Here is a 60,948-nt window from a genome sequence, read left to right on the forward strand (position 1 = left end):
AGCACATTGACTAGTTCGAATTTAAAACAAACAGTAGGAATTAATTTTATATTTAATCATTTTATTCATGATAGGGTTATTATCCATTTATTACTTATAGTATATTTGAAGTTTTTTATTATTTTATTATTTTATTTTAAGTATGTTTTTAACATCCTTAATTATTAAGAAAAAATTAAAAAAAATATATAATATTACTAACAGTCACTTTCTTAACCATTAAGTAAAATAAAAATTTTTTTAAAAAAATAAATATAAAAAGAGTAATAAATGAATAATAAGAGAATAATAACTCTATAATTTTCTTAAAAGAAATCATAATTCAAAGACGGAAAATATAATTTGTACCCATCTCATAACAAAATTAGATTAGGCAAAAAACCAAAACGATTGCATATATATCAACGAGAGACTTGATACAAGCTTAAGTTTCAACTTTTTAGTAATTCTCATACAAAATAATATTAAAGATATATATTTTAATAATATTTTATTCAACTTTTAACTGTAATCTCATCTCATTTTAAAAATAAATAAAAACTTAAAAATGATACTTATGTCTCTATATTTTATTTAATTAAATATTTTACTTATGTTAACACATTTTATGGACGCGACTTTTGCATGCCAAATCGACTTATGGCATATATGCAAGTTTATAATTTCTTGGTTTGTTATTACAAGAACAATCCTATTAATTAATTTAAGATATCTCTGTCTCGTCTATTTTGTTTAGCATGAGTAAATATTCACGATCCTCGAGATATATATGTATGTATATATATAAATATTCGTAATTAATATATATTTATTTTTATATATTTATATATGTCGATATCATGGAATAAGAGATAGTTCATAAATAGTAAATACATAGACCACGTGATTCTGAATAGAGTACCACAAAAATAAATAAAAATAAATTAATTAATTAATACAAAATTATGTGGTCCCAAAAGGGCAATAAGTCTTGTTGATTTTATCTTTAGATATTTTGCCACAATAGTAAACAATATTAGTGGTGTGTGTTTGTTTGGACTTGGAGAAATGCATTTCTCTGTTCCCAATTTCGTTGAAAGTGCGCTTTATTGGATAATGAGATCATGGGATAAAGCATCCAAGAGTACTCCGACTCCCGTGCATGCCATAAATACCACATCATCGATTACTAATTTATTTATAACAGATTTGCTTTCTATTTTGGTAATTTTCTTTTCAAAAATTAGAATAATATTGTCCTCTATTTATTTTTATTTATTTTGGGGAAAAAAAACCAACACACAAACGATTAATTACAAGACATAATTCAAACTTTTGATCGTGTCTTGATCAATAATGTTGATATGTGTGGATTTTGATGATCATGTGTTATAAAATGATCTGTAAGAAAATATTATGATCAGCACAATTCATCATGACGTGCTTGCTTAATTCTCTCGGATCCTCACATGATCCTCCAAAAGCAATAATTCAATCCCTTTTCTTTTCATCCACAATTCCTCACATGATTTAGCTTTTTCTTTTGTTTGTCATTTTCAAGAGAAAGAAATATACGTGTGTAACGTCCTGTTTATAATTAACAAGGCTTTGTTGAATTCAAGTTTCGCATCTGATTTGGAGACCGAAACCGGGAATACTCTCTCTCTCTCTCTCTCTATATATATATATATTATATATCAAAACATTATATATATTCTTGTAAAGATTTATTAGTCTCCACAAAGGAATCTGAAAAATACTTTCATGTTCACTTGTATTTAGTTGTGTATGTACAGAGAATTTAAATAGAAAACAATTCTAACTGCCGTCCCACATATCTACGTATAAATCTCATGAATTCAAAATTTAAATAGATACAATCTTGTTGATTCAAATTTGAATAATTAACAGATACACCACTTTATTTGATTCCTGAAATCTTGGAGTTTCTGGTTGAAGCAGAGAGTTGTTGGGAGTATTCAGTTGTTATAGAGAGATTGCATATTTCTTTGACATGTTCTTCTACACACCCCTGCAATTTTAAGGGTAGTGATCGAACCTTGAGATTGTCAAGTAAAGTTTGAAATCTGAGAGCAGGAAATGGCTTAGTGAGAGCATCTGCATACTAATCTTTAGCCGATATAAAATGAACATGGAGTTGTTCACGCACAACCTAATCTCGAACAAAATGAAAATCGATTTCAATGTGTTTTGTACGAGCATGAAATAATGGATTGCTGGTCAAGTAAGTGGCCCTTATATTGTCGCACCACAAAATTGGATAATGCACAACTGGAACACAAAAATCATTAAGTACTGATTTTATCCATTGAATTTCTGCTGCAGCATTTACAAGTGCTTTGTATTCGGCTTCTGTGTTGCTGCGAGCTACGGTTTGTTATTGCTTGCAACTCCAATAAATTAAATTATGGCCCAAGTACACATAGTAAGACAACTCCTTATAAAGTTCAGGATGAGTTTGTTCAAAAGTTGTGTGGGACTTCTCAACACGCCCCTCACGTGTGGGCCAATATTTCTGGTACCATCATCGTGGGTAGGTCGCAGGAGCCCATAATCAATCATAGGTTAACCTGGCTCTGATACCATGTAAAGATTTATCAGTCTGCACAAAGGAATCTGAAAAATACTTTGATGTTCACTTATATTTACTTGTGTATGTACAGAGAGTTTAAATAGAAAACAACTCTAACTGTTGTCCCACATGTCTACGTATATATCTCATGAATTCAAAATTTAAATAGATATGATCTTGTTGATTCCAATTTGAATAATAAACAACTGCACCACTTCATTTGATTCTTGAAATCTTAGAGTTTCTGGTTGAAGCATAGATTTGTTGGGAGTTTTCGGTTGTTGCAAAGAGATTGGATATTTATTTAACCTATTATTCTACAATTTTCATCTTATCACAACTTACCATCTGATAAAAATTTATTATATTAGCACGAACTTATAATAATACGACATCTTGTGATGGAATAAGAGTATTACGTACATGTTAGATCTATTTAGTATAAATTACAGTTTGTAAATTAATTTTGAAATGAAAAATAAAATAAAAAGTGTTAAGTTGTTAATTTTTTCAAAAGTGACCTTTTAAGTGGAAGTCTTTCTGTCTAGGGGCCTCGATCATCTCTCGTTACCTTTCCCTACTTCTACATGATATGTCCATAAAAGCTTTGAAAGGTGGGAATAAAAAAAAGACGATCGAGTAGGTTTTCAACTTACCTGAGATAGATCGAGCTACTGCATATATATATATATATATGGAAAATGCTAGAGCTCCCGCTGGGGGCTCCCGCTGGGAGCCCCCGCTGGAGCTCTAGTGTATTTTTTTATGTGTATTTTTTAATTCTTTTTTTTATGTAGATGTTTTTAATAATTTTAAATATTTTTAAAAAATAAAAAAATTTATAATATTATTAAATAATACTTACTTAATCACGAAGTAAAATATAAAATATTTTTATATGATTTTTTATTTTACTTCGTGATTAAGGAAGTATTTTTTAATAATTTTTTTTTTACTTCTTGATTAAGAAAGTGTTTTTAATAATGTTCTAAATTTATTTTATTTTTTAAAAAATATTAAAAAAATTATATAAAAAACAACTTAAAAAAAACACATACAAAAATACACTACAGCCCCAGCGGGAGCCCCCAGCGGGGGCTGTAGCACGATCCTATATATATATATATATCATGAGTTCATAAGTTATATATATTGTAGTAGTACCGCTCCAAATTGTTATAAAAATGTGTACTTTATACCACGAAATATATATCAACAATATATGTCTTTTCTGATCTCTTCCTTTTACGGATTCCCTTTTCCTTTTTTTTTTTAATTTTTTAACTTTTAATTTTAGAATCCTATTCAAATCTTTTTAGTCCATTCACAGGCCACTTGCACATACGTACAGATGCATGTTGGTCTATATATATACACACACACACATGAGTACTACGTACTTTAACAGCTGCTTCCATTAATACTATATTTATAAAACAAGACATTAAAAAAAGACATGCATTCACGTACTCTGATAGCTAGTGTTGCAATAAATTAATTAAACGTAGATGCCCTGGAAAACAAAACAATGTGATCAGCTGCAAATATTCTAAAAAAAAAAGGTGACATTTTGATCATGAGTGTAAGCTAGCTAGCTAGCGTTTGTTTCTCACCTTTGCTTTTAGTTATGGCAAGCGCTCGATCAGTACCTTAATTTGTTTTTTTTCCTCGTTTGGGCATCTACTTCCATGGAATTTGTTTAAAAGTGGGAATCAATACAAGAAAGTGGGTTACTAGGTTACTGTGCAAGTATCAATATTAGTGGATCGGAGGGACCTATATATATATATCACGAAAATAGGGGTCAATTATTTGAATCTCTCATATGGAACATAATTGCTATTATGTCGTCTTAGGTTATTTTGGATGTTGAAGTGAATTGAGTTGAGTTGAATTGAGTTAAGATGATAAAATATTATTAGAATATTATTTTTTAATATTATTATTATTTTAAGATTTGAAAAAGTTAAATTGTTTATTATATTTTGTATTGGAATTTAAAAAAATTGTAATGATGAGTTGAGATTAGTTTGAGATCCAAACGAAACCTAGTTATACCTCTACTCCCTTTGCTCCATCGACATTGGTGCCAATTGACTTATTAACACACATATATATATGTATTCAAAATAAAATGGAGTATGAGAATACAAAAAATAAAAAATAAAAAAGATTGAAATATTAGGTTTTCCTATTTTTTTATGTTTATGTTTTTCAAAATTTTTTTAAATAAAAGATGTGATACTACGTAATAATGTCACGTCAATGAAACAAAAAGTGAGTGATATAAATAAAGTAACTTAGCAGCATTTCTCAATATGAATTTTATTTATTTATTTAATTTCTTTAATTCTTTAATTAAGTATTTGTGCAACTTTAATTCTTTAACGGCATTTGATATTTTAAATAGTAATAAAATTTTTGAATTAAGATGTGATGAAATATTTTGTAAAAAATTTATGTTTTGATAGTAAGACGATATAAGATAATTTTAACTTTTTAAAGATTTAATAAAGTAGTGGGTCTCGTCAATTATTGAAAAATATTATGAATATATTAAAAATAAGAAATATCTATTATTAATTTAAAAACTAATAAATATGTTGATTTTTTCAAAATATATTTTTTGTAGTTGGCCGTGATTATTTCAATCAATAGAGTTAGTATACATACAATCTCTAAATGAAGACTATTCATGCAAGTCTATACTGTTCTGTTTAAAAAAAAAATCATAAGATTAAAATAATAATATTTTTCAAATGATGTTTTTTTTTCCATTTTACTATCATTTTATCAATAGAACTGCACACAGTCTTCCACTCAGGATTGCAAATAGAATTTTTCTATTTCAATATTCTAAAATATGAACGCATTTATTTGTTAAACGAAATTATTCTAATTTTGACCTATTTATTATACTATATTTTATAAAATTTGAAATATATTTTTCTAATTATATATTACAACAAAATAAAAAAATTCTAATATAGAATATATATTAAAAATGTGGTAGTTAGTGTTACTATATCGATATTGTAGTGATACTGTAGATGTAGATGAAACTTTGTAGTAGATCAATTGTAACGATATTGTAGCGTTACTGTAGCAATGGTTTAAAATTCAAATATGAGATAAAATTTTATATTCTATTCGTTTAGATAGACAGATAAAAGATGAAGTACAACTCATCTCATCTGAACATCCAAATCGAGTCTTATTTATTTGTGCTAAATCTCCATGAATATGTTGGTTTGTTAATTTTGAGTTTTTATTGTTTTGGTACATGTGCAGCACTTTGCAGAAACTAGGTGAGTTTGGTTACCAAACTCATCTCAACTCATCTCAACTCATCATTACAATTTTTTCAAATCCCAATACAAAATATAATAAACAATTCAACTTTTTCAAATCCCAAAATAATAATAATATTAAAAAATAATATTCTAACAATATTTTATTATCTCAACTCAACTCAACTCAACTCACTTCAACATCCAAACACAACCGTCTCGTTTGTTTTTATAGATAAAATTATATGAGATGAGATAAAAGTTAAAAAATAAATAAAATATTATTATAATATATATTTTTAATATTATTTTTGTTTTATAATTTTAAAAAATTAAATTATTTATTTTATTTTATATAAAAATTTAAAATAATTATAATAATAAAATGATATAAGAATAATAATAAAAGAATAATGATAGGGTTACTACTTTACTATTACTTTTTTTGTATTTAATTTTTTTTAATTTTTAATTTTTCTTAATGATTAAAAAAGTGTGTAGTAGTGAAATTATATATATTTTTAATTTTTTTAATAATTAAAGATGTTAAAAAATATTTAAAAGAAAATAATAAAAAAATTAAAATTTGTTAAATGTACTTAAAAAATAATAGATAAATAGAAATACAATAGTAATCATATCACGATCCACGGTAAAAATAACTTTACTTTCAGCGAGGCGTGTGGACTTGTATTGTGAGGTGGAACATGTTATTAGCTGGTGCAGGCAGCTTGCTGCAGCCTGCAGCTTTGTATCTGTCTATTGGATGTGATTGCTCTCCATGTCATCGTGTGTACGTAGTTTCTACTATCCTACGAAAAATGATAGGACGCTGCTACGTCCACAGTAAATAAAGGTGCGTTTAAATATTGAAATGAATTGAATTGAATTAAGATAATAAAATATTATTAAAATATTATTTATTATTATTATTATTATTTTAAAAATTTAAAAAAATTGAATTATTTATTATATTTTATGTTAGAATTTGAAAAAATTGTAACGATGAATTGAAATGAGTTTTAGTTCTAAACAAAGCTTAAATTTGTTTTTTTTCCTTTTATTTTATTTTATATATTTAAATATTTCTTTTTAAAATTTGACAACATCATTTAAAAATATTTCATTCATCATTATGTAAAAATAAAATTAAAAAAAAAAGAATCGGTAGCTAATTTCGGTGGACTTTATCTCTGGAGCAAGCATTTTACAAAATGATAATCAATCTGTACTTTTAACTATGTTTTAAAATTGAAATTATTTTTATAAAATATATTATAAAAGTAACTTTATTTTATAAAAATATTTTTATTTTAAAATATAATTATAAAATATGTTGTGAAATAGACCGTATGGTATCATTACTCTTGGGCTAATCCCCACATCTTTCACTCTCTCATAAAGAATTTAGGTCTCTGGATTTGATTTTTGCCGAGGGTTCCTCCTCCATTTCATTTCCTCGCTTTTCAATTCATCTATCTTGTCTATGAAAATTTTTATTATTTTATTTTATTTTATTTTTATTAAGATTAAAAAAATAGATCTATAGCTTTTCAACAACTCTCGAGAGACACGCAAGGTACAAGCAGATTCACAGGTCAAAAATCATTCAAAGAAAAGTGAGAGTTTTACGAAAATCACCAAAACCACGCCCACATCTACACATGGTCCTCGTGCGCCATCCCCTCTAGCAGCTCTTCTCGATACATATGCCGGATCATCAGACTTGCTATCACTAGACCTTTCAGATCTAATTTTTGTAGTTGAAAATAAACAGGTGTTTCCTTTACGGACTGTCACATATTTCAAAATCTACTGAAATTGATCTAAACTGTAATCTGTAATTTTTTGCATCTATCTTACTGCTTTTCTTTTTAGTTTCTTTATTGTTAATTAAAATAATAATAAAAAAAAAAGTTTATCTCTACGACATTTTCTTGTAGAGATTGAGTCATCTTTTTTTATAAAGGATGAGGTTAAATCTCTTTTTAGACATATTATTATATTTTTGTATGTAAAGAATATCAGCAATAGTAATATCATACCGGTCATAAAAGAAAATAGAGTAATGGTTGAGTTCTAAATACATTATTTTAGTTTATGATGTCATATTTGATACGAGGATATTCCAGAATATATCCAATTATGAATGTAAATTTTTCTAATAGATGAATGATGATAATTTCCCGAAAAAAAAAAAAAATTACTCTTGGGCTAAACATCGTAGAATGTTATGCTGTTTTCGCCCAAATATCTCGCGAGGATTGATCATACATGCATGTGCTAGTTTGTCTCCTCTGTAATGCAAAATTGTAACGAGTGATGCTAGGCCACCAAAACTTCTAAACATTTTTTCTACGGAATAATGTAATTTTTTTTCTGTTTCTATTTTCCAAACATTTCATTTAAACATATTTAAAAGAAATTAACGTACTTATTAAAAAATATTTCCTTAAATATTACGTAAAATTTTAAAAAAATTAAAATAAAATAATTGGGTACAAAATTTATGTAAGAATATTCAGTAGATCTATCATTTATCTTATAATAATTACAACTTTTTGCCTACAGGTATCCAAATTAGAATCGGTAAAATTGTGTTTGAATGTTGAATTGATCATAGATTATACGAGTTAACATGTAAATAATAGTTTCATATGGATCCCATTGAGACGTATTTTAATATAAATAATTTGATATATATATATTTGAATTTATGAAATATATTGATATGAGTTTAATATTTTATAAAAAGTTGAAAAAATAATTAATTAAGAAGATCTTAACGTTAAAAAAACCAAATTATTTTATGACCAGCTGACAACTTCATAATAAAATAAAAGTTTTTTAAAAGAAATTATTTTGACTTTTATTTTTAATTAATGTGTTTAAATTTAAAAATAAATAATATTATATTATAAAAGTGTGAACGATCAGCTGTGAAGAAGAAGAAGAAGAAGAAGAAGAAGAAGAACTACTTGTTGTATCACATCTCATCCAATTAAGTAGACCTTGGAAAGTTAACTCCCAAACCAACCCAGTAATAGTAATCCGGAACCCAAAAATAAGCTAAAAATATTGACTCAGCGAAGGCTTTTGCAAAGCACGATGCAGTGAAACAGCGCACGAGGGGTTACCTATTGCAACATTTAAGTTCTGATTTCAATTTTTGGCAACCCCTAAATTCTCCAAATCCCAATATTACTATTTTCTAATGTTGTGTATATATAGAAAGGTATTTTTAGATTTTCTGTAAATAATAATAATAAATTAATAATAAAATAAATAATAATAATAATAATTAATGATAAAATATTAAATAATAAAAAAAAATAGATAAAAAATAATAATGATGTATTTTAAAAACCTGCTTTCAACCATACATACGCATGCGCCATGCCACCATTTTATTATTATTATTTTTTCTTTAGAAGGTAAAAAAGAGAGAGAGAGAGAGAGAAAAAAAAAAAAAAAAACGATTTGATCCAACTCCAATGATAACTCCAAACCCCGTTTTGGGAAAAAAATCTGTCGCCTACTTGACTGTCTCTTTGCTATTTGAGTCGAGCAAGATTGTGTATAAACTATAAACAACCTGCTTTCACTATCGCACTCCCAAACTCAATAAAATATTGCCTAATTATCTATGTTCTCAAAAAGACTATCTATTGTATTATTATTATTATAGACCCTTAATTTTTTTAATTTTTGTGAGGTAATTTTTTTAAAGAAAAACGCTTTTCAGGAGAGATGACGTGCCCAAATGATAACATGAGGCAAACTGGGAAACTCCACCATGAGGCATAGGACAGCTGTCGACTAGGCCCAAACCAAAAGAAACATACACACTCTAAAAATTGAACAATGATGAATTCTAAATTCTTTAGAGCTAACGAATTTTGTGGGTGAGCCCATGGACCTCTTGTGGCAGCCCACATGTCTTGCTTACTAGGCCTAATAAGCAGCTCATCTAGGAAAGGGTTTTTTAACTTTTTAAGACGTTATCGTCTGATTTGATAGTTTTCCGTCGATCAAGAAGGTATTGCTCCCGAGTTAGTTCTGATTTAGATTTTAGTTCTGATTTAGATTAAAAATTCATCTCGATTCATAATTTTAATTTTTTTAAATTTTAAAATAATAATAATAATAATAAATAATATTTTATTTTACTATTCACAAAATCGTCTAAGTCTTTAGAGTGTATTCTTGTCGTGATTATTAGCAAGTAGCTTTACAAGGGGAATAAATGTCGCGTTCTCCGTCACAATATTGACAATATTACCCTCATATTTCACGATGATTAATATTTTATCATGGCGTTACTAAATTCAAAGTGCATAAGAATACGTGATACAAAATTTGTAAGAATTAATAAAAATACACAAAATATTTAGGTTCTGTTTAAACAGATGAGATAAAATAAAATAAAATAAAAATACTTTTAATAATATTATTATTTTAAAATTTAAAAAAATTAATTAATTAATTATATTTTATATAAAAAATTTAAAAAATTATAATAATTAAATAAAATGAGATGAGATAAAATTATTTATTTTATATCCAAATGAGACGTTCAAATAGTAATGATTCGTGTATTTATTTGAGAAGAAAATATAATCTACAAAGTAAAGTCAACATCATGAGCAACGTGCGTAATCTTCACTTTTCGTATAAATACTATTTATGGAATTAAAAAACTCATCAATATTTTTATTTTTTGAATTCATAAATATTTTTATTTGATTCAAAATAAAATATTACTAAAATAATGAAACTATGGATTCCTATTTGCTACCCGTCTGCAAAGGAAAAACGTCGAAAGATTTCTTTAGCCCATAGAATAGGATCATAGATAGATCATAGATGTATCTAAAAAGATTTTATTTTTTATTTTTGTTATGCCTCCAAACATCCCAGTTTTGTAACCCAAGCAATCGGCCTCAGCCCAAACCCAACACGTCAAATTCCCGGAGTGAGCGCCTTAACACGGCGAAATGAGAGAGAATCCCAGAGCCGAAGCCGAACGATTACTGGGAATCGCCGAGAAGCTCCTGCGCAACCGAGATCTAGGTGGGTCCAGAGACTTCGCCATCTTGGCTCAGGAGACGGAGCCCCTTCTTGATGGGTCCGATCAGATCTTGGCCGTGGTGGACGTCCTTCTTGCTGCGGAGAAGCACATAAACAATCACCACGACTGGTACGCTATCCTCCAGGTTGATCGCCGGTCTGACGACCAGGATCGCATCAAGAAACAGTACCGCAGGCTCGCGCTGCTCCTCCATCCGGACAAGAACAAGTTCCCGTTCGCCGATCAGGCTTTCAAGCTCGTCGCCGATGCCTGGGCCGTCTTCAACGACCACGCCAAGAAGTCTCTATATGACAACGAGCTCAGCCTCTTCGCCAAGGTCGATCTGAGCTTGGGCTGTAGGAGAGACCATCACGGGGAGAGCAACAGTAATTACACTAGTGGCGCGAACGAGGGTCCGGATGATCATCGACTGAGACTGTCGAGCTTCTGGACCATGTGCCCCTACTGTTACCACCTGTACGAATACCCTAGGGTCTACGAGGGGTGTTGCTTGCGGTGCCAAAATTGCCGGAGAGCGTTCCATGCGGTGCTGATCCCATCGCTGCCACCGCTGGCACCGGGCCAGACGGCCTACTACTGTTCCTGGGGAGTCTTTCCGATGGGCTTCGTGATGACGGACAGCGCAGGGAAGGATGACTTGGCGGATGGGGCGGCGGTTCCAAATTGGATGCCCAACGCACCGTCGCAACAGAGTGGTGGGAATGATGGAACACCGTTGACGGCGGCCGGAAGGGAGGGTTCAGCGGTGGGTGGTTTGGGTGGGAACTCTTCGGAACCCAGCAAAAGGAAGAGAGGAAGGCCCCGGAAGTCTACCGTGCAAGCCCGATAAGCAATGGGACTAATGTTTATGACCGAAGGATATTGCTCTTTGGTGAAGGCAGAAGAGGAGTTTGGCTGGGGGGATTCAAAGAGCGCCAATGGTGACTGATGGAGGATGTTGGAATCAAATGCGAGACGGGGTTGGGTCTATGGGGCGATGGTTTTCATGTTTTGCGGGAGAAAATGGGTTGGGTCTGTCTTTGTACTATGTAAGTGTACTTGTGTTGTCGTCTGTAGATTTCAGGTGCTCTTCCTTAAATTGAGTGGCCCATTATCAAACCGTACATTTAATTAGCAAAGCTACAATCTGATGTCAGCTAGGCTTCTCTTGGGACCATTTTTTGAAGACTCGATTCTGTCCTTCGGGTACATATATAACTTGTTTGTTTGTCCCATTTAAATCTCGTTTTGGATTCCTCCGAGCTATTTCACCTCATAATTGAGGCTTCCGAAAAAGGAAACCAGTAAATGACTGTTAGGATTGACATTAGAGTTAATAAGCAATCTTGTTGACGTGTTAAAACTTAGATTGTTGATGGGAAAGTCTATGGTTAGTATAAAAAGATATTAATGTTTTTTTGTTATTTTAGATATAATGAATTCTATAGGAATAAGTGTGTTTACGCATGTCTTGTAAGCAATAGAGATAAGCAATGGAGAGGGATGTTAAAGCTGGTGTTGGTAATTCATATTCACAAGTCGTATTCGTAATTAATCAAGTCATGAATATTAGATTATATAAATCAAAATTTAAAATTTTAACATGACTTGTATACATAACGAGTGACACAACACGACGCTTAACCTTTTAGTAATTAACTTTTATTTTATTAATCTATACACAATCTATTTAACTCACTTCAACTTGTTTAACTTATTTCATATAAATGGTTAAATTGGCCTGTATATTTATTCTTTAATCCAATTAATATAATTTTATATATAATATGAGAATAATTATATAAATCATTCATAATTATACCTGATCCAAAATAAAATATTTTATTATTAATATTCAAACCAATAATACATAAGAAAAATAATATTTTCATAAAATAAAATTATTTATTAACAAAAAAAGGTCTAATAATTTGATATATTAAGTAGACAAATATTACAGAAAGTAATGGTTTTTTCCATGTTATTCGATAGAAAGAAAAATAAAACTGAGGAAATAGAGAGCAAGGTACTGAGAAGAAAGTTGGGCAGCTTTTAATCCAAGATGAAGATGAATTAGGATCCCCTTATTGTAGCTCTTTCTGCAAAATAATACAGAAAAATAAGAAAATGAGTAGAACAAAAACTGAAAAATAAAATGGCAGAGACAATGTAAAGCAAGCATATGGAGAATGAAGATGTTGAGAATTCTCAAACAAAAATAATGGTATGGATGTCTCGAGCAAATGAGCCTTTGAAAGTTATACATGTTTTATTATAAATAGTAATATTACATATAATTATAAAATGTATAAATATTGTATAATCATTTTAAAAATTAATAATATTTATTATTAAAAAATTAATTTATTTTTATATAAATTATGTATTTATTTATTTTTTAAAAAATAATTATACGACATTTAAATATATTATTATTTCTCTTAAAATAAGCTTTGGATAAGGATACAAAGAACGCCATGTCACCGATGTACAGTATTCCTCAACAACAAACAACTGTATAGAACAACTCGTGTCTTTCAAGAGTTACGATTTTAGAGCATTGATAATAGACTAGCTAAATATTAATACAAGTCTAAATTTTAATTAATTGTGAGAAAAAGTCTCTACATTAAACTAGTTAATGGTTCAAAGTTTAAGATTTAATTAATAGTAAATCTGAAGTCTTCTCTAAATATGGTTAGTTACTATTCACAATGAAAAGTAATATTTAATTATTTCATCACTTCCCTCTCTCTTTGAATGATAAAATATGTATGACATGCACATTATTTCTATAAAGTATGAAGATTTAATAAATATATAAATTGTATTTGTAAAAAGATAAAATATATAAAATATATATAATATTATATTATTATTTTAACTTTATAATAATTAGTTTAATATGAATTTACTTAATCAAAAATTGATATTATAATTAAAAATTAAGATTTTAGTTAAATTTTAAATAATGACTAGTCTTTGAGAGTGGGAGGGGAGAATGCTACGGATGGCTGCTGGGATAGAAAATTTGAAATGAATTGGGGTAGGAGACAGAACGCGCGTTTTACTCTGTCAAGAGGAGGAAAGAAAAAAAAAAAAAAAAACACACTGGAAGGGGATGCACGGTATAGAATTGTTGAGCGGAAGAAAGAGAGAAAATATTAGGTAGTATGCTGCCTCCTCGTTACCACGGTGTACATACAGGCCATATAATTGACACAGCTATACTGGACGTCCAAGATGTCGAGGTCCAATAGTTTTTTAGGCCACTATCCGTTTGATTTGGGGCCGTTGAGGCCACTATATTTACTTTAGAAGTCTAACTTCTTTTGGTTATCGGATAAAAGATAAAAATTAAATGAGATAAAAATTTAAAATCGAATAAAATATTATTAAAATAAGATTTTATTAAAATTATTATTATTTTAAAATTTTAAAATTTTAAAAAATTAAATTATTTATTATATTTTATGTAAGAGTTTAAAAAAATATTAATGATTAAATAAAATTAATTGAGATGAGATGAGATGAGATGATTTGTATAACTAAATGACGCCTTAAACGTTATGAGAAGTTTAGATAGTGAGTTGAGATAAGATGAATCGAGATTAAAGTTGAATAAAATATTATTTTGTAATATTATTTTTTATTTTAGAATTTGAAAAAATTATAATAATAAAATAAAATAAGATAAATTGGAATGAGGTGAATCCAAATCTCCTTTTAGGCTGCGTTTGGTTGTAAGACTCAGTTGAATTTTTTCTAATTTTAAACTGAGTCTAACATCAAAACATTCAATTATCAAATTAATAAACCTATCTAAACTCAAAACCTCATTACACGTGAGACTCGTAACATTTTTCAACTTATCATAAAAAGTACTAAACTCATATTAACATCAAAACATACTTTAAACTCAGTTTATGTAGACACCATATAACTCATTCTACTATTCAACTCATTACTATCTATACATAATTGAACTCAGCTGAGCCATTCTTTGCGTGCAAGATGTCGAAAAAGCCCCCAACTGTGTCTTTGATGAAATCTACTAATCTAGTACAGGCTTTTGAACATGATCTAGTCTATATACAATCTTCAAATAGAGACTGTTCATGTAAACCTATGCAGTTATGTTTTTAAAAAATAAAATTATAATAACATCGTTTTTAAAATGATTTTTTTCGCTTTTATCCCTATTCATCAATAGAACTGCACATGCAATCTCCTACTCAATACTGCAAATATAATTTCTCTTTGAGTCAAATGCGCATCTCTCCATTTTCTCACTTTTGTTTTTTTAAGTTGTGAACAATTATATTCGATTGGATCTCATTCAATTACATGAATTATCTCATATAATCATTATAATTTTTTTAAACTCTCACATAAAATATAATAAATAATTTAATTTTTTCAAATTTTAAAATAAAAATAATTTTAAAAATTTATATACTAATAATATTTTATTTAATTTTTATCTCATTTTACATATGTGTAACCAAATGAGTGGATAACAAATCCACATCCGTTAATATATCTCCTTATACTTAAAAGCGCCTATCGCCCAATGAACAGTGACATCAACAGTAATGACACGGCAAAATCACAAAACTGCAAATCTCATCCCTCTCTTCTCTGCATTCTCGAAGCAAAATCAAAGAGGCAAAACCACAGTAAAACTACCATAAAATAATCACAAAAATACACGGCAAAATCACAAAATTATCATAAAATCTTCACAAAAATACCACAAATTAACAAAATCACCACAAGGCAAAATCACAAAACCGCAAATCTCGTCCCTCTCTACATCCTCGAAGTAAAACCACAGAGGCAAAACAAAAATACCATAAGGAGATATGGGCGTCCGTGAGGGAAGGTGAGCATCCACGGTGGCTCGGCTGGGCGTGAGGACGGCTACGAGAGGTGGTCGGTGGCAAAAGGAGGTCCCGGTGGTGGTGCGGTAGCCAGAGGAGGTGGAGCTCCGCCGTGGGTGTGGAGAACCAGTGCAAGAGAGAAGTAGATTTCGTGGGAGCAAACGGCACGGAGATGGAGGCCGAGCTCGCTGGAGGGGGATGGCTGGTGGGAGAGGAGGCTACTGTGGAGGTGGTGGCGCCGGAGGATGGTGTACGGCGGCGCAACAGTATCAAACCCATTCGGGCTGTGCACAGCCGAGAGAGAGGAAGAGAGAGCGTGAGAGAGGGAGACCGGTGTGGGGGGACTCGCCGGAGTGAGGTGGTGCCGGTGGAAGAGGAGGTGAGGCTCACCGACGCACGGCGGCGTCAGGCTGGGCAGAGGAAGATTCGGATGGGAGGAGGGGCAGCGTACCGCGTACGCATGAGCTGAGGGAGGAGAGAGAGAGGGGAGGGAAAAGTGAGGGAAAAAAGAAAAAGATATAGAAATTTATCCACTTCTTTCGTTTTGAGGTCTTCAAAATGATTTAACAATAAAAGATTAAAATACTGATTTAAATATACATAAATATTAATTTAATTAAAAATATTGAAATAAATTAAATAAACAATAAAATTTTAGTAAATATTTTTAAGAAATTAATCTCAATTCTTCATTTTAAATTTTTAGATTTGATCTAACAATATAAATTTAAACTAATTTAAAATTTAAATAATTAATATATAAATGTCATATTATACATAAACTATCAAATTTAATTTATTAAATATTAATCTTCCATCATTAAATAAATGATAAAATTTTACTAAATATTTTTAAGAAATTAAAATTATATAAATAATTGGAGTTTTAACATAATTTAAATATGATAATATTATTAATTAACTAAATTAGGCAAACGTGCGTGGGGGAAAATGTTAGTTTTTAGGTTTTAAATTACAACCCTTCATCTTTAATCTTCAGATTTAATCTAATGATAGAAGTTTAAATATTGATTTAAACTAACATAAAACAAATAACTAAAATATAAATATTCTACCATACACTTAAAATTAACTTTAATTTATAAAATATTAATTTTTCATCACTAAGTAAAAGATAAAGTTTTATTGAACATTTTTAAGAGAATAATATTATATCATACACTTAAAATCAACTTTAATTTATAAAATATTATTTTTTCATCATTAAATAAATGATAAAGTTTTACTGAATATTTTTAATAGAAAAAAACTATATAATTAATTTAAAATTTTAATATAATTTAAATTCCATAATAAATGATGAATATAAATAAATAATAATTTTACTCATATATATTAGACTATTTTAATATTAGAAATTATTATTTATTTATTTTTTTAATTAGCCAGACATGGCAATTTGCACGTTAGCCACCGCTAGTATATATATAAACATGACAATTTTATTTAAAAGATACATTTTAAAATCTGAATTTTATATCAAATATTACGTGCTCTATATGTCGATTTAAGAATAAAATAATTAATTTTAAATTTGTTTCTTTTATAATAATTGATATAATATTACTAGAATAATGCTAGGTACTCTAGTAAAAAAAAAAAAGATAAAAAAAATGCTAGGTACAAGTTTTGTACAGACTCTTTATAAAAAAAAATGGGTTACACTAAAAAAAAAAAAAAAGATTTTTTTGTACTTTTTGAGTTGAGATCTATCTTTATAATAGTATAATTTTTTTTTTCATTTACCATAATCATTAATCCAACGTGAATACATTATAATCATATAAAAAAAACGTGAATACATTATAAAATTAATGGATAAAATTAAAAAATCTTACCAATTTAATTAACTGGAAAGAACAGTGATTCAATTTCATTTATATATGATACAAATTTGAATTAGACACGATTTTAGCTCGACTGTAAGTCCCACTGACACGCACGGGAACCCGTAAATGCTGCTGGCTGAGTTTCTTTACTTCGAGACCCGTAAACACTCCGTTCTGCGTGATCGAAGAGAAAACATTCCACTCTGCTAATTGCTTCTCGGTTGTGGCCTTGTCGTGCGTCTGAGATTTTTTGGGTCTTTCGTCCCTGGTTTCTTCTTGGTAGATTGTAAGTACTTACAGACCCTGCGTTCCTTGTTTGAGTTTTGATTTTGTGCCCGTTTCCCGACTGTTAGAAACCCGATTTCTTTTTTGGGTCCGCATCGCATCTGCATTGTTTGGTTGCCGAGATAACGTGGGAAGATAACAGAAAGATGATAGATGCTTTCAATTGCATGCCTTTCGTCGTTGTCCGGGACTTAGAAGACGAAAAGACAAACTTTTTAAAAAAAAAAAAAAAAAAAAAAGCGGAATACCTCTCTTTTGCTTCGATATGAAAGAGAAGAATGATCCATTTGCATGCATTAATAGATGCACGGTACATTACTAAGTTTTTATGTTTTCCCCCCTTTTTTCCTGTAACCAAACCGTGGAAATTCGGCTTCCATTTCTTAGGAGATTAGCAAGTTTCTTGCGTAAGTGGGTGCATGCCATTTAGGTGAAACCCGAATGTTGCTTTTTATTGGTTGCTGAAAGCACTGAAAGGTTTCATAATTTTCCTTTCTGCGAACATTTTCGTTTATTTAGGTTATTCAGGGTTTAGATATTAGCAGTAGCCAGTCATTGACTTATTGTACGAGATTCGAGACAGTTAATGTCCTTATTGAGGCAATATTTTGCTTTGTGATAATGAGTAGTGTGCCTGGACCATGAAAGTGTCTAGCGAGGTTTAATTTTATGTGAATTGGTGTAGCGAGGCTTTAATTTTAGTAAAGTACTTCAAGAAAAGGTAACCATGATGTATTACCTTATTTCCTATATCTGGTTTCTGCCATTCTATTTTGTGTGAGTGTGTTTGTGTGTTGGGATAAGGGGGGGAGTTGATTTAAGGTCTTTGGTAGAGTGTTCCGAGTTTTTACTAGCTAAGTTAGCTGGTACTTTTTTTGCCACAGTTAACATGAAAGTGAGAAGTGCGTTCATCAAACTCCCCTGTGAGTATGCATAACTCAGTAATATTGGATCTTTGGTTCTAATAATAGAAGGAGTCTACTCAAAACTGGAAATGTTGCATATAAATAATCCAAAATCTATAGGAACCAGCACAATATAAATTTCAGGTTAGAGTAAAAAAACAAAAATTTATATTTTAGATTTTTAAGGTGCTATTTCTATTATTGGTAACGAATTGGATCCCCATTTGATGCACTTGTTGATATACAGTCTATATTGCAAAGGCAAACCATGAAAGGCAAATGTCTTAATAGTGGAAAAGGTCAGTATAGGCAGCAGAGAGGTGCAGAGAAGGTTGTGGCTGATCAGGTCACATGGGGGTATTTGATATGGATCAGGCTCAATGGTGGCTCCTGGTGGCCTGCACAGGTATTTGAAATGCTATTCTCTTCGGCTTCGTCTGGTCTTCGGAACTGGTACACACTGAGATCACCTGTCTATAGAAGTTCATTTTATTTGTACCAAATATTTGGTAGGTTATTGATGAGAACACTATCGGTGAGAGCATTAAACCTGGAAATAAATCAGCAGGGGAAGTTCTGGTTAGGCTCTATGGAAGCTATAAATAGTTAGTGGTTTGACCTTGCTTGACTTTTTTAGTTTTACTTTTTTGCTTTTTTTGCTTCTCTCATTAAATAGACTAACATGTCTTGCATCTATGTTGCAGCTTGTATGTTGATCCTGTAAAATCTCAATCTGAGTTTAAACGAGTAAGTGTTTAATGCTGGTTACCCAAATTATGATGCGACCTCCTAGGTTGATTGAGTATTTTAGTTTTGTCCACCTTTTCTAGCATTATTCTTTATATGTGATCACGCTGATTCTTTGAGCTCTTCAGATACTCGAGCAGAATAATGGGTGTTATTGGAAAATTTTCAAGGAAGCCCTGGAGCAGGTGACCATTTCTTTTACCCTTTTTTGGCAACCTATGACGAGGAGTTATTAGTTTGGTAAAGCTGCTCATCTTAGGTGGTGGATGATCTTAGATGCTTGTCATTGATGTTTTTTCTACCATTTGGGTATGGCTGTAGGATTGTCCTCACTCAAAATCTGGAAGATCAAAGGGACAAGGATCCAAATCTAAGGGTGAGCTAATCTTGTGGTCATATTCATCAAATCCCCGCCTAAACTGCACTGTATAAGGCAAAATATTTATGAGTCAGACACAAGTCATTTGGAACTTGGGCATTGTATAAAAAACCATGAGTTTGTAGTTGCCATAAATTGAAAAACTGCATTATTTTCTGAGAGCATGGTCTTCAGGTATCTATCTTAGTGGATGTGTGGAGATCCTATAGTAAATTAATAAATTGTGTCCAAGCTTTTGTGTGCATGTCAATATCCGGTAAACATATTTAAATAAGTGGACATTTTGAGTGGAAAGTCTCTTACCTAGAAATCAGAATTTCTAGACCTTGGCCTCTCAAAATGGTAGGGATACTACTTACCTACAAATCGTGAGTAAATTAAACTAGTATATCAAGTCAGCGTGCGGTATTCTTCATCTATTGCCAAAAGCCACTGTGTTACTGTTGCATCTTGAAAGAAAAAGTGAACAATAATAGCTCATAGTAATGAATGCATGTGAAGTTTGCCTTACGGAGAAAGAATCTCAAATGGAGAAGTTATGGATATACCTATCGGTCTTATCTATTAGTTGGAAGGAGAGTATGAAGTTTAGGCCATGGTTTCATGTTTCACAGTGGTCAGAGGGACTTGAAAGTGTGGAGTTGCTGAATAATAATCAGTTGGTTGGTTTGATGTAGAACAGTTTGTTTGATGCTAACTGATACCCAAACCAAACATTTTGGTTTTAACTAAGTACCTTACCGTGCTGAACTAACCTACCAGCTTTGAAGGAGAGTATGAAGTTTAGGCCATGGTTTCATGTTTCACAGTGGTCAGAGGGACTTGAAAGTGTGGAGTTGCTGAATAATAATCAGTTGGTTGGTTTGATGTAGAACAGTTTGTTCGATGCTAACTGATACCCAAACCAAACATTTTGGTTTTAACTAAGTACCTTACCGTGCTGAACTAACCTACCAGCTGGAATCTGGGAATTGGTTGGTTTGAACTACTTTGATATCCTGAACACTCAATTCTTTACCTTCTCCACATATACAAACTTGAACAAGGATCAATCGCATGCATGCATTAATTCGATACTGTGTCTACATTCTTCCGCTGGGGTTTACCACTGTTCAACAATAACTGTTTGTGTTGGAAGATGATACTTGTATCCATGTACATCTTTTATAGGTTTAGCCTACGTTCTTTCTGTCAAAGAAGTATAAAATGTATCCTCTTCATTCCAATTATAGATTCTTACACTGGCCAAAATATTTTATATTTGGCAGCAAAGGTAATAATTGATGCTTCTAGAGACAAGTTCAATCAAAATGAAGTAAAGGATCAGGACATAGAAGCCTCAAATCATGTAAGTCTAGTTTTGTTCTCTAAGCATCCTATATCTTAAATTGCAACTTTGAAGATTATATCCCCTTGGTTGCGGAGAAGCCGTGCCTGAGGGAGATATCAGGCCTGAAGTGTTAGGAATCTAGAGCACTGAAGGCTTATACTGGTGCCAAAGCTCCAAAACACTTTTTCAGAAAAGGAAGGGAAAATGCAACATAGTGCTAAGGAGATTAACTTATTGAGTAATGGAACTTCTGTGAGTTGGTAGCTGCTTTATATGCCTGCCTTCTTTCCTTGTCTTGTGTTTTGGACTTCCATTACTTATGAATGGATAATTGAATGACAATTTGATGTCAGGTAATTGTTTCTACAAGAAGGCAGCTTCCAACAATTACACCAAAAATGAAGGTGAAGATTGGAAATTCTGAAAAAGCTGAGAAAGAAAAAAATGAGGCCTCTAAGCAGGATGGGATAAGAATGAATCTCAAAGCAAATAGCTCAAGCTCTGCAGAGGAAAAAGCAGAAAGTATAGCCCCTAATCGGGATAGGTTGCAAAGGAAACTCAAAAGAGTTAATTCAAGTGGTGAGGGTAAAAAATCTAATCAAAATGTGGTGCAGAAGAAACTCAAGCTAGATAGTCCTAACCTTGAGCCTACCAGTCGAAGGGCCAAGGAGGTAGCAAGAATGAAAATCCCTAAGCAGGATGGAGTAGGAAAGAGGAAGGAAGAAGCAAAAAACAAATCCTCAATGCAAGGCGTATTGCATAAGAAACTCAAGCCAAAGCATATAGGCACTGAGGAAGGAAGAAGCAAGACTCCTGAGCAAGATGAGATGCAGAAAGAAGTCAAGCCAAATAACAGAAGCACTGAGGAGGAATCAAAACTTAGAATCACGGAGCTAGATGAGTTGCTGAAGAAAAACAAGCTAAACAACCCGAGTTTTGTGAGTACACCTAATAATCATTTTCCCCATTTTTGGGAGAATCTTTTACTTTTTCTCATACATTAAATTTGCCAATGAATTTAGCTTAAACGGCGCCTCTCTTGGTAAGATCAGGGTGGAGAGTAAGATTGTGGACTCTAGACCTATCAGGTGCATTGCACATTACCATTCAAAGATACTAATTTATATAAATTTGGGTTATTGTTCTTAGGAAACACCCTTATTCGGAAAGTCTCCAGAAATTAGTGCGCGGAGGGTGAAAGTGATGCAAGGTCTCGGTCTGATTGCTCCTTCAGGGTCACCCTTCCACAAAAGTGGACATGTTTATTTGCAGTTGTGCTAATTGTTGGTATTGATACATTATTCACGTGCAAAGTCATTCATCTTGTAATGTACAGTTCAAACCTTGACAAGGTTGTCTGCACTTCATTTCCTTTGCATAATTTGCATGGGCGATACAAGAGCAACAGACATAAACTTACAAAAAGGTAATTTCTCTGGTGGTTGGTTCTGGATTCTTTTAACTTAAGACATGTGCTTGGTTTACATTTTTACGCTAGAAGATTTAGATGAACATTCTATTGGAAAAGGATTCCTCAATACAGTTGAAAAAAAGGGTGGGTCTTGATCATTCTTTAATAAAAAAAATTTTGAGGTTCTTCTTATATTGTTTCACACAGGAATCAACATTAAAACCAGGCATCCATACTAGAAAGTGAGAAATTCCTGAGCCGTATCTTTGGTTTATAACTTTATACCACTAGCTTCTCTCTCCCGTATCTGTAAAATAATAAAGAAACAAAACTTAAGAGAGCCGGATCTACAGCATTATGAGTTGGTTTACTGGTGTAAGATGCAACCAATTATGAAAAAGTCTTCTCCCCAATGCTTGAAAAAACATTGACACCGAGGCAGCTTTTAGGGCATGCAATCAGATCATCCATGACTTTTGACACTACCGCAACAAGATTGTCTTTAAAGTGCCCTTCATTTCTGCTTTTTACTTAAACCCTTTGTCTCAATCTTTTTGCCCCTTCTGTCTCTTCCTCTGCTGTTGCTGTCTAGTCTAACTTCGAAATTTCACTTGGAATAAAATAAAACACGTTGGGGTCATCTTCTTGAAATGGTCCGGTGCCGTGCCAGAAGTGAGTGGAATATAACAGGTACATCAGAATCTCACTGCCAAAAGGTATGGCCTTCCCTCTCCTTTTAGCGAAGGTAATATAGCAAGCTGAGGAGAGCACTCCCAATGGGTTTTTTATTTTTATATCAAATTTGAAAAGTAGCAGCTCAAAATTGTTGAATTATTTTCAAACCTATTTTTTATTTTCAAATATATTTTTCATTTTCCTATAGTGTTAAGCTACATGTAGTGTGAACTGTACACAAATGTAAAAAATATTTTATTTATTTTTTCTCTTTTTATGTATTTTATCTCCCACTATAGTTTCCCTGCCTGAACTTTTTCCAACAAATTATTAAATAATATAATATTTAAATTATGTAAAGAAAAAATAAATAAACTGATGTATAATATATTATAAAAGTCAGTATATAAAATAAAAAAATAAATTTTAATGATGTATTTTAAAAGATAAGATACATAAACCATTAGAAGTGTTCTAAATTTTGGAGATAACAGTTCATGATATCTTACCCAACAACTCAAATGCAATTTGATAGTACTAAAGTGAGGGGGCTTTTAAACTTATTGAGAGATTATTTTTAGAAAAATATTAATTTGCATTCTAGAACCTAGAAATAGAGGTTGAGAAGAGGATTCTCAATGGGTTATGCTAAATCCATATTTTTGTAAAATTTGAAGGAAATAATTCAATATAGCCCATCTAATGAATTATGTATTTTATAATTAATATCTAGTTTATTACAATATCATCTCTACATCTATAGAATACTATTCACATTTGTATAAATATTTAATTAATTTCTCTCTTTACTTTTTATTTTTTATTCATTTTTTATCTACTTTTTACTTTACTTTAAATAAATAAAATATATTAAAAGTATAATATTTAAATGATAAGATAAAGAATTCGGAGTGCTCAAACAGTGTATAAATGTCATCTTCATAGCTTATAGGCATAAGCCACAAGTACGAAAACAAAAACAAAAAAAAATGTCCATTGCTACTGCTTCAACTTTGAGGTCCCCTACACTGTAACAATCTGAACTCATATCTGCTCCTGTTGTCTGGTATGCAATGCCATCAGATGTTGATCTCTCTTCCTACAGTATTCTAGATCTGTAATTGCTTCCAACATACTCACATGCACATTCTACAGTTTTGTTTTTGGTCTTCGTGGGCATTTCTCTGAATTTTTGTTGGAATGTAGTGGCATTTATACACACATTCTTGATTCCATACTTCAGGATTGGAGCAATGCAGTTTTAGACATTTGCTTGCTTTTATGGGTTGAGCTTTTAGGAAACTACAAGATAAGGAACAAATGAATCAGATAAAGACTCATGTCCAGATCAGACTTTGCCTCTCCTCTACGAGTTTGCTTGATAGTGGTGCTACAGTCACCAAAATTATGTCCCGAATAGGGTCATCAAAGTGTGTCCCGAATAGGGTCATCAAATAGTACATTTCAGTATTTTATTTTTATTTTTATTTTCATATATTTTTTTAATCATCATAAACATTTTTTAAAAAATAAAAGATTTACAACATCATTAAAAAATATTTTCTTAATCACTAAGTAAAAAATAAAAAAACTCATTCAAAACACTAAGTAAAAAATAAAAAAACTCATTCGAAACACTAATTTACTTACATAGAGGATGAGAAAGGATAAATGATGTTTAATACTAAAATAGAGAGGTGCACTAAGGTCTCGTTTAGATACAGAAACTATCAAACTTACCTTATTTTATCATTATAATTTTTTTAAATTTTTATATAAAATATAATAAATAATTTAACTTTTACAAATTTTAAAATAATAATAATATTAAAAATAATATTTTATTTAACTTATCTAAAATTATGTCATCTAATGTCATGTCATCTCATATTATTTTACTTCAAAAATAAATTTTTTATCCGAGACGTGTGCACTCTCGAAACTAATGGAGATTTTGTTCTTGAACACCCATGCCAAAAAAAATAAAAATATTAAAATAGATTCTGATATTCTAATCTTTATTATTATTTTTTTAATTTTTAGAAACATAAATTAATAAATGAAACCAAGGAAAGTGAAAAAAAAAAGTGCCAGAAACTGGGGAAAAAAAAAAGGGGCACAAGAGTGAGAAAACGGGGTCTTCAACTTCTAGAGAGGAAAAAAGGGGTTGTCGGTTCGTGATCGCTGCTGTCGCTTTTGGAAAATTTGATTCCCTGAAAACAAAAGCTGTCTGCGCCGCCGTAACAAATAGTTCTATGCCTTTGGAAAACAACCCTGCCACGTTTCGCATTAATGTCAAACCATAGTTAATATTCACGGTGTAACATCCACTCACGTCCCACTTACGGATCCCTCCCACCACTACTGTCGTTGTAATAATAGTCTTTGACACTAAGGCTCGTATGACTGACTTATCACCTCAACACCTGCTTTCCGTCACCCCACCAATTCCCATGACTAACCCATTTCTGTCGAATCCACATCTATATCACACCTAAAGTCCTCACATTTTTTTATCCTCTTTAATTTACTTATCTATTTATTATTAATAATACACACAGAATCTTTTTTTTATAACTTTTTTTTTTTATTATTAGTAATAATAAAGATATTTTTATAAAATAATATCATTAATTTAAAATATAATTATATAAATGATTGTAAAATGAATTAATTCATTTGCTCGGCTGATTTTCTGGGATATATTAGATTAAAAAATATTTTTATATTGTAAAATAGATTTGAGATATCGGATCACATCAAACAATAATTTTCTTTTTTTATATATTTATTACTTCTTCCTTAGATAATTGTTGTCTTATGGTTAATAATGAAAAATGATAAATATACGTAATTTTTTTATAATATTTTATATAATAATTATTTAAAAAAATATTTTTGTAAACTAACTTATAAAAATAATATTATTTTACCAAAATATCTTTATTGTATAATATGTATTATAAAATATATTATAAAATGTATTGTGTAGATATCATTATTCTTAAATTTTAATATATTTGTTAACGACTTTGTAGGATGGTGATTGTTTTAGTTAATTTTACAATTTCAAAAAATTATTTTTCCTCGTAATTTATTTACCCATAGAATATAAATGATTGATGTTAATCGAATCAAAGTTAAATATCGTTATGCAATGGGCGGCCTTCAATAACTTTTATGAAAGCATAAGTCTTCTTAGCATCCCTCAATCCTTGTTAGATTTCCATAATGGAAAGGACCTTCCCACTAGTTTTAATCTTTTGAAAGATGTAACTAGACTATGTCTTTTCAGTTTATTTCAATGAAACTTGCTTAGAAAAAAATAAAGAGTCAAACATCTGTATCTAACTCAACAAGAAATAAGTTATATATCCAACGTGATTTATTTTACAGTTTTAATGAGATCTTGGTAATTTCTTCACAAACTTGCCATTTGGCCAATTTAGAACTGGTTTAGAATGCTCACTTTTAATTGAATAAAATTACTTTTCTTTTAAGGAGATTGTGAATAATGAATAGGCTAAGAAAACTTGATTGTATTGAAAGCTTGATGAGTTTTGTTAACAAGAAGTACTACTCTGCATCTTACGTATTAAGTACTAGTACTTCAGGAATACTTAAGTTGCATGTATCAAGATCACCTAATTTTTTCTACTAGATTTTAGAGATATATATAGATAAAATGAGAAGAACAGTCTTAGCAGTAAAAAATTTTATAAAAATAAATATATAAATTGATATAATTTAATATAATACGTTAGATTATATATAAATAAATGATATTAGACACGTAACATTTTTAAAAAGGCTGGTAATTAATGACGCATAGCCAACTTACGTACGTGCCATTAATATAGAAGTTTTCTAATTAAACAGTGTCGGTGAGTTCGTTGCAAGAGACTTGTATTAGTTTGATATTGTTTAACAACGTACCTGCTGGGAAGTTAGCAGGGAAAGACAACGAAACATACAGGAAGAAAGGTCCATGCCATGTACTATCATCGATGAATACTAGTACTACGTACCGGAACCCTTGTACCATTTTTAGAAGATGAGAGACGTACACTTTCTGAGAAATCAAGATAAGCGGATATACATCTGCAGTTTTCACCCCCAGGTTAAAAGAACAGATAGAAACACATTTAAATTACTGATAATTAAGATCGACCAAAACAAACTTCTTTTATATTTTCCTATCAAATGCTATATATATAGAAAAACAGGTGTCTGTATGGTGTGGTTGTCCTCAGACATGGATCGAGTAGTTTGTTTTCCCTTGGTCCGTTTAACGTTCAAGCTTTATTAATTCTTCTGCCTGACTCGTAGTACCCTCCTCGTTTAACGTTCCACTTTTTTTTTTTTTTAACAGTCAACACTGGTAAGGGATAAAAAGGGGTACCGCTGCTCCACCCTTTTATACCCTTCCACGGCCTTATTTACCACTACAGTTAAACCTCAAAACCTGCATTTTCAGGTTTCCTCCACGACTCTCTCTCTCTCTCTCTCTCTCTCTCTCTCTCTCTGTATGTTTTCTCTTCCTTTTCTTTGTTTCTCTCGCTGTCTCTCCGCCTGCTACTCCTACACTTAGGTTTACTTTGAATAACACCATCACGGTTCTAGCTAGGTCTTTGTTTGTTATCATTCATAAAGTTGTTTTTCTTGCTCCTGTTTTTTTTTTTTTTTCTTATTTCGCCTAGCCTAGAAGAACAGAACAGAACAGAGATATGCTTCCTTTTCAGAGCTACTATGGATCAAGGAGCTTGTTGGAGCAAAAGAGTGAACGCGGTCGAGAACCAAACTCGGCGGTCAATACGATGGACGGCGGGGATTCGATGATGAGCTCTGCTTCGAAGGGGGAAAGGAGATCGGAGGAAGCATGTAAGAGTCACAAGGACGCAGAGAGGAGACGCAGGCAGCGAATCAACGCCCACCTCTCCACCCTACGCTCTCTTCTACCCAACACCACCAAGGTTTTTCTTTTGTTTTTGCTTTTCAATATTCATTCTCAAGTTTCCAACTTTCTTTTCCTTTTCCTTTTCCTTTCACGTTCTCTTTGCGTCTATTAACCGTTATTTGGATCATAGCGCTAGGGGTATTGACGTTATACTTTGGTGAATGCTTTGTGTTTGCGATACAGACGGATAAGGCCTCGTTGCTAGCACAGGTGGTCCATCACGTGAAAGAGCTGAGGAAGCAAGCGGCTGACGTGGGGCGTCAGAGCGGAGACGCGTGTGGGAGTGGATCGGACTCCGATCCCGAGGTTTGGCCGTTCCCGGGCGAGTACGACGAGGCGACCCTGAGCTACTGTGACGGTGGAAAGAAGGTGATGAAAGCGACACTTTGCTGCGAGGACCGGCCCGGTTTAAACCTCGAGTTGGCCCGGGTGATTCGGTCGGTCCGGGCCAGGGCGGTGCGGGCAGAGATGATGACGGTTGGCGGGCGGACCAAGAGCGTCGTGGTGGTGCAATGGGCCGGGAGTGGTGCAGGTGGAGAGGAGGAAATTGGGGCCTTGAAACGGGCTTTGAAGGCCGTTGTGGAGAATCGAGCTTCGGGTCCTGGGCTGGGTCAAGGGGTCTCACGGAGCAAACGGGCTCGGGTTTATGGTTCGCTTAAGGGTGACGACGAGCTTTTGTTGAGAGGCCTTTGATCAATGTCTTAGATTTGAAAAATGCTCGATTCAATTGTAAATTACTAATCTGGGGTGGCAGTGTGGGTAAAAGAAGCTGGAAAGAGCATTAGATCATCATGGATTTCCGTTAATGTATGGACTGTTAGTTACCAAGGATGATGGATCTTGGAAGTAAAATATTCACTGGGGACTAGTCTAATGAAAGGAGAGATGTATTTTTTCGTCAACCTTGTAAGGCTAGATAATAGTTTTGTAACGTGAACTCTTTGCTAATGCTAGGAAAAATTAGCTCTATTATTATTATTATTATTATTTTTTTCATGTGTCCTAGATTTTATGCGGATTTGCAGGTTTGTTTTTATAATTTTTTTCAATTCATTTTATTTAATTATTATAATTTTATTAAATTTTGATATAAAATAAAATAAATAATTTAATTTTTTAATAATATTTTATTTAATTTTTAATTTTAATATCTTGAACGGGACCAAAATTGCATCTCTCTAACTATATTTCTAGATTTGCAGATCTTAAAATCTAGGATTTGCAGGTTTGTTTTTTAAATTTTTTTAAATTTATCTTATTTAATTATTATAATTTTATTAAATTTTGATATAAAATAAAATAAATAATTTAATTTTTTTAAATAATAATAATTTTTTATTTAATTTTAATTTTAATCTCGACTCAAATTGTGTTTCTCTAACTATATTTCTAAATTTGCAGATCTTAAAATCTACTACATTTATGAATAAGGATAACAAAATTAAAAAAGCATCTAGCAAATCCAATTGGGACAATGTTGACATGGCGGCCAAGATAAAAAGACAACGCTAATTGAGACGTTTGCTCGTCCAAGAATCTTCTTTAGTAATTATCGTGACGTCAGAGTAAGGGACCCAATAACGGACAACGACGAAGATCGATCGAAGAAGGGATAATTATGAGTGTAATTGGATAAGTATGTCTTTGCTTTGCATGCGCGCCTTATCTCTCATCGCTCAGCATTAAATTATTGTTGTTAGCGATGGCTACTACAGTACCACTGCGTAACGTCCGTACCTGCCTTCTGGTTTCACGACCTATTCCTTTCGAGAGAGGTTCTTTAATTAATAGTACTCAGTCTAATGCTGGTCTTGAGTTTGTAGTAAAACACTCTTGAAGTGAAGACTGTTTTTCACTCCTGCAAGGAAAAAAGTGAATCCTTTTAACGTTTTAAAAATTGACCGAGAAAAATGTTTCGGTCGAGTGCATGATTCCATATTATATGCATTTCTGATATCTTCTTGACAAGCTTTCTGAAGAAATGGGTGCTCATTGATGCATGCATGCAGCCCACTTTAGCTTTGACCAGCAGTGCAGTCGATAGTACTGTGAGAAGGTTTACTTCATTTAACAACGCAGTCTGATCATGATCCCTAGACTTTGATGACCAGATAGATTCTACTTGGCAGAATATTATTACTAATGAAGTGCATGCAGAAATTCTAAACCCAGCGAAGATAATGGGTGTGAGCTAGCTAGCGAATTCATATAGAAGAATCATAAAACTGGTGAGGGTTTCTGAGTGTGTTAAGGCTAGCTTCGATCATCCAATTAATTCATGTTGTTCAATGTCTATATATATATATATATATATATATATATATATATATATCAGTAAGCTGGTTCGTTAATATACTTACTTACGTACACGTCAATAGAAGATCAGATCAGCCAGGAAATATTTGATCTCTATTCATGGAGGATATATATTTTGACATACTGAATTGTAAGTTTGAGGAGTGGACTCTTGAAGTGAAACGAAAACATGAGCAGTATTGAAGATCGAGGGGACAGTGACGGAAGAGGAAATGGGTAGCTAGCTTGGAAAAATATATATCTTCCGGTGGAGGAAGGTGTATTGGGCATAAGAGAGCTATATGACGTCCAAACCTCTTTGTTCATTAAATTTGTTAGGAAAATGCTTGATAGAAATTCTTGTTGGGCCAAGTTTTTAAAGGCGAAATATGTGGGAGAAAATCATCCAGCTTCTGTGTCCAGTTTGGTTGGTTCTAGATTCTGAAAGGGAGTTATGTCAGTGATGCAGATTGTTGTTAAAAATTCAAGAGTATTGATTCGGCGCGGGGCGATTAAATTTTGGTTTGATAATTGGTTGGAGGAGGGAGCGATTGCTGAATCTCACGAGGTAGTGGGGGGGGATCCACGAATGCAAGTGGCTGAGATTCTAACTTCATCGGGCTGAAACGTTAATAGATTGTAATCCCTGGTTCATGCGGAGCTAATTGGAAAAATAGTAACTGGGCAAATGAATGCGACGAACTGGAGATGATCTTCAGATATGGCAATCGAACCCATGTGGCATTTTTTCGACTAAGTCTACTTGGTAACTTATTTGAGGTCATGGAAATATTTGTTCGTGATGCAAATGGTTATGGCATAAAACTGTGCCCAAGAAAATGTCCTTTGTATGTTGGCGTGCGAGAAAGGAAGCCTTACCTGTTGATGTGTCGATTGCCAAGTTTGGTATACCTTTGGTCTCAAAATGTAATTGTTGTGTTATGTCTCAGCAAGAAACAATTGACCATGTGTTATGTGGAGGCGAGCTGACGAAGAAAGTTTGGGATTAGTTTGCTGCAATATTGGGAATTCGGCTTCCTCAAGTTTGTTCATGGCAAGGGGTGATCAATCTATAGTGGATGCGTGATCGTGTTTTTCTCAAACTGGGCTTTGTCGTGGTTTATTACCAGTGATAATTACTTGGGCATTATGGACCGCAAGGTGCGAGGTAAGAATAGAAGAGAGATCTTTAGATTGGCGTGGGACAATCAGACGGATTAAGGGGGCTTTGTTGGATATTTTTTCATGGGATTGAAAGTTCAAATACTTACGATCCAACGATGTTAAAATTCTACATGAGTTAAATTGTCCTCTGGCATCAATTGTGAAGTAAATTTCAAAATTAGTGGCTTGGACGAAACCAAGTAGGGGCAGCTATAAACTCAATATAGATGGTAGCTCTATGGGGAATCTTGAGACTGCAGGTTGGGGTGGAATCATTCGGAACTCAAGGGGACGTGCTATAGCTGGTTTTATGCATAATTATGGTGTGGTCACTAACAATGTGGCAGAAGGACGTGCACTACTCGATGGACTCTGATTGGCTCAACAGTTGGGAGTCAGAGACCTCATGGTGGAATCGAATTCTTCTGTGGTGGATGGGTTGGTTCTGAAATAATGTGTATAATTTGTAGTATATGTGGGACTTCTGGGAAGAAATTAAAGTTTTGTTTTGCGCCATTAATTGTAGTATATGTCATATCTACCGAGAAGAGAATATAGTAGCAGATTTCTTTGCCAAGGAGGGGCAAACGATAGAAATTGGGTATTTGTTGGATCAGAAATTGGAACGGGGACAATTCGAGGTCTTTTGTGCACTGACTATTTGGAACTTCCTTATATGAGAAAGGGTTGGACAAAACCTTTTTTTTTTTTGTAGAGTAAGACTGTTTGGACTGTTTGGACAAAACCTTTTTTTTTTAATAAAGATGAGAAAGGGTCACTCTGACATAGGGCCCTGACTCTTTAAAAAAAAAAAAGGGACAGTGATAAATAATGATCTGTAAAAGATCATCAAGGATTCAAGCGTATTGGTGTTGACCTGTTTGTCGCAACGGCCTGTTGCGTGGTTGTTATATGGTACGAAATCACCGCTTGTTTAAAAGTTAAAACTCTTCTTAAATTTTATTATTTATATTTATGTCTTTAACTTTTATTTTCATATGTGGACAGACTCTCATTAATAAATGATCCATTACTTATAATTTTTAACTAATAGGATAAAATGTAGAGTTTAAGTTCAAGACATTTGCTATGATATTATATAAAAATGTTTTGTTATATATGAGTTACTATTAACCTTCATATCCCACACTTAACCGTATTTTTTTTTTCATAAAGTGTGGAGTGATTGATGAGAAAAAATATTCTATATAAAATCACCAATTATTTTGAAAGTTTAAACTAACTATAAGAGATATATTTTATTATTTATATTTATATCTTAAGATTTAGCATTACAATGAGCGAGAGATCAAGTAATATAATTATTTTACAACGTATTTTGTAATTAATAGGTTATCGATGTTGCCATTTCAAAAAATAAATGTTAAATTTGTGTCCCTTTCTCAAATTTTACATAACGTGATGTGATTTATTGTTATATGGTAAGGTTTTCTTTTTCTTTTCTCAAAGTAGAACGGAAAAATCAAAATTCATATTTTTGAGGAAAAGAAAAAGAAAAAAGAAAGAATAAATATAGATAGAAGTTACTATTGGAAGTATCCATTTTGCACACATAATGTGGCATCATCTAGATCATACATATTCCTAAGTGAGTGTTGGAAACAATCAATTAGAAGCAGCCACACAGTGAGTGCAAAGTGTGCACTGTTATAGTAACTTCTTTCTAGCATCACTCAAAAAGAAAACTCAAATATGAAACGTTGTCGTTCCAGATAATCAGAAACGCGTTCCAGATAATCAGAAACGAGCACACGCCGAGAGGCGGAGGCGAGAGCAATATCATAAGATTTCAGGAACTGCGAATCTATACAGGGAGATCGTGCGAACAAAAATAACCAAAAGCGAAAGCAATCTTTATCTCCGCTTGGCTCGACATAGGGGCTCTCGAGTTCTCACACAGGGAACGAGCGGTTTGAGTCGTCATGATCTCGCAGTTCTTCGTCCTCTCGCAGCGTGGCGACAACATTGTCTTCCGCGACTGTGAGTCCTCTCTCTTTCTCTGCGTATGAGTTCCTCAATTTGATTTTCTTTTCTGTGGTTACGCTGCATTATTTTTTTTCTTTGTTCTTGGGATTTCCATCGAACTTAATCTTACATGTATAAATGAAAGTATCTCCTTAGACTCTGCTGAATTTTTCCTACAAAAAATGGACACCTTCATTGGCATTGGGGAGTCGTGCAATCCTTGCTCAATGAGATGAGAGATATTGGTACATCACGAGTACAAGAGCTGATCAGCAATAGCTGTTTCGGTTATGTCTGATTAATTTGAGTTTTATTTTTCTTTTTAGTTAAGCTCGCAGATCCAATCAAAACGAAAAAGACTCTCAAGTCGGCTTCGATCTCGTAGATCTATGCCGAGATGAGAAAGAGAAGAGTTTATTAGACTTTGTTATTTATGTAAGTATTGTTAATTATGAAACCTAAAGTTTAAGAATATGTGATCTCTGTCTTGCAGATCGCGGTGAAGTACAAAAGGGAAGTGCGGAGATATTTTTTCGGAAAGTAAAGTTTTGGAAAGAGGATGGGCAAGAGGAGGCACCGCCTGTCTTTGTAGGTGTTATCTTACTGAAGAATGTCAGGCAATGTACTCCTTAGGTGCTGAGCTGTTAATTAATTCGAAGTGGAAGAGTCTTTACAATTTCTTTACTTAGCTGTATATATTTATTTTTGCATTGGAAGCTCTAGGATAATTGTCTCTCTTTCTTTCCACCTCATTTTTGTTTTGAGTCTAGAGAGGATGGCATGATGTGTTTTGGGGTATTTTAGGGGGGAATGCAATCATTCACCGATAAAAAAAGGGGAATGCAAATGCATTAATTAAGATTTAAGGTTCATAAGCTTCTTTAGCTATTTATTTTTTCCTCTTTTTTTGTTGGTTTTTGTCGTCTGTGTTCTATTATTGGGTCAGATTATTAAGATTAACTTCTAACTTTTTTTTGGAAAGAACTTAACAAATTACAGGAGAGAACATATAGCATATATATTCATCATGATTGTGTTGGCAATAGTTCCTTAAATATGAAACGCTGCTTACAAAGTTATCATTTTGGTAAATTTGCTTGTATGTTCTCTGTATGATCTGCAGGTTATTTCAATTATATTCATCTGTATGATCTGCAGGTTATTTAAGTTCTCTGGTGCAGTGTGCTGATTTTTCTTTTTCATGTGTCTTTTCCATTGATAGAATCTGGATGGTGTAAACTACTTTCATGTGAAGGTCGTTGGATTGTTTTTTGTTGCAACTACAAGAGTTAACGTGTCACCTTCTCTTGTCTTGGAGCTTTTGCAAAGGATTGCTCGTGTCATTAAAGACTACCTTGGAATTCTTAATGAAGATTCATTGCGGAAAAACTTTGTGCTTGTGTATGAGTTGCTTGATGAAGTAATTGTAAGCGTCTCGTCCTACAGTGTTAATTTCTTGTTCTTTATATTTATTGAAAGTATATACAAAGCCCTTAAATTTTTTTCGTGGATCTACCAATGTGGTGACTTAATCTTGCTAGTCAATTGTCATCTACTATGCTTAGTTTTGAAGTACTGTTATCTATTTCTCTTTGTGTACAAGTTCAGTAACTTCTAATGCTTCGTTTGATATTTAAATTATACTTGAAGTTGTATGTTTTTACATAATTGTTATTCCTAATAGTTTTAAGCAGTGGTTCTTATAGCGACTTATTCAAGTAGTCATCGTGAGAAAATGATTCATCTCGACCTGAGTTCTGGTGGAACACCTGTGTGTTTTTCTTTCTGTTCAGAAAGTATTAGGTTTCCCATTCCACAGTGGATAGATATTGCCATTCCTAAATTACTGTTTTAGGGATTGACAGCACTTTCTGATACATATTGGCTTACATGTGTTTGCTTGTCTTTTACTTCTAGGACTTTGGTTATGTACAAACAACATCCACTGAAATGTTGAAGTCTTATGTATTTAACGAGCCAATTGTGATTGATGCTGCACGTTTACAATCTCTTGGCCCTGCGTCCATTTTTATGGTATGATGTCATCTGACTAATAATATTCTCCAACAAAAGAGGCTTAAGTGGTGTCATTTTGATTGTTTTCGTGTACATCTCATCCAATTGATTACTGAAATTTGGACATGTGCAGCAAGGGGGCAAACGAATGCCAGGAACAGCTGTGACAAAATCTGTTGTAGCAACTGAGCCAGGGGGTAGGACGAGGGAGGAAATCTTTGTCGATATAATTGAGAAAATCAGCATCACCTTTAGCTCGAGTGTGTGTACATCTGTCTTGATCTGACTCTGCATTTGTGATTACCCTAGTCTCAGTTTTGCCATACATGGTATAAATTTTAAATAATTGACCTATGAATGGATAATGAAGTTAGCAATGTTTATTCGCACTTAAATCATAATATAAAATAAAGTCGCAATGAGACAAAAACTAAACCCTTCCTGTAGACCCAATATTAAAACCTGATACTAACTCTTAAGTGAGCATTTAAAACACTGCAGCACCAAACAAGTGCCACTGAATTCCAAGAAACTTTATTTATGTATTCAAAGAGCTTGGCCCGTATGATTGACCATTTCGATCCTATAGATGCTCATGGTGTGTTTGTTATTTGCCCTTTATGAATACTTGTTATTTAAACATACTAGAGTTAAAGCAGTTAAAGCTGTCTCTCAATAGTGGTTCCCCAAGATGCCCTAATTTGTACAATGGATTACTAAAAATTCTAAGTTTGGAATAAATTAACTCAACATGAAATTCAATTACCACCACTACTGCAACCAAACAGGCTACCACTACCCCAAATATTCAGGAAAGAAACACTCCTGGAGTTCCAATCTATCCCTCCTCAACAAATCCAAGCACCCCTCTCGTTTAGGGAGTAACTGCAAACCTCATCTGTCTCTGTCTCTGTCTCTCAAATATCACCCCTCCTCTATTTCTAAATTGCATTACAGTTACTTCAACTTTCTCCATGGGTAAGCAGCATTATTGCATCTTCGATCTTCTTTATATTATTCTTCTTCCATTTAACCATTTCTTTTCCCTGTACTTGCACGATTTTACTATATTATATATTCTGTTACTCATTAAACGGATTTTGGCTCAATTTAAAATTTTTGCATTAAAGAAATATGCACATTACAAACATGCATTGTGTGCTTCATTTCCAGTTATTGTCTATGCAAACATAACTCTGTTGGCTATCTGCTTCACAATTCACAATAACTTAGCTATTTGTTGTGAGCACACACTTTCAGTTCTGTGACTTCACACGGATTTTATTTACCAACTTGCTGGATGTATTCTTGTGTATCTGAACTAAAGCTTGATCTCCCTCTTAAATATTTCTTTGCTGTACACAAAATTTCTGATAATCTACATTTTCCACCACTTGCGCGATTGCTAATCAATTTAAAGTCATTTAAACAGGGTTATATACTGACTTCTGAGATAGATGGGACCATTCAAATGAAGAGCTATCTCACTGGAAATCCAGAAATCCGCGTAGCTCTCAATGATGACCTGGGCATTGGAAAAGATGGGAGACCAACATATGGTATATCTCTTGGTGCCACCTGTTACATACAGCTCTATATTTATTAAAAAATGTTAAAAAAATTGACCGACCTTCATGCTTGTGATGCTCTCAAGTTGTTCATATGTGTGGACAAATAAAATTATCAAGTTAAAATGCCATATTCCTTGTAGCTCAGGTAACTTTTGATTAATAAATAATTATTTTTTATTTCCTTCTAGTTTACTTATCAAAAAATAAATAATTATTTTTTAGGTATAATGTTTTTGTTTGCATGCGCGCCAATGCATGCATGCTTGCTGTGTTCTCCTTGGCGAACTATGTTTTTTAAATATGTTTGCACGCCCACCATGGGGCTTAAAAATGAATTTATGTTTTTAAAAATGTTCTTCGGGATTCTTGTCATACTTTTTACTTCTAATTTTCTCTATTGTATTCCGTTTAACTGGTTCCTGTTATAGATTACCGGAGTTCGTCTGGGTCTGGAGCAGTGATATTGGATGATTGTAATTTCCATGAATCGGTACATCTAGATAGTTTCGACACAGATAAAACTTTGAGCCTGGTGAGTAAATTTAAGATATTTAGCTTGTAGATGTTTATTGGTTAAATATACATGTTAACACTGTCTAAACTTGTGGTTCATGATGCTAATCTATTAGGTACCACCAGATGGTGAATTTACTGTGATGAACTACCGCATGACTCAGGAGTTCACGCCTCCTTTTCGTATTAACACTTTGATTGAAGAAGCAGGAGCCCTCAAGGTTAGTATTGTTCTTGATTATTATGAGTATCATTGAAAATGTTGAAAGAACTATTTGTATGTCATCAAACTGGATGCTTTTGTTATGTCACAGTGACCATTATATCCCTCCTGTCTTTTTATGAGTTTTATTACTAGTGATTGACTAATATGAAAACAGTACGTCCAGTTATATCAAATCGTTACCTAGAAAATGCTGTTACTAATTTCTTACCCTCACTTATTTTCTCCCTACAATGCTGGTCTGAAACAAAGTTTTAAAATTGTAATTTTAGGCTGAAGTGATTATTAAAGTACGTGCTGAGTTCTCCTCAAGCATCACTGCAAACACGATAATGGTTCTGATGCCACTACCAAAATATACTTCCAGGTATGGAATCATCTCTCTATCATTTGTTAAGGTAAATGGACAACATCTTTTTTGACATATATAATAGCTTGCAATTGTTGGCTAGATGGAGTAAACAAAACTATTTGATTGTATTTGATGCTTCTGGTACCAATTTTGTAGTAACTCATTTTATAATTTTTCTTGCGTGATCTGTGTATTGACCATGTACGGTTTGTGGATTGCAGAATAGAAGCACACGTACAATAATTTAAAAAAAAAAAAAAAAAGACATGCAAACTCTCTATGGATCGATTAAGGATGCTTTAATAGCTTAGTCTCTGGTCTCTGTTCCACAGAGAAAGAGAATATCTAGAATTTTTTGGACAGGCTGTGCAGGAAATAGAAATTGCTACAGTATTTCTGCCAAATACTTTAGCACTGATGAAAGCTATATAAGAGAGGCAGACCAATCTAATTGCTCACTTGGTTGCATATCCGAGGAAAAAGAGGCACCGGGGCGAGGGGGGATTAAGGCAAACTTTTATTTTTGGTGTTTGAAGAAGTTTAGAGAATGTCATAGTTTTGAGATGGTGGTTCATCGTTTTCTACATCAAGAGTCAATACAAACCACATTGGTTGGGCAGAAGACATTGTATTATGGTGTTATATGGGTACTGATTAAATTCTCAATTGATGTTGTTTCAGGGCTAGTTTTGAGTTGGAACCTGGAGCAGTTGGACAAACAATGGATTTCAAGGAAGCAAATAAGAGACTTGAATGGGGTTTAAAGAAGGCAATACTTTCTTATCAGTTCTTTCTATTAAATTTAATAGTAGTTCACTTTCTCCATTTTAATGAAACGTTATGCTTCCTTGTGCAAACAAATTTGCTAATAAGTGCAATACGCAGCAGATTGTTGGTGGATCTGAACATACTCTGCGTGCAAAGCTAACATTTTCTCAGGAATCACATGGTATGATTTACAAACATAATTAGTCTTAATTTAAATATCTTAGTTTATGGCCCCGGTTACTTTATTTTTTATGATATAATTTCTTATTAAATCAATTTTAATAACTTATTTCCATGTTTATTACATTTACTGCTTACAATAGGAAATATCACGAAAGAATCCGGTCCCGTTAGCATGACTTTCACAATACCAATGTACAATGCTTCAAGGCTTCAGGTAAGCTTATTGGACTTTCTATGTTGACTATATAATACTCACTGCTATTAGTATAACGTCTTTGCACCTGCATATTGAACTCCTTGAGTGGGTTGTGTGCAGCAAGATTGCTTGTGTTGTTCTACTGTCATTAGTTTGAAGGTGCCATTGAATCCTTTGCCGTTATATTTGTGTACTGTGATCCTGCTTGCTCTTTCAGAGCATGCATTCTGTGGATCAGAAGGATCCTTGTGATGATTACAAACTTGATCCGAACTGGTTTCACATCATATGACGAACACTGGCATTTTTTATGGCTATCATATCTTAGTGGCTCCCTACTCCTCCAACCCTCTCCCTCCTCTTTTTCCCCGTGGGATTAAGTAGTTGTGTGACTATCAAGAGTGTCTAATTTTATGAATGTTTTGGTCCCATTTCAAAGCGCATGTGGTGAGCAAGGAGGGTTTATACCCTACCACCATTAAATGTCGCTGCAATTATTGTTTGAAAACTGGATAATAGTTTTATTGTACAGGAGATATGTTTTGTGGTTAAGTAAGCTAGCATCTATATCCTTGGGTGCATTTGTAGATGCTCATTACCTGGTATGTTTCTAATTCTTCCATGCAGGTGAAATACTTACAGATAGCAAAGAAATCTGGAACTTACAATCCATATAGGTGGGTGAGATATGTTACTCAGGCCAATTCCTATGTTGCCCGTATATGATGGAGCTAAAGCTTTCCCTTGCCTGCGGTTTCCTTTTTGTTTTTTATTTTTTTTCCTTTTATGGTGATATTTTTTTCCAACTTATCATTCTAGTTGAATTATTTGATGAAGTTGTATTGGTTGTTGCATTTGATCTTGGTGGTAATTGCTTTCATTAAAAAAAAAAGAACCCTTGCCTCTGAACGTAGCCGTGTTAAGGTGTAGTATCATTTGAAGTGCTCTTCTGGAGATTCATAACGTTAAACTGTTTTACAATGTTAAACTAAACTTCGCTTAGGACCAAATATTGTGCCAAATACACCACTGGATTATGAGACCTCACGTGACTACCATGTTTCTCGAATATCATGGTATCTTTTGTTAAGAATTACCTTAAAACTCCTAGGGGTTGATAAGAGTTATATAATTTATGTTAGGTGTAATTTGAACTCAAACCTTTCATAAAAAATGAAATGAGATACAATGAAATATGTTGAATTTGAGTCCTTCATTGGCCATAGAAGTTGCTGTAACAATGCAGAGACTAGGGTTCAATCAACGGCTTTATCTACTGCCAGCCTAATTATCTTGTAAAGACACTAAGCTAAGACAGATGAACTTCCGTTGACCCCGATGCTCATATGTGGCACGGTCTTCTACCAAACATTTTTATATGTGTTTTACAGATGAGCAGATCAACCAACACAAGACAGCCATGCCAACAAGCCAGCCCTGCTTATACCCCTTTATCTCCTCTATAAAACAACATTAAGGTGAACCTTGGCATGCAAGCACTTCTTTGAAGAAGCTGAACCTTATTTGAAACTGTCAATCCTGTGTAGTTATCCAGACATGAGCTGTCTCAAGAACATGTGCATTCTGATCTTTGTAATGCTGCTAATAAGCGGCAATGAGGTTATGGCCGCACGCCTTCTTGTAGACACAGTGCTGCCGGAGGTTCCTGAGCTTCCGAAGCCAGAAGCACTGCCTCTTCCTAAAGTCCCAAACTTGCCTAAACCTGAACTGCCACTACCTAAGGTCGAACTTCCTCCTCTTCCTCACCTCCCAAGTGTACCAAAGCCAGAGTTTCCAAGTGTGCCCCACGTGGCAAAGCCCGAATTGCCTACTTTGCCAAAGCCGGAGCTGCCAAAACTGCCCGAATTGCCAACTCTGCCCCATCTCCCAGATCTGCCAAAGCCGACATTGCCTACCATCCCAAGCTTCCCAAAGGACATACCCCACTCAACTACTACACCTTAAGTTTCCATGCTTAGCACTCAAAATCACATCATATACTATACATCTCGGGTTATGGCATCCATTCGGTCGATTCGTTTGTGTAACTTTCTTTGTGTTTGTTGAAATACTTCGGGTTTGTCTTGTACTATTGTTTACCTTATCAAAAAGATGTGTAATATATACCCATCTTCATACTAAAGCTCGCTCGTGAGTTAATCTACTTCGTTTCATAGTTGACTGGCTTCGAATATATAAAAATAAAATATCTGTTGTTTGGGGTGGCCTCTGAGAACTAAAAACATAAGAAGTTAGCATTTAGAACATTTCTGAGCATTTCAAAATTAGATCATTTACTTGTGTTTCACCGTTGAGCATTTACGTAGAATGGAGCAATAATCACCAAAATGATTGCAATGTTACTCTTTTTCTATTTTTGTGCCAAAGATGGAAGAATCTCTCTAATGTTTATGAATTCCACCCTCCCAATAAATAAACTATTTTTTTTTCCCTAATTGAAAGAAGAAACAGCACCAACATGATAAGCCATAAAAGCTTGAATTTTTTGGTCCACCATGGATATTATAAACTAACCAAATGTCAAGAAAATAAAATGATTGGTGCCTTGCCCCCTTTTATTTATTTATTTATTTTTTTTTTGGGTGTCTGATACTGGGTCATGGCCACTCGGTGGCACACAAAATTTCAAACTTTGAGGGGGCTTTTATGAACAAACAATTTCAATGGATCATGATCGAACTATGTGATGATGTATTAGTTCTTTTATGAACAAACAATTTATTTATTTGATAGGTAATACAAACAAATTTTGTACACGACCATGCCAGTATTTTTGGCCTGGTTGGGGGCAAAGAAAAACAACAAACAAAATAGACCCCAACATCACGTCAATTGTATCAAGTATGATAGATTCTTTACTTCTCATACAAGGGGATGATGGATGTCTTGTCCATTGCTTATGATAAGAGAATTTTGTAAATAGTAATAAAATAGTTTGTGATTAATAATGAGATATTTTGAATTAAGTATTTATTAAGTTTTAGAAAATAAAAAAGAAAATTTTAAATAAAAAATATTATAAAATTAAAATATTATTTGAATATAATTTTTTAATATAATTTTTATTTTAAAATTTAAAAATGTTAAATTATTTTTTATTTTTTATTTAAAAATTTAAAAAAATTGTAATGATCAATTTAAAAAAGTTAAAATAAACACTTTAAATGATATGTAAAAATAGAAAGAGACGAAATGAGATAGATGATATGAGATAAAAACTTTTCTTAACATCTCTAAACATAACATCATAGATACAAACTACTCTATAGATTAGGATAGCTTAGGGGAAGAAACTTCCTATATTCACATTATACGTGTCATTTTAAACCAAATGATCCATTTACACACGACATTCACATTCGTAGAGTCCCCAAATAGCTCGAGGAAAAAAATAAAGGTTACCCTATCGACCCACAAGAAGAAAAAAACCAACTCCTCAACATTTGCTATTTCAACTTCCTAGTCATTTTAATTTGTCTTTTGACATCTATAATTTCTTTCAATAGCTATCATATTTTGATTTCTCGAAACCTCTAGTGGTATAGCCGAGATAGCGATGGATTCTTTATCGAGATTATATATAAGAAAATGCTAATTAGTTCTCTTAAATATATTGCTCAAAATTATCATTAGTATTTTTTATTTTATTTAAATATTTAATAAAGTTATTAAATTTGTGTTTTAAAAAATTGTTAAAAAATAATTCTTTTATAAAAAAAATAAACTACCAATCATGCTTAGAGGTAAGAGCTGGACGACCCACTAGCATTACCTTTATATATATATATATATATATATATATATTTTCTTGGTGCCTTAACTTTTTGAATATTCATATAATTTCTCTGGATCACTGAATCGGATTCCATTTTCATTTTCGGCAAATTGATGTTTTTGAAGGACGAAAATCACGGACCCAATGCAACGAAAGGTAGCACAAATTTGCGGAAGAAATTAGAGTTGAAGTGGGACTGTTAAATTCCCTTGTAACAGTTGCCAATAATAGAAAAGCAATGGCTAAAATTTTACTTTTGCCTTTCCATCTGAAAGGACCCTTGGCCACGTTAAAATCCCACAAAGTGATTCGTTCTGTTTGAAGAATTCTTCAACCTTTTCTAACCCCAACCAATCCTTTTTAGAAAGAGTTTTGCTAGGGGCCACCCAGGGCGTGCCCGTTAGGCAACATTTTATTTTTTAATTCATATTTTTTATTATTTTTAAATATTTTAAAAAAATACTAATACACTAATAGTCACTTCCAGTAAGTAAAAGAAAAAATATAAAAAATAAATAATTACATGAGCGGTCAAAATGAGGGGTAAAATCGTAAAATAGGGCGGCATGGTAGCATTATTCTTTCAGAAAAGTGCTGCTAGGCCGGTGCCACCCAGCAGTGACCGCTGGGCCATTTTTTAACTTTTTCTATTTTTTTTATTCATGTTTTTTTAATATTTTTAAAATATAAAAAAATACAAATATACTAATAGTCACTTTCTTAATCAGTAAATAAAAAAAATTTTAAAAAAAAATTAAATACATGAGCGATCAAAATAAAAGAACAACGTAAGACACCATAATAGCATTGTTCTTTGAGAAATACATAACCCTACTTGGCATCTACCAAGCAAACCTTTTTTTTATTTTATTTTATTTTATCTTTGTTACTTTGTCAAAAAACTCACTGTTGGGGATATAAAACATTCATGAATGTGATGAGAGCTCGGTCAAATCATAAGATACCCAACATTTTAATCAAAGATTAAATTCATCTTGGTAGAATATTCAACGCAGGGAGATTCTAGACCTATGTGACATTCTAAAAGAGATTAATCAAGACTCGAACTAAGTGTTCAAAGTATGAAATAAATCTATCAATTTCTTATTTGATATTTTCTTCACCACTTACAAACTGAATATACAACCCCCAAACTGTTTTTTTTATAAGTAAAATATTTTATTCATAATATAAAAGTCGGCATGGCCCAAGTTCATAGGAATGCTTAGAGTAAATAAGTTATTTTAAACAAGAATCTTGTGTTAGGTGAAGGCTTCACTATTAGAAACTCAAAGATTTTAACCTCATTTGTGAATGTTCAATCCAAGCATGTTTTTTCAACGAGGTGAAACTACTTTCACTAGCCTTCAAGCAAGGGTGGACATTTCCTCTGAAAGTCTATCTCAAACAGTTTCTGATGTGGCTACCTAAAATCAAAGTTTAGGTTTGGGCTCCATATTTTTTCAATGTTTTTTAATATATATTTTCTTTAAGTTTTCAACTTCATTCGAAAAATATTTTAAATCCAAAAAATTAAAAATTATTATGTGTTTTAAAATTTGTTTAAATATACTGATTCTTTTAATTCGAAAGACCCACACTGATTAGAAGTCTGGGTCAAGCAACAACATAGCAAATTATCATAAATACATATGGACTAGATACATGTACTAAACTAGACAATGAAAGACTAAAAATTTGGTATCCAGTCAAGAAAACCCTAATCTCAAAAAAATACAGAGAAGAAGATGTAGAAAAGAAAATACCTAAGTTTGCTTGCGTCCAGCGTGAGTCGTGGTGGGGGCAGGGATGACGTTCCTTTTGTTTGTTATAGTGGGATTAGGCGGGAGATGGAGAGAGAAGATTTTCTCTTTTGGACTTGAGTGTAGATGATGGGGAAGGGAGAGAGATTCGGAGAAAACAGTAGGGGATCGGATGGACGCGGATTCATATCGTATTTTTCTAGAATGCCTACGTGGCACATTAGCATGGTTGGTGCGAAAATTGATTTTAAACCCATCCAACTCCAAGTTTTTCCCTTTTAGAAAGAGTTCTGCTAGGGTGCCCCCTAGGTAAATTTTTTTTAATTTTTTCTTTTTTTATTCATATTATTTATAATATTTTTAAACTTTTTAAAAAATATAAAAAAAAACTAATACACGAATAATTACTTATTTAATCAATAAGTAAAAGAAAAAATGTAAAAAAAAAAATTTAAATGTATGAGCGGTCAAAATGAGGGGTAAAATAGGACAGCATAGTATCATTATTCTTTCAGAAGAGTGCTACTAGGCCGGTGCCGCCCAGCAGTGAGTCAGTGACTATTGGACTTGCCTCCTAGGCAAAATTCCGTTTTTTCTATTTTTCTTATTCATATTATTTTAATATTTTTAAACATTTTTTAAATATAAAAAAAATACAAATACCCTAATAGTTACTTTCTTAATTAGTAAGTAAAAGAATTTTTTTAAAAAAAAAATTAAATACATAAATAGTCAAAATGAGAGGACAACATAGGATAGTATAATAGCATTATTCTTTCATAAATACATAACCCTATTTGGCATCTACTAAGCAAACCTTTTTTTTTTGTTTTTTTTTTAACTTTGTCAAGAAACTCAGTGCTGGGGATATAAAACATTCACGAATGTGATGAGAGCTCGATCAAATCATAAGACACCCAACATTTTAATCAAAGGTTAAATTCACCCTGGTAGAACATTCAACGCAACGGGATTCGAGACCTATGTGACATCCCAAATGAGATTAATCAAGACTCAAACTAAGAGATCTCGCAGCAATAAAAGTCCATAACAAACAGTAATAATGTAAGAGTAGATGATCTTCCATATGCATTAAATAACTTAAGCATCAAAGCTATCCCTCCTTGAAGATCTCCCAACAACTTCATTCTTTGTTAATTTGTTGTTATCATTCTATCTAAACACAACTCAATGATTCATTAATATTTTGTAACTCATTATGAGAAGTTTTTACTATGACTAATGCCAAGTGTTCAACTAAAAAATATCAAAACGTGTTTGGACTTGGAGCCTACCTACAAGTAATTTTAGGGGAGAGGGAGAGAGACAGCTCACGAGAATACATTAATCTCATTGCATCCATATCTTTCGTTCGTTTTTCCATCAATTCACTTAAAACTGGTAGTAACGATCTTCTGCTTTAATTCTTTATGTACAAGTTAATATATAGAACTTCTTCTAGATTCTTATATGCAAATGGGGTGGAAAAAAAAAAACAATTCTAAAGTGTGTGACTGGGCACCAAACAATTTGTCAAATCAACGATGATCACATGGTTCATATTATTTTGGTTTTAAAAGGAAAGAAAGCACTGAATTATTTGGAAAAACATGTGAAAAAGGTTTCATAATGGTTAAAAATATAATATTCCACGTAATAACAGGCCAGATTATCACTAGGAGATTGGAAATCTTTTTGTGTCTTTATTTTCTTTACAAGCTGCTGCTTCCGTCCATCAATTCCCACTGTCAGCTGAGCTTTTCTCTTCAAGATTTAAATGGAAGTATTTCTTACTGTTTATAATAAAGTAATATCAACATGATCAGTCTGAAGTGTCCTTCAAGTTTGACGTTACACTTTGGCTCACAACCTTTTGTTTTCTCCGATCCCTTCGTACCAACTAATTCTAATTTTGCAGAAGGGTTTTCTCTTTCGGCTCCCATGCCACGTGAAAACCATTAATCCCATGCTTGCGAGCAAAGCGTTACTAAAAAAGAAGAAACAACGCAAGGCACCGCCCCCCATCTAAATCTTCTCATGCTTCAAGCATTTTCTATATGATTATTGCCACTATGTTATCTCTACGAATCTTGATACAGCGATAAAAGTGTATCGAAGTTGTAAATACGAATACGATAGTTGATTATTTTGCATTAATTTATGTATAATGATAGCAACACTTTTTCTAGATTGTTGTAAGTTTTACTCCTACGAAAAGACACGATTTCTTAATTTCAGATCAGCTCTAACGCGAAGTATTATTTATATAGCTGTCTTCTTCTTCTTCATTTTTTTTTTTTAAAATGAAAAAAATAAAAATAAAAATCTGAATGTATAAATTCAAATCGTTATATGAGGTTATACAATCAGATAACAGGTCTTTAGCTATTCAAATCGTTATAGATAGATGTTTTATTTGTAAGAGGTGGTTTTTTCTTTTGAAGAATTGCTTAGAAAAGAAGTGTAAGGAATACTAGGAAAATGACAATGGGAGTAATTATACGAAATGAATACCCCCTAATTATGTGCCATTTATAAGATGCGTTGGAGGGGTCCACTTTGATATTCACTTTAAACATTTTGATTGGTGTAGAATAGGTAAAAGTACACCAATCTTTCTGACCTTATAAGCACAAATCAAAATGTGTTACCTACGCAAGCTAAATGATTACAAAGTTTGAAGTTTTTTGAACCCAAAATGCATCCCGGGGGGCTTGGGAAAAAAAGTCATCCTTCCAAAACCAAAATTTAGCCGAGTGTTATGTACCTTCTTGTCAAAGTAAGTGAGCTAAATGCTTTGAAATCTATCGAGGCAGCCCACTAGAGAGTAGAGAGAGAGATGAAGCTTGTTAATGACGGGGAGAAACAGCAGCCACAAAAGGCATCCCCCTTGACCCCAAAACAGAACATCAAGGGAGTCATTTTCAATCCATTCGGTCGGGGAGGCCCTCACGCTCATACCCTGCTCTCCATCTGTCCCTCTCCCTCTAATCTCTCTCTCTCTCTCTGAAGAAACCGTAAACAAAGGCGGTGTTGCAGTAAGGTGGAGCTAACCCTTACCCAATTTCCTCACCTTCATTGACATCTCTCTCTCTGTCTGTGAGTATTCTGTATCGTGTGTGATGTGTCACGTGTGTGGACCCTTCTTTTACCTCCAACCAGCGGCGCAATTAGTCTTTACTTGGTTTCGAAGCTCACCCACCCCCCTCTCTCTCTCTCTCACAAGCTTTCTCTCTCCTCATAAAATGCTCTCTCATCCCCCATTTATTATAAACAAATCCAAACCCTCTACCATCTTCTTTGCTCTCTCGAACTAGCCCATCTCCCCCTCTCTCTCTCTCTCTCTCTATCTCTGCTCCAAAGTCCAACTAGCTACTTGTTTTCCTTATTTTATTACTGACCAACGAATATCCTGCCAATCATAGAGCTCTAGCTCAGATAAAGAAAATATACAAAGGAGCAGCAGGGGGAAACTCGCAGTATGAAAGGTGAATATGTAGAGCCGAAGAGTGAAGCTCCCAACATGATGTTCGCAAAACTTCACCACCAACACCAAAACCCACATCCACATGCTCACCCTCACCATCAGCAGCAACAGCAGCAACAACAGCAACAGCACATCCACCCATTTTCCCATCCCTTCCATCAAGTCTCCGCCACCGCCGAATGCCAACAACAGACCTCCGAAGACGACGAAAGCCGCAGCAGCGGTGGCCCTACCGCCACTACTACCCCCACTCATCAACAAGCTCAAGTTCATGCCCAAAAGCCAAAAACTTCCTCTGAACACAATTCCGGCGACGGAGCCACCATAGAAGTGGTCAGGCGGCCTAGGGGCCGCCCACCGGGCTCCAAAAACAGGCCTAAGCCTCCAGTATTCATTACGCGCGAGCCTGATCCTGCCATGACGCCCTACATTCTCGAAGTCCCGGGCGGAAACGACGTCGTCGAAGCCATATCCCGCTTTTGTCGCCGCAAGAACATGGGGCTCTGCGTCCTCACTGGGTCCGGAACGGTTGCTAACGTTACCTTGCGTCAGCCCTCAGCGACCCCCGGAGCGACCGTGACCTTCCACGGTCGCTTCGACATCCTCTCAATCTCCGCCACGTTCCTACACGGTACGACGTCACTTCCGGTCCCTAACGGCTTTACCATCTCGCTGGCGGGTCCGCAGGGCCAGGTCGTTGGCGGACTGGTGGCCGGGTCCTTAGTCGCAGCAGGCACCGTCTTCGTCATCGCCGCGTCGTTCAACAGTCCTTCGTACCACCGGCTTCCGGCTGAGGACGAAGTCCGAAACTCAGTGTCAGGAGGCGGTGGCGATGGGCACTCACCGCCGATGTCCGGTGGTGGAGACAGTGGTCACGCGCCGGGGGAGTCGTGTGGGATGCCTATGTACAGCGGTCACTTGCAATCCGACGTCATCTGGGCTCCCACTGCTAGACAGCCACCACCTCCGCCACCGCCTTACTAATCTGTTCTATGAAGAATTTAATCTGGTGCTGTATTTTTTTGTTAATCTGAGTCTATCGATTTAGGGGACGTATTGTTTATTTTCTTGTTCTGATAACTTGTTATTATGGTTTGTGGCCTTAGATCAACTTTTGTTTAATTATGATGTTTAATGTTATATTGTAGCGTTTAGTTTGAAGAGAACGAAGGAGGGGCAGTTTTAGTTTGGTGTATTTCTGTTTCGGGAAAGGAGTAAATGTTTTTAAATTTACATCTTTGAAAAGAAAACTCATGGACTGGTCTTATCTTTTTTCGAAGGTGGGGATGGCTGTCATAGGTCAAAATCAACCATCTCTTCTGGCATTCACACCTCTCTCTCTCTCTCTCTCTCTCTCTCTAAACGTCTTTCTTCTCGCATTCACATGTTAGATTCTTAATTACATCTGTGGATGCTGTCTGGTCTTGTGGGGGTTGGATTAAAGGGTTGTGTTGGAGTGTAAGACTGAGCATGTCTGCAACGCTCTGCTTGCTGCCGCTTCTGCTGCACTACTGCTTGAAGATAATGCTCTGCTGATACGATTGATTTCTCCTCACGTCTCCAGCTTCTTGATTCGGAGAAAGTGTTGGCATGAGAGAACGTGGCTTTGCTAGGGATATGCTTGCAGTCTCTTTTCAGTGCAGCAGCAGACCGCAGAAAGATGATAGAGATGGGGGCCTCTTTGTGATTTAATTGCTTTATCCCAAGACTCTTCTGAGTTCCAAACTTTACATTTCTACATGCTGCTTTCGCTTAGATATAGTGATTGTACTTTGGTTTGTCTCTTCTTCTTCTTTTTCTGCTTAGGGTAAAAGAGAAAAAGAAAGCCAAAGTGATGAAAGCTTAAGCAAGAATTCTTCTCGTGACATCGTCGTCCTGGTTTTTGTTGAGATGTTGGACAGTACCCGTTCTTATATTTTAGCTAAAAATGGCCTCTTTTTTTTTTTTTTTTTAAAGAGCAAAGATGGACGTCGTTGTTAAGAGTACAAACTCTGATATATTATTGTAGTGGAATGGTTCGAAAATGATCCCAGTTTGTTGTTTAGCTCTTGGTCTGGCTTAAAAAAAATAACAAGAAACAAACGAATATGGGAGTTTTTCTTTTCAGCCAATTAAAGGAAAAGCGTAATGTTACGTAAAGATGTGAAAAAGAGTTATGTTTATTATTATAAATTTTTTATTTCTTTTAAATAATTACATAAACTATAAATATCATTTTTTTAAATAAAATCAATTTCCATTGGATCAGTTGTGTTTCTACTTTCCAGTAGATTCTTGGATATGAAGATAAAGTATTTACACCTTATAAAAGTCATTTTTTTTAGAGTTTTTAAATGCTCATATTACCACTACACTTTTTTTTTTTGATAAAAACCATCAGTATATTGCGAAAACAAACCAACTATTCAGGCATTACAAATATGTTCCTTCTTGACAATAAACCCTTATAGGTTGGTTCAAGTGGTAAAGATCTTGGACTTATGGGTATACTCTTTTCAAGTTCAAGATTCAGATCCTCTTGAGTGCAAACAATCTTTAGGGATCACATTTACTGATGAAAAGTTAGCGATTTAATCAGTTCTACATAGAAAAACTTTCAAAAGTATGGTACACGGGATTGTGATTTATTCTGTAGGGATAGCTTTAAAAGATCTTGTCTTTGAGAGGTCGACATAAAAAAAAAAATATATATGTTCCTTCTGACAGTATACATAATTTGCATATGCCCCTCTTCTAACCAAATTCTTTCATTTGTTTGCACAAGAGTCAGCTTTGCCGATAGATGAGCCACTTCATTTGTTTTTCTGGAGCTGAATATAACAACCTTCCATCTAGGCCATTCCTTCGTCATTAACTAAATATCATGTATCAAGGACCCATAATATGTGTGACATTTTTTTTACTATTTGTTGATATTACTATAAGCTAAGAGTCTCCCTCAAATTCTACTCTAGCATGACCCAAATCAGCACATATTTCTATTGTCTTTCTTAAAGCCATACCTTCAGCTATAATTGGTTTCAAATTACATAATGTTCAGACATTGTATTTTTAAGTATTCCCGCATCCCTATCTGCAATATTTACAAAATTTAAATTATTGTTAATGACCAGATTTGCAAATATACGTCTTTATTTTCAACAATATTCTTAATGGTGATATTTTTTAAATTTTAATTATTATTAATGGAGTAATGCTACACTCTCATCTCACTTTCATCCTATTATATAAGATATGACACATTTATCACAATTAAATGATAAATAATCATTTAATAAGGGATCATTCAATGCTGATAAATGTACTAAAGATGATAGTGTGATGCATAGAATTATCCTTATTAATGATAGTATTTTGTGAATATACGTTAGTTTTAACTGTAATATTTTCATAATTTAATTTATTGTCGATGACTGTATTTGCAAAACATACGTTTTTATTTTCAACATTCCTAACGGCGATATTTTCAAAATTTTAATCATCATCAATATTGATAATATATGTGAACATACATTTTTTTTAACAGTCATATTTAAAAAAAAAAAAAAAACTATTTCCTATTATGTTTTTAAAGAATTTATTAATGTTATACTTGAGTTTATAAAAGAAGGTAATTATAAATGTTTAGCTGAATACGCAATGACTTGATTTGAGAGAAAAGTCTATCCATGTTAGATTCTAAGTTATAAAACCTGAGAGCTAATATTGAATTCATTGTCAATATTGGTGTCATTCCAAGATAAATATATCAAATATTTATATGAGAGTTTCTTTCATCATATTGTATTGCAAGGGTCATAATTATTAGAAACCGCGGTTTTGATCGTTTTTCTATGAAAAAGAGGTCAAACACAATCAACTTGAATTTGGGTTTGCAACTATTCGAAATTTAGTAAATTATCGAATATGTTTTGTTTTCGTGAAAGAAGAAACACCAATTAAAATTGAGAATTTCCTCAAACAGCAACTGGTTAGGTCAACTATTCAATCAATCATCATGTTGAGCATAGTTTCAATCTTTTCTTGAAAAATGATTGAGCTATTTTTATGGTCTTACACAAGAAAGGTCGAGGGAGCTGAAGTTCACGTACGGTAAATTACAATATATTGTATAAAACAAAAATGAATCACTCAAGGACAAATCTGTAAGAAAGAGAATCGAGAATGGTGTGGAAAGGGTTTGGGATTTTTTTTTTTTTTGTAAATAATATATGAAAAGGAAAATGATAGAGCCATCTAGAGTTGGATCCGGACATCTTTTTTTATTATTATTATTTAGTGATTAATGATATATTTTTTAATAATATTGTGATTTTTTTAAAATATTTAAAGTTATAAAAGAATTTAAGAAAAAAAAGAAGATTTGGCCTTCTCGAAACTCATCTTCCGACTACACCCTCAATACGTGTAATACTAGTCATATGAAAAACAACTGTATTGGATATTTCATACTGATATTTTAAAGGTAAGGACAAATGAATACGTTTGATTAACGCACTCATCTCAACTCAACTCAACTCATTATTATAATTTTTTTAAATTCTAATATAAAATATAATAAATAATTTAATTTTTTCAAATATCAAAATAATAATAATATTAAAAAAAATATTCTAACAATATTTTATAATCTCAACTCAATTCAACTCAATTTAACATCTAAATGCAGCCTAAGTAAAGTGATGGATAAATAAGCCTCCCAATTATTAAGAGATAATGTAGAGGTGCTTTCTAGTTTCCTTCATTATTTTTACAAATACTTGCAAAATATCGAAATATTACCAATTTAGTATTTATTTTTAATAATATATATATATAGTTTTTTGTTTACTTCATTATCATGATTAAGCTTTGATAAGATATTTGAGTTGAAAAAAGCAAAACAAAGTTACAAACTACTAGACTTGAAGATAATGGGTGGGATATATGTGTTTATTAGGCAGACTTTTCAAAAAGTCTAGAGAACTCGATCGGCCGAATCACTTCAATTATTTTACCTCCCAAGTTGGAAGAAATTCACCACAAAAAGGCACCTCATCTAGTTGCATGCCGGACAAAAACTTTCAAAACCCGGCGGCTCTTTCCTTTACCATGCATGCATGTTTAGCTGCTTTAGCCTCCATTTTCAAAACTCCTTTGCCCACTTGTCACACACACACACTCATATATATATATATATATATATATATATATATATATATATATATATATATATCATGAAAGTCATATTGTTTTTAAGTTAGTATTGAGCTGAATTATATGGGAAGTTTAAAAATTTTAATTTGGGTTTATTTTTTCTAATATGACACGACAGCGCGATATGCGTGCAAGCTGTATTCTCTATATTGACTTATAAATATAATTTTTTGTGAAGATTATGATTGAAACGTTTTGATCAGATCAATGATCTTTATTATCGTTGTCTATAGGACTTTGATTGAGCCACCATTATACACTATCTCAACTCTACGGAAACATCGTATCCCATCCCTCTCTATGTGCATGGGTGCTGAATTTAAGAACAATGATACAGTGACAACCTGTTTATAATTTATCTACTACTTCTTCATAAAATATAATTTTTTTCAAATTTTACATACATCAAATCAAAATCAAAATTTTTAAAAATATATTATTTTATTTAATAATAATTTAAAAATAATAAATTAATTGATAGTTTATCATTTATTCTAAACCTAATGATATCTCTAGATGTTCATTCACTTGACAAAGTTGGCGTTGTGTCGGGGTTTTGCTGAATGTGTATTTGGAAGTTGTCAAAATAAGATTTGTCCATTAATTGATTTGAGACATTTTTGGAAAATTTGTAAACCCATTACTTCTTTCAATTACTGGACTCTTACCTATTTATAAAAGCTTTGTTCTCAGTAAATAACTACTTATTATCTCGAGATTGAGCAATTCTAAAGTCTTGTTTGTTTTTGCTATAAAATTAATGGGTTTGAACGATGTTGTAAACGAAAAGGCTGTAGGTATTTTACAGAGATCGAGGCCGCCGCCCTTCATCGGATTCAAGTTAATTGCATGTGCTTATAAGTTTATAACACGAGTAATTAATCATATTAATCAGGCACCACTTTCTAAAATACTCATAACTTTTGACTCAGGAAATTAATATTCTATTCGCATACGTACCCATTGATTATCAACATCGATGATCTGCAGACATCAATATTGATTTTGGAGAGCAAGCATATCCTATTGTTTAATATTCATATATAGATTTTCTTTCCAATAAAAAGTATGTATGTCCCATATTCTATTATTCGTTCTCGAAGTTGGGACAGGTAAGATATTGGTTAAAAAATTGCATAAATAATATTTTTTATTTATAATTTTGATCTAATTCCTTTGATAGTCATGATATATAATATATATATACGTATAGAAATTTTATACATCAATTATTATTTCTTTTCATACTCTATATTTATAATTTTTTTTTCATAAAATATAGATGTATTTTTTATAAGATATGAGATAGTGAATAATAAATAATCTATTTGAATTTTTCTATATATATAGGACTTTCCCGACCCACTCGTGGATTATTAATCTATTTGATGTGTAGATTTGTGATAAAATTAAACAAGGAAATAATGTTGTCGACTAATTAATTAGAGGTACTTAAATGACAATAGATAATTTTAGTTAACCACATAAAATATTGGGTTTGGGTGATGATGTCCTCCCATTTATATTATTAATTCTAGTGTTGGGAATATATAATACTTTTATTTATGGCTGAAAAGGTGTCATGTCATGATGATCTCGACTTATAAAGTCGATCCAATAAATATTAATTGGTTTTCTCGCATGTAATCTTAGTACTTTCCTCTTGATCTGGCCCACGTAAATGAAGAATATTGACCAAGTTTCAAATTAAGGAAAAATACAGCACGGAATTAATATTATATATATATATATATAGAGTTTTGGTAAAATATATAATTAAGTTTGTTGAGATCGATCATGATGCTAATTCTTTGCTTTAATTGATCATCTTTCTAATTTGGATCGGATTTTGAGCTTCAATTTCTCCTAACTATTTGATGGGACATGAATCTGCAATTAATATAATTAAGATTGGCATTCGAGAATGAATGGTCATCAGAAGCTGCTAGCTAGCGTTAGGTTAGATCCGGTAGCTAGATCAAGATCATACAGTACTTAGAACATTAATTATTCAAGCATTCGATCGAGTTGTACTACTGTTCTTTAAACCCCCATTATTGACTAAAATGGTACGTACATGATGAAGTAGCAAATTAGCCCAAGTTATTTATATTAAATGCTACAATATATATATATATATATAGTACGAATTCTAGGAAATTTGTTTTGGGTCTTCAAAACTTAGGGCTTCAACATAATTAATCTAATTCTATTGCAATTAATGATAGGATAATCTGATCGATGTTTTACAATCTTTTTAGGTCTTGGAATTAAGCTTATGTTAGTAAATGAGCAGTGACGTTCATGAATTAGACAGTGGCCGATTAATTCCCAGTTTTAAATTTGATAAATCCGCAATAGTTGATCCAATGCAAATTAGAAGTAAAATAGATTTAGAGTGTCATTTTAAAGAACAAAAAATTTTAAAGATAAGTTTCACACTACTGTATCACTTAAAAACATATAATTTTATTATTTTATTTATAAAATAATACGATTCTTTACAAAAAGTTAGACTTATCTAAAGAAATCTATATTTTATAATGAATTTCATTTAAAAAAAAAAAAAACCTTACACGAAAATAATTGTATGCGTGTGTGTGTGTGGGGATTATCAGTAGCTTCCCGCGTGCACGAACGTAGCTTTAATTGTGCTTCTTTTTGACTTGCAATATTGTGTTTGTGGGCCTTGGGACGTATGGGTCAAATGGCAGCTGCAACGGGAATTTTCGACCTAAGATAACGTTGTCATGTCTCTTTCATTTTATCTCTTTATTTTAGTTATTTATATATTTAATTTTTTTTACTAATTAAAAAAGTAGTTATTTGTATATAGATATTTTTTTTATTTTTTTAAAATATTTAAAATAAAAAGCCAAAAAATATATATACATATATATATAATTTACACTAAGAGCACGCCAAGTGAACAAATTAAAGGAACATAATAGCACTAATATCCTTGATGGTAACATGTCCGTCCGATGGATTATTGCTGCGAAACCACCAAGAATACGCCCACAAGTTTGTGCATGTCCAGGAAGTATTTCAACGCGTATTTACCAATCCCTACACAAAGTGGCGCATCCACTTGGGCCACACATATATAATTCTAACAATAATATTCATTGTTTTTTTTTTTTTTTTTATCTCTTCCCATTTACTTTTCTTGTATTATTGAATTGGCTTATAATTGTGTGCTAATTAATTCTGTCATCTCTATTTGGTGTTATGTCCGTTTAAGAAAATGACGTCCTGCAATTAGCCGGCCGGGAAATCAAAGGGGGAAGAAGATCAATCGGTTCAAATCATTGAATCTTCTTCATTTTCTAAGCAATATTTGGCATATATATATGTTAGGGGATCATGATCAGGCATGCAGATCAACCATATGTATGCTGCTAATAATTCATCAATGGTACTGTTGCCAAGAACTTCATCGGCCATGCATATAGGCATACAGGCTAACATGAACTGCCACTTTTCAATCGTTCGTCAAGAAGTAAACTCAATATTACTTTCTTTGCACGAAAAGGTTAAGGTTAATCATAGATTTTGTAGACACAAAATTAGTTCAAAATCCTTACTAATTGGTTATGATCATCAATGATAACAAGCACTCTATATATATATATATATATATTATAACTATAAATTAGAAATCTCATAAAAGTAAATTATGTACCCAACATGCTTCATATGGTATAATATTATATCTACTTTACAATAAAAATATATTTTTAATCTAACGTCGTATCTCACATCAGTCTGTGAAATTATTTTTGTGAAGTTTTTTTGTAGTTAAAATAAGTTGACAATTATATAAATTAGTGCTATGTATACGTAGGTCTTGTGAAATTTATTAGTGGGCAATGGTTAAAATTAATTTGCAAGAGTTTTCATCAGTTTTATGCATTTTAGTCAAGTAAGCCTAGAAACCATGCAGCAAGCAAGCATGTCATGGTGCACTGCGCACAGAATTATAATTTTTTTTTTCCCACCCTCGTTTGGCATGCTTCGTACTGTTACATGAAATCCACAAAACAAGACACGCATTATTGTTGAATGAGATTTTCTTCAGAGCATAATGATCACGCAGAGATCGATAATAATAACATGATCGTGTGAATATATACAAATATATAATGCATGTTTGCAAAAGTGCCTCGAAACAGATGGCAGACATCATAGGTTTTTTTTTTTTTTTTTTCTAAATACATGGAAACATATAATGTCGATCACTTGGCTTTATAGCCGAAAAGATGATCAGGACAACAGATCATGAGGAATATGGATTATAAAGATTTGGATCTTGTAGGTCTCTTTTGCTGCTGCTTTGATCAACATCTCCGAGACATGAGGGCGGTGTGGCGGTTTGACTTTTTTTTTTTTTTTTTTTCATGCTTGTTAGTAACGTTGTATATGATAAATGGGAAAAGCTACTTATATATATGCGTGCTTGTTATGAATGCATGAGTATATAAGAAAAAGCAACCGTAATTCTTTTAGAAGTTGATACCAAGCAAGGATTAATCTCAAAGAGAGCACTAAAAAGTTGCATGGGATTCGATTAGCTAGCTAACAATATAGGCTTGTTTACCGCCTTGGCATCTGGTGTAAGCTGGAGTACCAGAACTTCTCAATTGGTTGATGAGATCCGTCGCTATACGGCAATAACTCAGAAGATGAGGCCGGGTCCCATGCATAATGTCCTAAGGCCCATGCCCCATGCATGCATATATATCATGTATGAGACATCTGACTTTGCTCCAAAGTTTGAATTGAATTAATGGGGTAGGCTAGGGAGGAGGTCAATTATGATGGCAGCAGGCTGGTGCTGAATTCGTCTCAGAATTTGCATGCGGCTGAGAACCCAACTGGCATTTTGACAAAGGGGCCAGTTTTCTTCCCATTTGGCTTAACTGTCTGCTAGCCGGCATGTCTTTCCAGGACATTCTAGTCATGTAGCTTATTAAAGCAGCTTGCATGTTTTGGTCAATCCAAGAGAAAGCTAAGCATGCATTTACTATATATAAATATATATATATATATGATCATGCTTATATTCATTTACAGTTAGGATAAAATAAAAATGTGTCTAAAGCATTGTTTTTTGTGTTGTATCTACCATTTTGATAAGATATTTACTGGCCAGGGACCCTCACCCATTCTTTTTGTATTTTTTTTTCTAGTATTAATAAGATTATCTTGCTAAAAAAAATTGACAACCCTTAATCTGGTCATGACTGATTTTCCTTAATTTTCTCCAGGAAGGGCTAATCCATTTGTTATGAGCAATATCACGTCAATCTATTGAGATGAGTGTAAAACATGACATTTTTATTTTTAGAGATAGGTGTCAAAACATCGAGAGTAATGTTAAATACAGTCTTTTAGAATGTTCAAATTATGCACACTCTCTTAAAAAAAAAAAAGTTGGCATACCATTAAAAAAATATTTTTTTTATGTAATCCAAAATTTATTAATTTTTTTTCAAAGAGAGCCTATTACTATAAATAATATTTTTCTTCTTGTTAATGATTAATTAAGTGACAACTCTAATAATTAGAAATTAGATATTTGATTATATAGAGGGTAAAGTATAATTTGCCTTGTGAATATATATACTAATCTCGTTATAGTTTGCCATGATCTTTCTCAACAGCGAATAGCAAGAATGCCCAAATTAAGGAGATTGGACGTTGACAATTGAATTCAAACTAAAAATGGCATAATGGGTCTAAATTGTGGAGAAGAAAAATCTAAAAACGGTGGATGAGGGGTAGCTAGTGAGGTCAGGGATCAGGAAGAGAGAGTAACGTGTACGTCGCTAATTGCCCTTTGGTTTGAAGTTTGCAAAAGCTTTTGAATAATGAAAGTCCAAACCCTCTGTCCGTGTGGGCCCCTTTGGGTATTGGAGTTTCGTAGTGGGTGAACCTGTCCTCCTTGCCCTAATTCCCACCCCCACGTGGTCCTCCTCTTCTTCTGCTCCTTCCATCTCTGTCTTTCTTATTAATTACAAGACCACCAAGTACAGGAGACGAACATGAGATGAGAGTTATGACCCACCAGAAGATACAGCAGGCGTTTACATGCTAGTAAGATATAGTCCGACTCCCTGCACAGTATCAGAAAAATGAAAGAGAAAGAAGTAGTAGTAGTCCGTTTCGAACATACTATTACGTAAGTACAGTTATTATTCATTCTGAAAGAGTACAAGGTTGTAATGTTCCATAGTGCAAGGGATGGCCAAGGATATATTAAACTCAAGTACTTCCCAGCAGCCACCCAACCAAGAGTCTTAAGGTGTCGTTTGAATTTGAAGATAAATTGAGATGGATTATGAACAATAGTAAGATAAGTTGTGAATAATAATAAGATTTGTGAATTAGAATTACTGAAAAATAATAGTAAAATAAGTTAAGATGAACTGTAAATACAAACAAGACCTACTGGGCTTAGTTGAGCCAAAAAAACAACAAAAATTCTAGCCAACTAGAGAAATACACAAATTCTTGGAGCTAGGCGGCAAATTTGCTGCATCTTCACGGCCGCACTCAATGATATTTTGTCAAATATGATTTCATCATGAATTTTCCCACTTAATTAATGCTTTCTGAGTTGGGCTTTTATTCTTATTATCCTCCTCCCCATGAAGAAGCAACTAGCTAGTGTAACACTCAAGCTCAACACTCAGAGCTCAGGACAAGCTCGCGTATTATAAAATTTTATTTTTTATTTTTATGTTCTTTTTTTTAGGAAGACCAAATTAGATTAGTCGGATAATTTTTGGAAAGATTCCGATAAATTATAAAGTGTTATTAGGCTTAATATTTGGACAAAAGCCTATTTAATATTTATGGACTCAGTGAACTCTAAATAATTAACAATTGACAAAAAAAAATTTCTAAAAATTTGGAGATATTATTGGAGGATGAATTTATTTTAGACATGAGGAGGATTAAGGCCCAATTTATTTATGAGGATTCAGCCCATGATTTGTATTTGAAATGTTTGTTAACAATTTCAAACGGATTATGGTTACAACTCTTAGAGTCCCTAAAGCCACGGCTGATATATATA

General features: G+C 32.9%; 6 protein-coding genes across 12 annotated transcripts; all 6 read left to right on the plus strand.

The window, feature by feature from the left end:
* Positions 1-10,724: 10,724 nt before the first annotated feature.
* LOC109013706 lies at positions 10,725-12,167 on the plus strand. The gene has a single exon (XM_018995892.2). The coding sequence runs from the start codon at positions 10,860-10,862 to the stop codon at positions 11,781-11,783; it is 924 nt and encodes a 307-aa protein (XP_018851437.1). The 5' UTR covers positions 10,725-10,859; the 3' UTR covers positions 11,784-12,167.
* Positions 12,168-17,765: 5,598 nt separating this feature from the next.
* LOC109013705 lies at positions 17,766-22,756 on the plus strand. Of its 3 annotated transcripts, XM_018995891.2 has the most exons (10): positions 17,766-17,952; positions 18,836-18,874; positions 19,104-19,262; positions 19,370-19,461; positions 19,561-19,603; positions 19,732-19,788; positions 19,925-19,979; positions 21,251-21,330; positions 21,666-22,250; positions 22,462-22,756. In XM_018995891.2, exons 3-10 carry the CDS (start codon positions 19,125-19,127, stop codon positions 22,591-22,593), a joined length of 1,182 nt encoding a protein of 393 aa, XP_018851436.2. In that variant the 5' UTR covers positions 17,766-17,952; positions 18,836-18,874; positions 19,104-19,124; the 3' UTR covers positions 22,594-22,756. The 3 variants fall into 3 exon arrangements, with proteins under 3 accessions (XP_018851436.2, XP_018851435.2, XP_035551383.1); XM_018995890.2 differs by lacking the exon at positions 18,836-18,874; XM_035695490.1 differs by lacking the exons at positions 17,766-17,952; positions 18,836-18,874 and adding an exon at positions 18,922-19,000.
* A 4,886-nt stretch (positions 22,757-27,642) lies between these two features.
* On the plus strand, positions 27,643-29,336 carry LOC109013704 (transcription factor bHLH106-like). Of its 4 annotated transcripts, XM_018995888.2 has the most exons (4): positions 27,643-27,680; positions 27,771-27,875; positions 28,099-28,371; positions 28,539-29,336. In XM_018995888.2, the coding sequence occupies exons 1-4, from the start codon at positions 27,654-27,656 to the stop codon at positions 29,046-29,048; spliced, it is 915 nt and encodes a 304-aa protein (XP_018851433.1). In that variant the 5' UTR covers positions 27,643-27,653; the 3' UTR covers positions 29,049-29,336. The 4 variants fall into 4 exon arrangements, with proteins under 4 accessions (XP_018851433.1, XP_035551234.1, XP_035551235.1 ...); XM_035695341.1 differs by lacking the exon at positions 27,643-27,680 and having other exon boundaries at positions 27,825-27,924; XM_035695342.1 differs by lacking the exon at positions 27,643-27,680 and having other exon boundaries at positions 27,827-27,875; positions 28,104-28,371.
* A 4,221-nt stretch (positions 29,337-33,557) lies between these two features.
* On the plus strand, positions 33,558-40,531 carry LOC109013702 (AP-4 complex subunit mu). 2 transcript variants are annotated; one of them, XM_018995884.2, is made up of 13 exons: positions 33,558-33,815; positions 34,294-34,388; positions 35,023-35,226; positions 35,718-35,834; positions 35,950-36,078; positions 37,249-37,375; positions 37,816-37,919; positions 38,017-38,121; positions 38,396-38,490; positions 39,157-39,244; positions 39,364-39,424; positions 39,567-39,640; positions 40,250-40,531. In XM_018995884.2, the coding sequence occupies exons 1-13, from the start codon at positions 33,758-33,760 to the stop codon at positions 40,346-40,348; spliced, it is 1,356 nt and encodes a 451-aa protein (XP_018851429.1). In that variant the 5' UTR covers positions 33,558-33,757; the 3' UTR covers positions 40,349-40,531. The 2 variants fall into 2 exon arrangements, with proteins under 2 accessions (XP_018851429.1, XP_035538641.1); XM_035682748.1 differs by having other exon boundaries at positions 33,580-33,815; positions 35,119-35,226.
* Positions 40,532-41,079: 548 nt separating this feature from the next.
* LOC109013703 (protein PELPK1-like) lies at positions 41,080-41,870 on the plus strand. The gene has a single exon (XM_018995885.2). The coding sequence runs from the start codon at positions 41,180-41,182 to the stop codon at positions 41,585-41,587; it is 408 nt and encodes a 135-aa protein (XP_018851430.1). The 5' UTR covers positions 41,080-41,179; the 3' UTR covers positions 41,588-41,870.
* Positions 41,871-47,916: 6,046 nt separating this feature from the next.
* On the plus strand, positions 47,917-49,940 carry LOC109013700 (AT-hook motif nuclear-localized protein 17-like). Its single transcript, XM_018995883.2, has one exon. It carries the CDS (start codon positions 48,663-48,665, stop codon positions 49,650-49,652), a length of 990 nt encoding a protein of 329 aa, XP_018851428.1. The 5' UTR covers positions 47,917-48,662; the 3' UTR covers positions 49,653-49,940.
* The last annotated feature ends 11,008 nt before the right edge of the window (positions 49,941-60,948 follow it).

This window comes from Juglans regia, chromosome 11 (assembly GCF_001411555.2).
Source record: "Juglans regia cultivar Chandler chromosome 11, Walnut 2.0, whole genome shotgun sequence".
In the NCBI taxonomy this organism is placed as follows: domain Eukaryota; kingdom Viridiplantae; phylum Streptophyta; class Magnoliopsida; order Fagales; family Juglandaceae; genus Juglans; species Juglans regia.

Excerpts from the sequence above, each read along its gene's own strand:
- LOC109013706 (XM_018995892.2), top strand. The coding sequence starts at position 10,860 with ATGAGAGAGAATCCCAGAGCCGAAGCCGAACGATTACTGGGAATCGCC.
- LOC109013705 (XM_018995891.2), top strand. The coding sequence starts at position 19,125 with ATGAAAGGCAAATGTCTTAATAGTGGAAAAGGTCAGTATAGGCAGCAG. Across the intron at positions 19,604-19,731 it reads CTCAATCTGAGTTTAAACGA|ATACTCGAGCAGAATAATGG; the intron begins GTAAGTGTTTAA and ends TGAGCTCTTCAG. Across the intron at positions 22,251-22,461 it reads AGCTAAACAACCCGAGTTTT|GAAACACCCTTATTCGGAAA; the intron begins GTGAGTACACCT and ends TATTGTTCTTAG.
- LOC109013704 (XM_018995888.2), top strand. The coding sequence starts at position 27,654 with ATGGATCGAGTAGTTTGTTTTCCCTTG. Across the intron at positions 27,681-27,770 it reads GAGTAGTTTGTTTTCCCTTG|TCAACACTGGTAAGGGATAA; the intron begins GTCCGTTTAACG and ends TTTTTTTAACAG. Across the intron at positions 27,876-28,098 it reads CTCAAAACCTGCATTTTCAG|CCTAGAAGAACAGAACAGAA; the intron begins GTTTCCTCCACG and ends TATTTCGCCTAG.
- LOC109013702 (XM_018995884.2), top strand. The coding sequence starts at position 33,758 with ATGATCTCGCAGTTCTTCGTCCTCTCGCAGCGTGGCGACAACATTGTC. Across the intron at positions 35,835-35,949 it reads GCCCTGCGTCCATTTTTATG|CAAGGGGGCAAACGAATGCC; the intron begins GTATGATGTCAT and ends GGACATGTGCAG. Across the intron at positions 38,122-38,395 it reads AAGAAGCAGGAGCCCTCAAG|GCTGAAGTGATTATTAAAGT; the intron begins GTTAGTATTGTT and ends TTGTAATTTTAG.
- LOC109013703 (XM_018995885.2), top strand. The coding sequence starts at position 41,180 with ATGAGCTGTCTCAAGAACATGTGCATTCTGATCTTTGTAATGCTGCTA.
- LOC109013700 (XM_018995883.2), top strand. The coding sequence starts at position 48,663 with ATGAAAGGTGAATATGTAGAGCCGAAGAGTGAAGCTCCCAACATGATG.